Here is a 70,405-nt window from a genome sequence, read left to right as displayed (position 1 = left end):
AAGTGATTTTAGAAGTAAACAGCAGCTTTGAGAATGATGACACAAAAAATAACTAGGTATCCCCCCCTTACCCCGTCACTGTCCAGTTCTTGTTTTTAAAGGATGATAGAAGTGCTACACCGGGTGGAGAGAGATTGTAAGACAGAACTAGTTGCTTTATGCGTGCTGTATGTTACGACATGACACGTCAAGATGTAACGGACGGTCAGTTTTTAAAAAACTTTTCTCCAATACTATAGAGTACTATGTCGATCAACGCTTGAAATGAAACGTAGTTCACACCCCCGATTTTGAAGTCAACACAGTCGCTACAGTCCCATTAGTTTTCTTTGTAGCCTCGTTTGAATGTTGCGGTTGCGCACATTTGTACGGACTGGGGTGAGTTTACATTAGCTGGATAGCCAATGTTACCTAACTGACTAACTTTCTAGCCAACTATCTGTCAAACTAGAATTAGCTAGTTTAACTGAAAGTAAAATGCATTATTCTTGATAACTAAATAGTCTGGGGATTTGAAATGTTTTCAATAACCTCAACCACATATTGTTAATTATCCTCTTGCTCTTTTGCACCCCAGTATCCCTACTTGCACATCATCATCTGTTATCACTCCAGTGTTAATGCTAAATTGTAATTATTTTGCCTCTATTGGCCTATTTATTGCCTTACCCCCCCCCCCTCCCCCTACTCTTCTACATTTGCACACACTGTACATATATTTTTCTATTGTGTTACTGACTGTACGTTTGTTTATATGTAACTCTGTGTTGTTTTTGTCGCACTGCTTTGCTTTATCTTGGCCAGGTCACTGTTGTAAATGAGAACTTGTTCTCAACTGGCCTACCTGGTTAAATAAAGGTGAAATATATATATATGTATAGCTAGGCAACTTATTAGTGACTCTAGCTAATGTTGTGCTAACGTTACATTTAGAAACTAAGTTAACTACAGTTAGCTAGCCACACTACCAAATCATTTTTGTCTGAAAATAGTTGTTGCTCTACTCCAGTAGTGATATGTAACCTTTTACAGCAGTTAGCTAACATCTTGGACAAGAAACCAAGAAATCTAACCAGCATAGCTAGCTAAGTGGCTAACCACCTGTCGTCACACTTTATTATAGCTAGCTAGCTAATGTAAGTGTAGATTTTGTGCAGAAAGCCAGGTTAAGTTGTTGGGAACATGAAAATGTATCCAAACAACAGTCAACCTTCGCTAGTGCTCATAAACATATGTATCTTGGGAATTTAATTCAATTGACCCCAAACTTGCCTATTTGATGACACTGAAATTGTCCCACAGGAACTGAATGAAGCCTTGGAAGGACACTCTGACAATGCAGAATGGTTCTGCCAACGAGCCTATGCCCACCTTCAACTGAAAAACATTTACATTTAAGTCATTTAGCAGACGCTCTTATCCAGAGCGACTTACAAATTGGTGCATTCACCTTATGACATCCAGTGGAACAGTAGTGCATCTAAATCTTTTAAGGGGGGGGGGGGGTGAGAGGGATTACTTTATCCTATTCCTTAAAGAGGTGGGGTTTCAGGTGTCTCCGGAAGGTGTCTCCGGAAGGTGGTGATTGACTCCGCTGTCCTGGCGTCGTGAGGGAGTTTGTTCCACCATTGGGGGGCCAGAGCAGCGAACAGTTTTGACTGGGCTGAGCGGGAACTGTACTTCCTCAGTGGTAGGGAGGCGAGCAGGCCAGAGGTGGATGAACGCAGTGCCCTTGTTTGGGTGTAGGGCCTGATCAGAGCCTGGAGGTACTGAGGTGCCGTTCCCCTCACAGCTCCGTAGGCAAGCACCATGGTCTTGTAGCGGATGCGAGCTTCAACTGGAAGCCAGTGGAGAGAGCGGAGGAGCGGGGTGACGTGAGAGAACTTGGGAAGGTTGAACACCAGACGGGCTGCGGCGTTCTGGATGAGTTGTAGGGGTTTAATGGCACAGGCAGGGAGCCCAGCCAACAGCGAGTTGCAGTAATCCAGACGGGAGATGACGAGTGCCTGGATTAGGACCTGCGCCGCTTCCTGTGTGAGGCAGGGTCGTACTCTGCGGATGTTGTAGAGCATGAACCTACAGGAACGGGCCACCTGTAAGTCTCTTATCCTAACCCCCAACATCTTACCCAAACTTAACCCTAAAGTACTGCTATCAGTCAGACCCTAACCCCAATCCTCATTGCATCTTCTTAAAGTATTGTTGATTACGGGCTTGTATATAAGCATTTCACTGTTGTATTCGGCGCATGTGACAAATAAAATTTGATTTGGTCGACAAACTACTGCTCTAGCTTTTGATAGAATCCAACCTTTCTTTACTGATTTTCTGAAATTTGAATAATTTAATTAAAGTGATTGTCTTATGTTAGTTCTATATTTTTGTCCTGTCTTCAGAAACTTAAGATATGTTTCTCGTGTGTGTGTGTCTGTCTGTCTCTACAGGAGCTGTCAACAATGCCAAGAAATCCCAGCAGCTCAACCCCAGCCTTCTTCTTGCCTTCATGAGAATGGGGTAAGACTTGCCTAGTGTGTATGTGATGATGAAGGCATTCCATTGCCTTCATGAGAATAGGGTATGTGTGCAATTTGGCCCTAGCCCATGATAGCTGAGTTAAGTGCCTTGTACAACATCAGGAGATGGTACATGGGATCAGAGAGTAACCTCCCAGTGTCAATGCCATGTTCTGCTTACTTTCTTTATACGTACATAGAGACGCCACCAATTGTTGGTCATGGACATTTGTCATGGAGTAGGCATGATATTCCATCTGTTAAAATGTGCATGAACCCTGCCACTCCACATCCCCCTTAAATCATTATATATGTCAAACTTAAATTGGTGTCAGTTTTTCCCTGAGTTTCTATCTGTTACTGATAACAAGCCTGCCCCTGTCTCCCTCCCTTCAGAATGGCAGAGTACCACCTGAACCACTTTGAGGTGTCACATGCTGCCTTCACGAAGGGACACAGCCTGGATGGTGAGGCCTGCTGAGGGGACAAGTGGAGGGCACAGGGGCCTGGTTCCATTTCAGCACCTACACCCTTCCCCTAATCCCTAAATCTCAAATCGCCCCTTACCCCTATCCTTAGACACGTCATGTACAGTACCAGTCAAACATTTGGACACACCTATTCATTCAAGGGTTTTTATTTATTTTTACTATTTTCTATATTGTATAATAATAATAGTGAATACATCAAAACTATGAAATAACACACATGGAATTTTGTAGTAACCAAAAAAGTGTTCAACAAATCAACATTTATTTTATATTTGAGATTCTTCAATGTAGCCACCCTTTGTCTTGATGACAGCTTTTCACACTCTTGGCATTCTCTCAACCAGCTTCATGAGGTGGTCACATGGAATGCATTCCAATTAACAAGTGTGCCTTGTTAAAAGTTAATTTGTGGAATTCCAGAGGTAACTCTGGAAGACCCAGAGTTACCTCTGCTGCAGATGATAAGTTCATTAGAGTTACCAGTTTTTGCAGCCCAAATAAATGCTTCACAGAGTTCAAGTAACAGACACATCTCAACATCAAATGTTCAGAGGAGACTGTGCGAATCAGGTCTTTTTGGTCCAATTGCTGCAAAGTAACGACTACTAAAGGACACCAGTAAGAAGAGACTTGCTTGGTCCAAGAAACACTAGCAATGGACATTAGACCGGTGGAAATCTGTCTAATGAAATTAGTCCAAATTTGACATTTCTGGTCCCAACCGCCGTGTCTTCGTGAGACGCAGAGTAGGTGAACAGATGATCTCTGCATGTGTGGTTCCCACTGTGAAGCATGGAGGAGGAGGTGTGGGGGTGCTTTGCTGGTGACTGTGATTTATTTAGAATTCAAGCCATACTTAACCAGCAATTTTAACCCCGAATTCTGCAGTGATATGCCATCCCATCTGTTTTGCGATTAGTGGGAGTATTATTTTGTTTTTTAACAGGACAATGAACCATAACACACCTCCAAGCTGTGTAAGGGTTATTTGACCAAGAAGGAGAGTGATGGAGTGCTGCATCAGATGACCTGGCCTCTGCAATCACCCGACCTCAACCCAATTGAGATGGTTTGGGATGAGTTGGACTGCAGAGTGAAGGAAAAGCAGCCAACAAGTGCTCAACATATGTGGGAACTTCTTCAAGACTGTTGCAAAAGCATTCCTAATGAAGCTGGTTGAGAGAATGCCAAGAGTGCAAAGATGTCAAGACAAAGGGTGGCTACTTTGAAGAACCTCAAATATATAAAATATATTTTGTTTTGTTTAACACTTTTTTTGCTTACTACATGATTCCATATGTGTTATTTCATAGTTTTTTTTGTCTTCACTATTATTCTACAATGTAGAAAATAGTTTTGAAAAATCTAACTCTTGAATGAGTGGCTAATGAGTGTCCAAACTTTTGACTGGTACTGTAGATCTAAAACTGTAAGATATTGTTGGTGTTAGAAATGTATAGTAACTCGGTATGTAACGATTCACCGATACGCATCGGCCCCCGGTTCTAATGTTTAAGATTTAAGTGCATTGGTTTGAACCAATCCAAATTAAGTATGCATCGCTCAGAAAACCCATTCAAATATTACACTGTTTCTTTTATTCGGAAAATACCTTTTAACTGTTGTGACTGAACGGATGCGTCCTCCTTTAGTAGCCTATCCAACTTTTATACATGTAACTGCGTATGACTGTCAGATAACAACTGTGTGAAAAGTGTGGGAAAAGAGCTGCTCAATGGGAGGTAGGCCTATCCCTGTTTTAATAGGATATTCATACATCTGGCACCTTCAGCATTCAGATGCTTGTGAAATGACTTTTGACAATGTCAAGTCATAGGTTGTCACTCAGCTAATGAAGCCTATGTATTTTGCTGGGTCCTTGTTAACAAATGTAGACAATTGTTTTTTACTGGAGTTGTATAGCCTACCAGAGAGGAAAGCAACTCTCATCCAGTTGCTGATTGGGGTTTTCAATCATTCAGATTGTATTTAGAGTCACCATAAGAAATAGTTTTGCTACTTTTGCTTTTAACAGTCAGTGTAATTGGTCATTTTTACATGAACAGGGTAATTTTATAAAAGTCCAATCATTTCTCGTTAGGGAGAGCTCCTGTAAAATTACGAACAGTCTAAACCATTCACTTTCAAGACAGGTCAAATCCATAGCTGCTTTATGTTAATTGGCTAAATGCCAAGCTATTGACGTAGTACTAGTTTTTTCAGTCTGCAAAAATGACAAGTTAATCAGTGGGTGATGGTGGTTTCAGATTTTAAAAAGTTGGGGGACAAAAAGCATACATTTCCCCATCCCTAATCTGATAGTTGGGTGGTAGATGCTCAGTCTGCCCAATTGCTCAGCTCTGGTGGCTACACACACCATTGACACACAAACTAAAAAGTGTTGTTCCTGTATTGTATCGGAGACCATTCATTTAGATGCATATCGAATCACTCAAGAAAGGAGAGCTGCACATCCCTAATAGTAACAGCTCTTGGCCTCTGATAGGAATATTAACTATCGGATGCGCCTTCCATTCTGGTCAAATGTACAGAAGTGTAAGTGGCTGTGTGTAGATTCTGCCTGCAGTAGTTGTGTTCCAACTGGGTGAGATAGTCTGAACACTGTGTTCTCCTTTCTGCTCCACAGGTTCAGATGACACTTTCCGAACGTGGCTCAAACGCTGTGAGGAGATGATGGTGAGTAAGTAGGATCTGTTCTCTTAGCTCAACCACCATCTAAAGCCTAGCCACAGGCCCATCTCCCACCTCTATCTGAATTATATCACTGTACTAACTCAACTCATCATTAGAGAAGCTGTGTGTGTCTGTGGTTGTCGTCTCAAAGGGTTTAAACAGCCTGTTTGGATCACACATTTTTTTTTTCACCTTTTATTTAACCAGGTAGGCTAGTTGAGAACAAGTTCTCATTTACAATTGCGACCTGGCCAAGATAAAGCAAAGCAGTTCGACACATACAACAACACAGAGTTACACATGGAGTAAAACAAACATACAGTCAATAATACAGTAGAAAAATAAGTCTATATACAATGTGAGCAAATGAGGTGAGATAAGGGAGGTAAATGCAAAAAAAGGCCATGGTGGCAAAGGAAATACAATATAGCAAGTAAAACACTGGAATGGTAGATTTGCAGTGGAAGAATGTGCAAAGTAGAGATAGAAATAATGGGGTGCAAAGGAGAAAAATAAATAAATACAGTAGGGAAAGAGGTAGTTGTTTGGGCTAAATTATAGATGGGCAATGTACAGGTGCAGTAATCTGTGAGCTGCTCTGACAGCTGGTGCTTAAAGCTAGTGAGGGAAGTAAGTGTTTCCAGTTTCAGAGATTTTTGTAGTTCATTCCAGTCATTGGCAGCAGAGAACTGGAAGGAGAGACGGCCAATGGAAGAATTGGTTTTGGGGGTGACCAGAGAGATATACCTGCTGGAGCGCGTGCTACAGGTGGGTGCTGCTATGGTGACCAGCGAGCTGAGATAAGGGGGGACTTTACCTAGTAGGGTCTTGTAGATGACCTGGAGCCAGTGGGTTTGGCGACGAGTATGAAGCGAGGGCCAGCCAAGGAGAGCGTACAGGTCGCAGTGGTGGTTAGTATATGGGGCTTTGGTGACAAAACGGATGGCACTGTGATAGACTGCATCCAATTTATTGAGTAGGGTATTGGAGGCTATTTTGTAAATGACATCGCCGAAGTCGAGGATTGGTAGGATGGTCAGTTTTACGGGGGTATGTTTGGCAGCATGAGTGAAGGATGCTTTGTTGCCAAATAGGAAGCCAATTCTAGATTTAACTTTGAATTGGAGATGTTTGATGTGAGTCTGGAAGGAGAGTTTACAGTCTAGCCAGACACCTAGGTATTTGTAGTTGTCCACATATTCTAAGTCAGAGCCGTCCAGAGTAGTGATGTTGGACAGGCGGGCAGTACAGTGCATTTGTCTGGGGTGGTGGGTGGGGGAGAGGTGCCTTGCCTCAGATCAACCCCAGTAAACATCCACACAGTTACACACACACACACATCCATGGGGTGTTGGGCTCGCGTTCAAAACAGCCATGTGACCCCCTCCCATCATAACAAAATATACATACACACACACACACACACGGATAATAGGTCTTCAAATAGATTAAAAACGACACATATTCAATGCACACACACACCTCAGTCGTCTGTTGCCATGAGCTGGCCTTACCCTGTGAGTTACCTCCCGTCTCTTTCATGTGTATAGTGACAGTGCTTACCGCCAGTCCGCTTCTGTTTGCCTCCCCCACTCACATCAAAACGTGGTGTTGCACATGGCGATATCACTCACACACGCCTCCCTCTGCCTCCTCTCTCTCTAATGAAAGCAGTGAATATTATAACAGACATAACTGGTAAATACATTGAGGTTTGAATAGGTGTAGATGGACTGGCAAACAAACTGCCTCTGCGATGTCAGGGAGGTGTGTGTCTGGCGCTTTCTTGCGTGTGTTTGTGTGTTTCTCTGTTCGGTTAATGTATGGGTAATTTAAAACTGTTTGACTGTAACATTCTGTTTCCTGTCCCTTGCAGCGGCGAATCAGAACGGAAATGAGAATAAGGTCTTCCTACAATTATTCTATCTATCTCTGTACCATGCCTGTATCTATGTAAGTATTGCACCATACACTTTTAAAGGGCCACAATGGAAATAAGTAATTTACTTTATTGTGCTATCCCTGGAAATGTTGCAATTTTTATTTATGTTATATTGTGTGTATTTTCAAACTGAAATAAATCAACCAACGCAAACCTTATGACTGTATACAGTTTTTTCTGACATTCAGTTCCACTCTCCGCCTCATGGGGGCACTGTTGTTCCCAGCTTTCCAAACCTTACTTATTCTGTTCTAATTGCTAGAGCGAGCACATCCAGTAAGCCCGGTCTCTTTCTCCCCTTTTTTGTTTGTTTAAACTTTCTCTCTTTTCCTGGGATGCCTGGATGCCACAGCAGACACACATCAAGTAAGTATACTTCATGGTTGTATTCCAAATAGTGCACTAATTTTCTAATACAATTGTATTTGTCACATGCGCCGAATACAACAGGTGTAGACCTTAGTGAAATGCTTACTTAGAAGCCCTTAACCAACAATACAGTTTTAAGAAAAATACCCCCCAAAAAATATATAACAAATAATTAAAGAGCAGCAGTAAAATGACAATAGCGAGGCTATATATAGGGTAGTGATGCACCGATATGACATTTTTGGCCGATATGCGATATTTTCCTTGCCAGAAAAACCCAATACTGATATTTTATATTTTAGGGGCCTTTTAAGCATTCTAGTACAGTTAAATAGTTAACATACAGGCACATGGATGCTGCGGTTGAAGGCACTGCATCTCGGTGTAAGAGGCGTCCCTACAGTCCCTGGTTCGAATCCAGGCTGTATCACACCCGGCCGTGATTGGGAGTCCCATAGGGCGGGTTATAATTGGCCCAGCATCGTCTGGGGTAGGCCGTTATTGTAAATAAGAATTTGTTCGTAACTGACTTAGTTAAATAAAGGTTGCACACACACACACTCACACACACCACATTGACCAAAAAGTTATTTTGTTGGCATTTATGCATGTCCCCATTTACCAGTAAAACATAATAATAACCTATTTCTTTCACTTACATGCTGTGCTGTTTTGTTGTTCAGTCGTTTCATTCTCATCCAGGATTTCTATGGATCAACGTTTGGGTCTTTGCATGTTAAAAAAGATATGCGTCAAATAACACGTTGATGTGTCAAATGAGCTTGTTGACCAATCAGGACCTGACTACGACTGCACGTCTCATAATAATTTAACACATTCATACATGTTTTACGTAGTTATAACACATTGATTACACTACCACTAGAATTTCATACGTCACCACGATTCATCGATATGTATGCTATGTTGCTGGTAAAGTTGTCTCGCACCTACAGTGCTGGTCATAAAAAAGCTGGATGGATGTAAACAATGTTCGTCCCCAAAAATATAGCAACACGACAATCTGCTAGGTGACATTTTAGATGTTGTCATCTAAAATAACCCTAATTTAGAAGACCGTTCTTATTTGATTAATGGTGGTCGGAGCCATCTATGTGAAGCTAGCCACAATAAGGATTAGCCACAATAGCGGTTAGCCTTCAAAATAAAAGTATGGCATAATTCTTTTGACAGTGCTGCTGTATCTTTTTTGACACGCAAAGACCCAAACGGCGTTCCATTGTATGTATGTTGTGAAGCTAACAGCAGTGACGCTATTACTGTGTAACTCTGGTAGGGAAACATCTGGAAAAATAGCGGACTTGGTAGTGTGTACCAGTGCTTGACGAGTCTGCAAAAGCCAACATCACCCATGACAGAGAACGGTTGATTGTCAAGGACAATGAATTCCATTATCTTGGCTTTAATGTCTCACTGATGTTTTCTTACTCCTTCAACTGACTGCTCGACTTGTTGACTGCTCGATCCACACAGCAGACATTGTGGGCTAGGTTAGGAATGCTGTGTAGCGCAACATTTTACATGGCGTCATTACGTCATGTACCTACGTTATAGGTATGCACGTCATGTACCTACGTTATAGGTATGCACGTCATGTACCTACGTTATAGGTATGCACGTCATGTACCTACGTTATAGGTATGCACGTCATGTACCTACGTTATAGGTATGCACGTCATGTACCTACGTTATAGGTATGCACGTCATGTACCTACGTTATAGGTATGCACGTCATGTACCTACGTTATAGGTATGCACGTCAGCTTTGACATCGGTTTTGCACATCGGCGTTAAACTAGACATCGATACCGATGTTTGCATTTTAAGCTAATATTGTCCGATTCCGATATCTTCCCTGATATATCGTGCATCTCTAATACAGGGGGTACCGGTTAGTTGAGGTAATATGTACATGTAGGTAGAGTTATTAAAGTGACTTTGCATAGATAATAACAGAGTAGCAGCAGCGTAAGGGGGGGGGGCAGGCAGGCAGGCAATGCAAATAGTCTGGGTATCCATTTGATTACATGTTCAGGAGCCTTATGGCTTGGGGGTAGAAGCTGTTTAGAAGCCTCTTCGACCTAGATTTGTCACTCCGGTACAGCTTTCCGTGCGGTAGCAGAGGGAACAGTCTATGGTGGCTGGGGGCTTTGACAATTTTTAGGGCCTTCCTCTGACACTGCCTGCTATAGAGGTCCTGGATGGCAGGAAGCTTGGCCCCGGTGATGTACTGGGCCGTACGCACTGCCCTCTGTAGTGCCTTGTGATCAGATGCTGAGCAGTTGCCATACCAGGCAGGGATGCAGCCCACCAGGATGCTCTCAATGGTGCAGCTGTAGAACTGGGACCCATGCCAAATCTCTTCAGTCTCCTGAGGGGGAATAGGTTTTGTTGTGCTCTCTTCATGACTGTCTTGGTGTGCTTGGGCCATGTTAGTTTGTTTGTGATATGGACATCAAGGAACTTGAAGCTCTCAACCTGCTCCACTACAGCCCTGTCGATGGAATGGGGGAGTGCTCGGCCCTCCTTTTCCTGTAGTCCACAATAATCTCCTTTTGTCTTGATCGTGTTGAGGGAGAGGTTGTTGTCCTGGCACCACACAGTCAGGTCTCCTCCCTATAGGCCAGGGGTGGGAAATTGGTGTCACAGTTTTGCCCCAGCCCCGGCTAACATGCCTGACTCCAATAATCACCTAATCATGATCTTCAATTTAGAATGCAATTTGATTAATCAACTGTGTTTTCTAGGGATGGAGAAAGTGTGACACCAATCAGGCCCTCGAGGACTGGAGTTGCCCACCTCCGCTATAGGCTGTCTCATTGTTGGGGCGGCAGGGTAGACTAGTGGTTAGAGCGTTGGACTAGTAACCGGAAGGTTGCAAGTTCAAATCCCCGAGCTGACAAGGTACAAATCTGTCGTTCTGCCCCTGAACAGGCAGTTAACCCACTGTTCCTAGGCCGTCATTGAAAGTAAGAATTTGTTCTTAACTGACTTGCCTAGTTAAATAAAGGTAAAATAAATTGTCGTGATCAGGCTGTTGTCATCAGCAAACTTAATGATGGTGTTGGGGACGTGCCTGGCCGTACATTCATGAGTACAGGAGGGAGTACAGGAGGGGGGACTAAGCACGCACCCCTGAAGGGCCCCCGTGTTGAGGTGAGTGTGACGGATGTGTTGTTACCTACTCTCACCACCTGGGGGCGGCCTGTCAGGAAGTCATGGATCCAGTTGCAGAGAGAGGTGTTTGTTCCCAGGGTCCTTGGCTTAGTGATGAGCTTTGAGAGAGATTGCATCATCTGTGGATCTGTTGGGTCAGTATGCAAATTGAAGTGGGTCTAGGGTTTCTGGGATTATGGTGTTGATGTGAGATATGACCAGCCATTCAAAGCACTTCATGGCTACAGACGTGAGTGCTACTGGTCGGTAGTCATTTAGGCAGGTGTTCTTGGAAACAGGAACTATGGTGGTCTTCTTAAAACATGTTGGGCGCTTTGCCTGTTTGATTGTTCGTCGGAGGGCATAGCGGGATTTCTTATAAGCTTCCGGGTTAAAGTCCCGCTCCTTGAAAGCGGCAGCTCTACCCTTTAGCTCAAATCAAATGTATTTATAAAGCCCTTCTTACATTGGCATATATCTCAAAGTGCTGTACAGAAACCCAGCATAAAACTCCAAACAGCAAGCAATGCAGATGTAGAAGCACGGTGGCTAGGAAAAACTCCTTATAAAGACCAGGACCTAGGAAGAAACCTAGAGGAACCAAGCTATGAGGGGTGGCCAGTCCTCTTCTGGCTGTGCCGGGTGGAGATTATAACAGAACATGGCCAAGATGTTCATAGATGACCAGCAGGGTCAAATAATAATAATCACAGTGGTTGTCGAGGCTGCAACTGGTCAGCACCTCAGGAGTAAATGTCAGTTGGCTTTTTATAGCCGATCATTCAGAGTATCTCTACCGCTCCTGCTGTCTCTATAGAGAGTTGAAAACAGCAGGTCTGGGACAGGTAGCACGTCCAGTGAACAGGTAAGGGTTCCATAGCCGCAGGCAGAACAGTTGAAACTGGAGCAGCAGCACGGCCAGGTGGACTGGGGACAGCAAGGAGTCATCAGGCCAGGTAGTCCTGAGGCATGGTCCTTGGGCTCAGGTCCTCCTCCGAGAGAGGGAGAAAGAAAGGAAGAGAGAGTGAATTAGAGAGAGCATACTTAAATTCACACAGGACACCGGATAAGACAGGAGAAATACTCCAGATATAACAGGCTGACCCTAGCCCTCCGACACATAAACTAGCTCAGTGTGGATGTTGCCTGTAATCCATGGCTTCTGGTTGGGGTCTGTACGCGCAGTCACTGTGGGGATGACTTCATCGATGCATTTATTGAGGAAGCCAGTAACTGATGTGGTGTATTCCTCAATGCCATCGGAAGAATCCCAGAACATATTCCAGTCTGTGCTAACAAAACAGTCCTGTAGTTTAGCATCTGCTTCATCTGATCACTTTTTTTTATTGACTGAGGCACTGGTGTTTCCTGCTTTAATTTTTGCTTGTAAGCAGGAGTCAGGAGGATATAATTATGGTCAGATTTGCAAAATGGAGGGCGAGGGAGAGCTTTGTACACGTCTGTGTGTGTGGAGTAAAGGTGGGGGGACATTCAACATGCTGGTAGAAATGAGGTAAAACTGATTTAAGTTTGCCTGCAATAAAGTCCCGGCCACTAGGAGCGCCACCTCTGGATAAGTGTTTTCCTGTTTGCTTATGGCCAACTCCAGCTCATTGAGTGCGGTCTTAGTGCCAGCAACGGTTTATGGTGGCACACCACATCGGTTTGTGGTGGAAAACTCTCTAGGTAGATAGTGTATTCTACAGCTTATCATGAGATACTTTACCTCAGGTGAGCAAAACCTCGAGACTTCCTTAGATATCGTGGACCAGCTGTTGTTTACAAATATACATAGCTCGTCACCCCTTGTCTTACCAGAGGCTGCTGTTCTATCCTGCCGATACAGTGTATAACCCGCTATCTGTATGTTATTCATGTCGTCGTTCAGCCACGACTCAGTGAAACATAAGATATTACAGTTTTTAATGTCCCGTTGGTAGGATATACGTGATTGTAGTTTTGGCCAGAGCCCTATGGTGCCTGGTCAAAAGTAGTGCACTACATAGGGAATAGGGGCCATTTGGGACTCATTATATATGCAGGAAGGTAGGATAACTTGATCTTACACTTCAGGGCCAACCTGTACTAAGTGTGTGTGTGTACTTCCTCAGACACGACTGGTACCAGACATGGCAGACCACGTGTATCAACACCTGCACAGGATTGGTACATCCGAACATCACACCTGCGGGTCAGGTACAGGATGGCAACAACTGCCCGAGTTACACCAGGAACGCACAATCCCTCCATCAGTGCTCAGACTGTCCACAATAGGCTGAGAGAGGCTGGACTGAGGGCTTGTAGGCCTGTTGTCTGGTGAGGTCCTGCCTTACATCACCAGCAACAACGTCACCTATGGGCACAAACCCACCGTCGCTGAACCAGACAGGACTGGTAAAAAGTTATCTTTACTGACGAGTCGCGGTTTTGTCTCACCGGGGGTGATGGTCGGAGTTGCGTTTATCGTCGAAGGAAGGAGCGTTACACCAAGGCCTGTACTCTGGAGCGGGATGGAGGTGGAGGGTCCGTCATGGTCTGGGGCGGTGTGTCACAGCATCATCAGACTGAGCTTGTTGTCATTGCAGGCAATCTCAACGCTGTGCGTTACAGGGAAGACATCCTCCTCCCTCGTGTGGTACCCATCCTGCCGGCTCATCCTGACATGACCCTCCAGCATGACAATGCCTCCCCTCCCAAGAAATGTCTGGGAACTTGCAGGTGCCTTGGTGGAAGAGTGGTGTAACATACAGCAGGATCTTGCATACCATGAGGAGGAGATGCACTGCAGTACTTAATGCAGCTGGTGGCCACACCAGATACTGACTGTTACTTTTGATTTTGACCCCCCTTTGTTCAGGGACACATTATTCTATTCCTGGTAGTCACATGTCTGTGGAACTTGGTCAGTTTATGTCTCAGTTGTTGAATCTGGTTATGTTCATACAAATATTTACACATGTTAAGTTTGCTGAAAATAAACGCAGTTGACAGTGGGAGGACGTTTCTTTTTTTGAGTTAATATACACGCACACACACATCAGTGTAAGGGGCTCTTGAGGAGAGAAGTACAGTTCCAAGCTGCCAGAGTATTAGCAGCCCTGTATAGTTGCTGAGGAGGAATCTGTCCCTAGCATGTCTTTATTTCTCATCTTATTGACGTTAAAATTAGTCTGTTTGCGGCGGTGGTGTAGATAACATTGAATCAATTCGAAGTATGGGCATAGTGTTGTATCTGTGCTGTAAATGAATGATTTGGGTTTAAATGAGATGGAGATGAGGAGTAATGGATGTTCTGGATCTGAAATTAGAGATTTCAGGGGAGTCATTCGGAGGGGAGTCATTCGCCCAGAGGCTGAGTAGGGCTCGTGTGCGTACACAGCTGTACAGCAGTAAAATAGGGGGTTGTTGTGTCCCCTGAGGTCCCGTTACAGTAGAGCAGCGCTCCCTCTGAAACACACAGAGAGGGGCCTGATTCCAATTCCACATCTCGCACCCCTCCCTTCTCTCTGTCCCTGCCCTCTTTCTGTGGTTGTGAGAACAGTAGGGGAGGTGTTATTATGGGTAATAAGATGGCTAGGGGCTTTTCCTCCAGAGGCACTGCTATGGGCACATGTGCCTTCATACATACACACTCACTCACTCCCACAGCTAGGCCCTCAGGGGTGCCTGTAAACTCAGGGAGGGTGAACTGTTCCTAGATCTAAATCCTAAGTCTAAATCCCCAATCCAAGAAAGAAAGCCCAACTGATTTCAGACCAGCACTAAACCCCTCAGGGTGAATTTGACGAAACGGTCCTCGACCCCCACCCCACTATAAAAAGAGGTGTGTGTTTTATAATTGTGTGTATCTCTCTCTTTAGTGCTCGGCTGTGGTGAAGCTTCCTTCAGGGGAGGACTTCAGCTTGAACATGAGGCTGCTGTATTCCATTGTCCCCCAACACAGCACCTTCAAGGTCCTCTCCACAAAGGTAACACACACGTCAAACCACTCAGCCTATCAGAACTACCATTTGCCTCAAAAAGGGCATAACATTGCAGCGCTCAGTCTTTATAAGGGACCCATAGCGATGTGATTTAACACACAGCAGGTTACCAGAGAATAACCACACTGAAATGTGGTAATTAACCATTAGTAGAACAGAGAGTCCTCTTTAATACAGACCTGACTGTGTCAACACACACCAGAGAGCTTCCCTGTGAGGATTAACAAGCTCTGAAGTGGTTGGTAATTATGGACATTAATGACTGGGAAGGACACTTGTTAGTGTACACTAATATGTGTGTGAATATAGTGTAGACCAGGGGATCTCACATTTTTACGTTTGAGTAATTTGGCAGAAACTCTTATCCACAGCAATTTACAGGAGCAATTAGTGTTAAGTGCTTTTGCTCAGGGGCACATTGACAGATATTCACTTAGTCAGCTTTTAATGCTAGACTACCTGCTGCAAACCCTGTTCCTAGTACCGCCCTGGAGGTTTTTCTCCAACCATAATCTAGCGCACCCAATTCTAATAATTAGCTGGTTGATAAGCTGAACCAGGTTAGTTAGAACTGGGGTTGGAGAGAGAACCTACAGGAGGGAAGCTCTCCAGCAACAGGGTTGGAGAGCCCTGGTGTAGGCTAATGAGGGTGTAGGCATCTCTCCACGGGGGTCTCTCTCACTCGTGAGTCAAACGCCACATGGTTCTTGTATCCGCTTCAGCATTTAAAAAAGGCCATTTTGTTGGGTTGGCTCTCTGGTGTTTCTGCTGTATTCTGTTGAACTGTCCTTCTGAATGTCAAAATGGAATATAGATATATTGTATCGGCGACAAATGGCACGCTTGAAAATGTTTCAATGAGTGTATGACTAGCTTGAAACGGATCCAATGAGTTTGTGAGAATTTCATCCTGTGTTTGTGCGTGTACATGTCTAAAAGGGTTTGGGTGAGAGGGGGGGAGAGAGCCAACCCATCGAGTGTGTTTTGGGAATCTGTGGATAGGTGTAGGCTGTCGGGGCTCGCTCAGGGCATGAGATGGTGCTCAGTCTGCTAACGAGATAGTGGGACATGCCACACACACACAGCACAATGGGGGGGAGGATGACAGAGCGTGAAGGGGGAGATGATTTGGAGGACAGATAGACATGCAGCTTCATAGCTCAGCAGAGAGGGGAAAAGATGGAGGGACAGAAAGAAGAAATGGATTAGAAAGTGGGGTAGAGAAGTGTCAAGTTATTCCTGAGTTCCTGCCAGCCAATGCCAAAACTAGTTTCCCCCCTAGAGAGAGGATGTAGCACCTCTTTCCTCCCCACAAACACTCACTCACAGTTCACCATGGCGACAGCAGACACAGAGGTGCACAGGTAGACGGAGACACACACACACACACACACACACACACACACACACCCACACACACAGGGAGACACGCACACACAGGGACACACACACACACACACACACACACACACACACAGGGAGACGGAGACACACAGGGACACACACACACAGGAACACACACACACAGGGACACACACACAGGAACACACACACACAAACACACACACACAGGAACACACACACACACAGGAACACACACACACCCACAGGGAGACTGAGACACACACGGACACACACACAGGTAGACGGAGGCACACACACAGGGAGAGACACACACACAGGGAGAGACACACACACACAGGGAGAGACACACACCCACACACACAGGGAGACACGCATACACAGGAGACGGAGACACACACAGGGACACACACACAGGGAGACACACACATGGACACACACACACGGAGACACACACACAGACACACACACAGGTAGATGGAGACACACACACACGGACACACACACACACACGGGGACACACACACACAGGGACGCAGGGAGAGACATGGAGAGAGGATGTAGCGCCTCTTTCCTCCCCACAAACACTCACTCACAGTTCACCATGGCGACAGCAGACACAGATGGAGACACACACACCCACACACACAGGGAGACACGCACACACTGGGACACACACACACACAGGGAGATGGAGACACACAGGGAGACACGCGCGCACACAGGGACACACACATACAGGGACACACACAAACACACACACACACACACAGAGACACACACACACACACACAGGAACACACACACACACAGGGAGAGACGCATACACAGGGAGACGGAGACACACACATGGACACACAGACACAGGTAGATGGAGACACACACACGGACACACACACACACACACACGGACACACACACACACACGGGGACACACGCACACACACGGGGACACACACACACACGGGGACACGCACACAGGGGGAGACACGCACACAGGGGGACACACACACAGGGGGAGACACACACACAGGGGGAGACACACACACACACGGGGACACACACACACACGGGGACACACACACAGGGGGAGACACACACACACACGGGGACACACACACAGGGGGATACACGCACACAGGGACACACACAGGGGGACACACACACACACACACACAGGGAGACACGCATACACAGGGAGAGACACACACAGGGACACGCACACAGGGACACACACACACAGGGAGACACACACACACAGGGAGACACGCGCACACAGGGAGACACGCGCACACAGGGAGACACGCGCGCACACAGGGAGACACACACACAGGGAGACACACACACAGGGAGACACACACAGGGAGACACACACACAGGGAGACACACACACACACAGGGAGACACAGGGAGACACACACACAGGGGGACACACACAGGGACACAGGGACACACACACAGGGACACACGCGCACACAGGGGGACACACACAGGGACACACGCACACAGGGAGACACACGCACACAGGGACACAGGGAGAGACACACACAGGGACACACACACACACACAACACAAGGAGACACACACACAACACAGGGACACAGGGAGAGAAACACACACACACGCAACACAGGGAGACACACAGGGAAACACACACAACACAGGGAGACACACACACACACACACACAACACCGGGTGACACACACATAACACAGGGAGACACACACAACACAGGGAGAGACACACAACACAGGGAAACACACAGGGAGACACACACACACACACACAACACAGGCAGACACATACAACACAGGGAGACACACAGGGAGACACACACACACAGGAACACATACACACACACAGGAACACACACACACACACACAGGGGGACACACACAGGTAGACGGAGACACACTCACATACAGGTAGACGGAGACACACACACAGGGAGAGACACACACCCACACACAGAGGGAGAAACTCACACAGGGAGACGGAGACACACACAGGGACACACACATACAGGGACACACACAAACACACACACACAGGGACACACATACAGGCACACATACACAGGTACACACAGGGACACACACACAGGGACACACACATACACACACACAGGAACACACACACACACACAGGGAGACACACACAGGGACACACACATACAGGTAGACGGAGACACACACCCACACACACAGGGAGACACGCATACACAGGGAGACACACACACACACACACACAGGGAGAAGGAGATACACACAGACACACACACACAGGGAGACACACACACAGACACACACACACAGGTAGACGGAGACACACACACACACACACACACAGGTAGACGGAGACACACACACACACAGGTAGACGGAGACACACACACACACAAGGAGAGACACACACACACACACAGGGAGACACACACACACAGGGAGACGGAGACACACACACAGGGACACAGGGAGAGACTCGCACACAGGGACACACACAGACACACACGCACACAGGGACACACACGCACACAGGGACACGGGGAGAGACACACACAGGGACACACACACACACAACACAGGGAGACACACACACACAACACAGGGAGACACACACAACACAGAGACACACACACACACAACACAGGGTGACACACACACAACACAGGGAGACACACAGGGAGACACACAACACAGGGAGACACACACACAACACAGGGAGACACACATCAGTTGATGGGTGCATTCCTTTCCGCTAGGCACACTTAGAGACTGGCTGATTTCTGAACAGGTGAATTGTGTGCGTTGTGTGAAAAAGAGAGCGAGAAAGTGTGTGCTGAGATTATTTGATGCTTGTCTGACTTAATTTTAGTAGATCAGTATTACCAGTATTCTGGTATGAGAAGGAAGAAGTACAGAAAAACAGACCTCCCTTTTATCCCTAACCTGTCTCCAACTAACTTCTCTTCAGTCCCATGGCTGTGCAGAAGTCCGACTAGCTGCAGGGCTCACTGTTTATCAGGGTGCATTGGGTTCCTTTCATTCCAAATGTTTGTTTACTTTCCCTGACGCACAGTTCAGACACTGAATTAATAACGAGTCGAACTGAATAGAAATTAAGAACGGGCTGGCATGATTGATGTACCAATTGGTTTCATACAGTCGCTCTCAACACTGCAGCAGACCTCCTTGGTTGGTTTTGGGTCGAATTCGGGCGTAACAGCGACCTCTCAGAGATGTCCTCCACCTGCGATCTGGAGCCATGATTGTACTTCCGTTGTGGTTGTGGTCGAGAGGCAACCTTTTTTTGCATGAAATTAACATGCATTACCATTTCTTCCGACAGTGGAAGAACTGCTATGGATCGCTGCATGAAAGAAGGCAAGGGGCACAGTGGTCTAGGGCACTGCATCGCAGTCCTAGCTGTTCCACTAGAGATTCTGGGTCCGAGTCCAGGCTCTGTCTCAGCTGGCCCCGACTGGGAGACCCATGGGGCAGTGCGCAATTGGCCCAGCGTCGTCCGGGTTAGGGGAGGGTTTGGTCGGTAGGGATGTCCTTGTCCCATCACACACTAGCGACTCCTGTGGCTGGCCGGGCGCAGTGCACACTGACACGGTCACCAGGTGTACGGTGTTTCCTCCGACACATTGGTGCAGCTGGCTTCCGGGTTAAGTGGGCATTGTGTCAAGAAGCTGTGCAGCTTGGTTGGATTGTGTTTCGGAGGACGCACGGCTCTCAACCTTCGCCTCTCCAGAGTCCATACGGGAGTTGCAGTGATGAGACAAGACTGTCTACCAATTGGATACCACGAAAAGGGGTAAAAAAAAGTCAAATAAAATGAAGGCATGTTTCAACAGCACCACTCCGAAAGAGCATCAGAGGCTGCCGACTATCGTCAAATGACAGGCGAAGGGTAATATATTGTTTCAGACGGCAATCTATCCAAATCAAATTTATTCATATAGCCCTTCGTACATCAGCTGATATCTCAAAGTGCTGTACAGAAACTCAGCCTAAAACCCCAAACAGCAAGCAATGCAGGTGTAGAAGCACGGTGGCTAGGAAAAACTCCCTAGAAAGGCCAAAACCTAGGAAGTCAGAGGTCGGGGCCCGAGACACACTCTGTGCACTCTAACCACTCTTTGAAAAAGAACGCGACGTAGTTCTGTACTGTGATAGGGCACTGTTTGAACTAGGGCTTAGAAGGGAAGATAGACACACACATGCTCAGAAATTACACTTAACACTATTGAGCTGTCTTCACAGAATCTTCCCGAGGTTGTCCTGTAAATGTGTGCGTTATGAGTGTCTCACATCTCAGTTCTCCCTCATCGGCTATGACAGACATTCTAACGCGCGGGGTTGTCACGACAGCACAGCCAGTTACACACCAGAGTGTTTGATCAGAATGGAAGGGTAAACACACGCACACTCCAAACTCATCTCGTCTTTGTGAATAGATAACATACAACCTCCCTCCCTGTAATTTCCATGCCTGTCAGCCTCCCTAACCAGACTGTGTTTTTATTTGATAAGTTGCTTTTTAAATTCTTCTCTGCTGTAATCTAAAGTAGGGGCTGAATGCAGGTAACAAACCCTAAAGGAAAGCCCCTACAGTATAGCCAATGGTTACCAACCTTTTTTGGTTACTGTTCCACCAACTGAATTTTGCTCTGCCTGCATACCCCAGAAGTACCCCCCTCGTGCATTTTACCTATAGGTATATGGTCTCATGAATCTTCTCAAGAACCCCTGTGGATAGGCCAAGTAGTAGCCCTGGTTGGGAATCACTGGTATAGCTTATAAAATAACGTGTGCCTTTTTGAGCTGTTATTGTGACTCTTCAGACAGTCACAAATTTCATAGGCCTATGCACAATTCAATACATGGGCATCTCTGTCAGACATGAATGCTGTTAACAATTCAGATAGGCATGAGGGAAATGTTCCCTATCTTCACATGTCCTAGACCCTAGGCTATTTTCATTTCCAGTCCAAATCCCACTGAAACGCCAAATTCTGACTCGCATCTCACCTAAAAATTCCTAACTTTATTCTGTAATCTATAGGTTGTGTAATCAAAGCACGTTGCTCGCTTATGTAAGAGGGAAAGAGGGATACTTAGTCCGTTGTACAACTGAATACTTTCAACTGAAATGTCTTCCGCATTTAACCCAACCCCTAAATTACCGCTCTTACGTTTCCCCCTTCTCTGTGCTGTCTCGTACTTGTTGCCCATATGAGAGCTTCAGTAGGTGTGAGGAACAAACGGTACGAGAGTAGGTATGGCTATTTTTAAAACACTTGGTCCCCGTTAAGATACCTTGAACTATTTCCACTCGTCATCTCCCCGGTGTTCATGAGCTGATCTGATATCTGTATAAATATAGGAGATATTCTGTCATTCATTTGAAGGTTATCAAGCAAGCTTAGCAACTTTGGTCAGTTGACGTTTGTTTGACTGCCATTACAAAGTTTCTATGATTCGACAATGTCATTGTCAATCAACGAGAGTAACTTTATCTAAATATCTGTTTAATGTGCCCTGAAATCTTTAAATGGTGTTGCAGCCCAAGTCGACAAGGTGGCGGTGCGCCCCTCTTATTTAGCGAGAACCAAATAATGACCATACCTTGGTTCCATACATATCTGGCCATGGAAGAAGTGGTCAGAAAGGGACTTTTTGAACCTGAATGCTAAAACCTTTTTGCTGGCTACCGAAACTCTTTGCTCCGGCCAAACACTATAACACGGATGTTACTTTATTCTCTGCAATGAGTCTGGATCTGAACACCTCCCCGACTATTTCTAGAACGCAAACACATTCTAACCATTGTGATTGGTCCCAGAAACCAATGGGTTGGGCCAGAGCCCGAACAAACACATGTGGGTAAAGTGCCATTTTGACAATGTGTCATTGCCTTTGATACTTTGATTGGTTAGAAATGATCCAATCACTGAATACTTTGTTTTGTACAACACCCCTCATTTTGATGTCACCCAGGAGCCCTGGTGCATCCTGTTTGCATTGATCATCCTTGATGTTTCTACAACTTGATTGGAGTCCACCTGTGGTAAATTCAATTGATTAGACATGATTTGGAAAGGTACACATCTGTTTTTTTAAGGTCCCACAGTATATGGTGCATGTCAGCAAAAACAGCATTGAAGGTCCCCAAGAACACAGTGGCCTCCATCATTCTTAAATGGGAGAAGTTTGGATTTTTCCTAGAGCTGGCCGCCTGGGGAGAAGGGACTCGGTCAGGGAGGTGACCAAGAACCCGATGGTCAGTCTGATAGAGCTCCAGAGTTCCTCTGTGGAGATGGGAGAACCTTCCAGGAGGACAACCAACTCTGCAGCACTCCACCAATCAGGCCTTTATGGTAGAGTGGCCAGATGGAAGCCACTCTTCAGTCAAAGGCACATGACAGCCTGCTTGGAGTTTGCCAAAAGGCACGTAAAGACTCTCAGACCATGAAAAACAGGATTTTCTGGTCTGATGAAACTAAGCTTGAACTCTTTGGCCTGAATGCCAAGCGTCACATCTAGAGGAAACCTGGCACCATACCTACGGTGAAGCATGGTGGTAGCAGCATGCTGTGTGGATGTTTTGCAGCAGGAAGGACTGGGAGACTAGTCAGGATTGAGGGAAAGATAACCAGAGCAAAGTACAGAGAGATCCTTGATGAAAACCTGCTTCAGAGCTCTCAGGACCTCAGACTGGGGCAAAGGTTCACCTTCCAACAGGACAACAACCCTAAGCACACAGCCAAGACGATGCAGGAGTCGCTTTGGGACAATTCTCTGATTGTCCTTGAGTGGCCCAGCCAGAACCAAATCAAACATCTCTGGAGAGACCTGAAAATAGCTGTGCAGCAATGCTCACAATCCAACCTGACAGAGCTTGCAAGGATCTGCAGAGCTGAATGGGAGAGCCTCCCCAAATACAGGTGTGCCAAACTTGTAGAGTCATACCAAAGAAGAATCCAGGCTGTAATTGCTGCCAAAGGTTCTTCAAGAAAGTACTGAATAAAGGGTCTGAGTACTTATGTAAATGTCATATTTCAGGTTTAGATTTTTTTTGCAAAAAAATATCTGGTTTTTGCTTTGTTATTATGGGGTATTGTGTGTAGATTGAGAAAAGCAAAAACTATTTAATACATTTTAGAATAAGGCCCATAACGTAACAATGTGGAAAAGTCAAGGGATCTGAATAATTTTCAAATGTACTGTACTATAAAGAACATTGAAAGTCAAAGTGGAGGGTTCCATGAATCAATCAATTAATCAATATATTTCATATAGCCCTTTCTCACAAAGTTGTCTCAACGTGCTTAAGAGAGACCCAGCCTAAAACCCCAAAGAGCCAGCAATGCAGAAGCACAGTGGCCAGGAAAAACTCCCCATTAAGGCAGGAACCTAGGAAGAAACTTGGAGAGGAACTAGGTTCCTAGGGGTGGCCAGTCCTCTTCTGGCTGTACCAGGGTGGACATTTTTAGAGTACATGTGTGGCCATAAAGACAGATCGTTTTTCAAGATGTTTTCAAATGTTCATAGATGACCAGCAGGGTCAAATAATATCCATGGTGGCCATGGAGGTTGCAAATTTTTTTTTTTTTTTAAATTTCACCTTTATTTAACCAGGTAGGCAAGTTGAGAACAAGTTCTCATTTACAATTGCGACCTGGCCAAGATAAAGCAAGAAGTTCGACACATACAACGACACAGAGTTACACATGGAGTAAAACAAACATACAGTCAATAATACAGTATAAACAAGTCTATATACGATGTGAGCAAATGAGGTGAGATAAGGGAGGTAAAGGCAAAAAAAGGCCATGGTGGCAAAGTAAATACAATATAGCAAGTAAAACACTGGAATGGTAGATTTGCAATGGAAGAAATGTGCAAAGTAGAAATAAAAATAATGGGGTGCAAAGGAGCAAAATAAATAAATAAATTAAATACAGTAGGGAAAGAGGTAGTTGTTTGGGCTAAATTATAGGTGGGCTATGTACAGGTGCAGTAATCTGTGAGCTGCTCTGACAGTTGGTGCTTAAAGCTAGTGAGGGAGATAAATGTTTCCAGTTTCAGAGATTTTTGTAGTTCGTTCCAGTCATTGGCAGCAGAGAACTGGAAGGAGAGGCGGCCAAAGAAAGAATTGGTTTTGGGGGTGACTAGAGAGATATACCTGCTGGAGCGTGTGCTACAGGTGGGAGATGCTATGGTGACCAGCGAGCTGAGATAAGGGGGGACTTTACCTAGCAGGGTCTTGTAGATGACATGGAGCCAGTGGGTTTGGCGACGAGTATGAAGCGAGGGCCAGCCAACGAGAGCGTACAGGTCGCAATGGTGGTTAGTATATGGGGCTTTGGTGACAAAACGGATTGCACTGTGATAGACTGCATCCAATTTGTTGAGTAGGGTATTGGAGGCTATTTTGTAAATGACATCGCCAAAGTCGGGGATTGGTAGGATGGTCAGTTTTACAAGGGTATGTTTGGCAGCATGAGTGAAGGATGCTTTGTTGCGAAATAGGAAGCCAATTCTAGATTTAACTTTGGATTGGAGATGTTTGATATGGGTCTGGAAGGAGAGTTTACAGTCTAACCAGACACCTAAGTATTTGTAGTTGTCCACGTATTCTAAGTCAGAGCCGTCCAGAGTAGTGATGTTGGACAGGCGGGTAGGTGCAGGTAGTGATCGGTTGAAGAGCATGCATTTAAGAGCAATTGGAGGCCACGGAAGGAGAGTTGTATGGCATTGAAGCTTGCCTGGAGGGTTGTTAACAGTGTCCAAAGAAGGGCCAGAAGTATACAGAATGGTGTCGTCTGCGTAGAGGTGGATCAGAGACTCACCAGCAGCAAGAGCGACCTCATTGATGTGTACAGAGAAGAGAGTCGGTCCAAGAATTGAACCCTGTGGCACCCCCATAGAGACTGCCTAAGGTCCGGACAGCAGACCCTCCGATTTGACACACTGAACTCTATCAGAGAAGTAGTTGGTGAACCAGGCGAGGTAATCATTTGAGAAACCAAGGCTGTCGAGTCTACCGACGAGGATGTGGTGATTGACAGAGTCGAAAGCCTTGGCCAGACCAATGAATACGGCTGCACAGTAATGTTTTTTATCGATGGCGGTTAAGATATTGTTTAGGACCTTGAGCGTGGCTGAGGTGCACCCATGACCAGCTCTGAAACCAGATTGCATAGCAGAGAAGGTATGGTGAGATTCGAAATGGTCGGTAATCTGTTTGTTGACTTGGCTTTCGAAGACCTTAGAAAGGCATGGTAGGATAGATATAGGTCTGTAGCAGTTTGGATCAAGAGTGTCCCCCCTTTGCTTTCCAATCTTTGGGAATCTCAGACGACACGAAAGAGAGGTTGAACAGGCGAGTAATAGGGGTGGCAACAATTTCGGCAGATAATTTTAGAAAGAAAGGGTCCAGATTGTCTAGCCCGGCTGATTTGTAGGGATCCAGATTTTGCAGCTCTTTCAGAACATCAGCTGAACGGATTTGGGAGAAGGAGAAATGGGGAAGGCTTGCGCGAGTTGCTGTGGGGGGTGCAGTGCTGTTGACCGGGGTAGGAGTAGCCAGGTGGAAAGCATGGCCAGCCGTAGAAAAATTGACTGACCCATGTTCAACTGCTGTCCACAGTCTCCCAATATTTGAGATACTTTTGGTCATGTGGTGTATGTGGACATTCCAAATCATGGGCATTAATATAGAGTGCCCCCCCCCCCCCCCTTTTGCTGCTTTAACAGCCTCCACTCTTCTGGGAAGGCATTCCACTAGATGTTGGAACATTACTGCGAGGACTTGCTTCCATTCAGCCACGAGCATTAGTGAGTTCGGGCACTGATGTTGTGCGATTAGGCCTGGCTCGCATTCAGCGTTCCAATTCATCCAAAGGGTTTTTGATGGGGTTATGGTCAGGGCTCTGTGCAGCTTCCACACCGATCTCGAAAAACCATTTCTGTATGGACCTTTCTTTATGGACCTCGCTTTGTGCACAGTGGCATTGTAATGCTGGAACAGGAAAGGGCCTTCCCAAACTGTTGCCACAAATTTGGAAGAACAGAATTGTCTATAATGTCGTATGCTGTAGCTTTTAAGATTTCCCTTCACTAGCCCGAATCATGAAAAAACATTATTCTTCCCCCCACCAAACTTTACAGTTGGCACTATGCATTGAGACTGGTAGCGTTCTCCAAACCCAGATTGGTTCGTCGTATTGGGTTGAGTGTTGAGCTCCTCTGTTAACTCTGTAATCAGTGCTCTTGTCTGAATGTGTGTCCTCTGATGCTCTGGCATCTACTCCTGACACCTTCATGGATGAACAATCTCATCTCCCTGCCGAGCAGAAATGTTCTTTAATTGCGTCGACATGCCAGCGCATCCCCTACTCTATCAGACCGTCTCTGAACACACACACAGTTACTTACACACAAACAAACCTAAGATGACGGGGGTACTGGAGAACTCAGCAGATTGCATGTCCCACTGGTATGGGGCCTGTCGTTGCAGCTCAGTGGGTGTGGATTGTGGCGGCTCTCCTCTCATCTTCTTGTCTCCTTTCTTCTCCGATGTAATGATCTGTCCCAAAATATGTGCTCCTGCCGCTGTGATCCACAGAATGATAGCTCTCACCCACACACACCAGTATATTGAGCTGTGTTGATCACACACTCCGGCCCCTCAATCTGACAGACGTCTCGTTAGCGCTCTGTCTGGATGATCTGGGTGTGGGTCTATCCCTGTGTGTCTGTGGTGAGCTGATCACACCACTAAGAGACTGGTGGGCTCTGTCTGAGCTACCATCTTCTGAACTTCTGTGTTGAGCCCTATTTAGACTACCAACTACTCTTCTCTCCCTCCGCTCCCCGCTCTTTTACTGGCGTTCTTTCTCTTTGTTCTTTCTCTCTCTTTCTCTCCTCGCTTGCGCTCTTATTTCTCTCCTCGCTTGCGCTATCTTTCTCTCCTCGCTTGCGCTCTTATTTCTCTCCTCGCTTGCGCTATCTTTCTCTCCTCGCGTGCCCTCTTTCTGTCCTCACGCTCTCTTTCTCTCCTCGCTCGCGCTCTCTTTCTGTCCTCGCTCGTGCTCTCTTTCTCTCCTCGCGCGCTCTCTTTCTGTCCTCAAGCTCTCTTTCTGTCCTCGCTCGTGCTCTCTTTCTGTCCTCGCTCGTGCTCTCTTTCTGTCCTCGCTCGTGCTCTCTTTCTCTCCTCGCTCGTACTCTCTTTCTGTCCTCGTGCTCTCTTTCTCTCCTCGCTCGCTCTTTCTCTCCTCGCGTGCTCTCTTTCTCTCCTCGCGTGCTCTCTTTCTGTCCTCGTGCTCTCTTTCTGTCCTCGTGCTCTCTTTCTGTCCTCACGCTCTCTTTCTCTCCTCGCTCGTGCTCTTTCTCTCCTCGCTCGTGCTCTCTTTCTCTCCTCGCTCGTGCTCTCTTTCTCTCCTCGCTCGTGCTCTCTTTCTCTCCTCGCTCGTGCTCTCTTTCCTCGCTCGTGCTCCCTTTCTCTCCTCGCTCGTGCTCCCTTTCTCTCCTCACGCTCTCTTTCTCTCCTCGCTCGTGCTCTCTTTCTCTCCTCGCTCGTGCTCTCTTTCTGTCCTCGCTCGTGCTCTCTTTCTGTCCTCGCTCGTGCTCTCTTTCTGTCCTCGCTCGTGCTCTCTTTCTGTCCTCCCCGCTCTCTTAGGTAGAGGTCAAGATGCAGAAGACTGAGTGGATCTGGAGGGAGAGGGACAGGAGCCCAACGTCAAACACTTCATCCCCAGTCAGTACCTCTCCGTCACACACGCGTGCTCTCTCCACCTTTTGCGCTCTCTGTCGTACACTAACATATAACAAATTCAGAACTGGTTTCTGGTACTGAAACCTTTTTAATGCGTGTGTGTTCCTGTGTAGACCAGTACCCGTCATCGTCTGCCTCCAGCCGTAACTGGGACAAGGTGGTGGGGGACATCAGTGAGGAGGAGAAGCTGGAGGGACACGCAGCGCTCAACAAACTCTTTCAACAAATCTACTGTGACGGCACTGACGAGGTCAAACGGGCCATGAACAAATCCTTTGTGGGTATACACACACCACGAGAGGAACACACACCACGAGAGGAACACGCACCACGAGAGGAACACACACCACGAGAGGAACACACACCACGAGAGGAACACACACCACGAGAGGAACACACCACGAGAGGAACACACACCACGAGAGGAACACACACCACGAGATAAACGAAGAAAGGTGTTTTTGTTTTAGCAGTACACAGTATCACTGACTCTCTTCTCCTCCCCCTGTAGGTAGAGTCGGGTGTTACAGTCCTGAGCACCAACTGGACAGACGTCGGGAAGAGAACGATAGAGATGAGCCCTCCTGATGACATGGAGTTTAAGAAGTACTGAAGAACACTCTCGCTCTCTGTCTCAAATGGATCGCCCATATCTCCTCTCCCCCTACCCCCCCGCCTCCTCCCAGGCCATGTCTGTTAATATATTATTTTTTAATTTCACCTTTATTTAACCAGGTAGGCTAGTTGAGAACAAGTTCTCATTTACAACTGTGACCTGGCCAAGATAAAGCAAAGCAGTGTGACACAAACAACACAGTTACACATGGAATAAACAAACATACAGTCAATAATACAATGGAGAAACGGTCTATATACAGTGTGTGCAAATGAGGTAAGACAATAAATAAGTCATAGTGGTGAAATAATTACAATATAGCAATTGAACACTGGAATGATAGGTGTGCAAGTAGAGATACTGGGGTACAAAGGCACAAAATAAATCAAATAAAAAACAGTATGGGGGATGAGGTAGTAGGATGGGCTATGTACAGGTGCAGTGATCAGTGAGCTGCTCTGACAGCTGGTGCTTAAAGTTAGTGAGGGAGATCAGTGTCTCCAGTTTCAGAGATGTTGCTTTCTCCTCCTTGCCTCCAATGGACATGTCCACTTTATTCCCCCAAACCCACCCTTCCTTCCAGTCCATCTGTCAATATTGGTTTTAGAGCTTTGGTGCTTTTCGCCACAGTCCAGGAACCACTAGTAACTCTAGCGTTTAACCATTCTCACAAACACTATAAAGAGGTTAATCGATACATCTGTCTATCCTATATATAATATAAAAACTGGGAATCATCTGAATGGCCAATTTGGTTAAAGGTAGTGAGTGTAGGGTTGGACCTGATTCCTGGACTGAAAGGTTAGGAAACCCTTTTCACCACTTGTGGCTGTTCTTGTGTTTAGAGCCTTTCTTTACCCGGGGTCGGTGGGAGGTGAGGGACGTTTATGTTGTCCCATTCACCTCTTGTGGCTGTTCTTGTGTTTAGAGCCTTTCTTTACCCGGGGTCGGTGGGAGGTGAGGGACGTTTATGTTGTCCCATTCACCTCTTGTGGCTGTTCTTGTGTTTAGAGCCTTTCTTTACCCGGGGTGGGTGGGAGGTGAGGGACGTTTATGTTGTCCCATTCACCACTTGTGGCTGTTCTTGTGTTTAGAGCCTTTCTTTACCCGGGGTCGGTGGGAGGTGAGGGACGTTTATGTTGTCCCATTCACCACTTGTGGCTGTTCTTGTGTTTAGAGCCTTTCTTTACCCGGGGTGGGTGGGTGGTGAGGGACGTTTATGTTGTCCCATTCACCTCTTGTGGCTGTTCTTGTGTTTAGAGCCTTTCTTTACCCGGGGTCGGTGGGAGGTGAGGGACGTTTATGTTGTCCCATTCACCACTTGTGGCTGTTCTTGTGTTTAGAGCCTTTCTATACCCGGGGTCGGTGGGAGGTGAGGGACGTTTATGTTGTCCCATTCACCTCTTGTGGCTGTTCTTGTGTTTAGAGCCTTTCTTTACCCGGGGTGGGTGGGTGGTGAGGGACGTTTATGTTGTCCCATTCACCACTTGTGGCTGTTCTTGTGTTTAGAGCCTTTCTTTACCCGGGGTGGGTGGGTGGGTGGTGAGGGACGTTTATGTTGTCCCATTCACCTCTTGTGGCTGTTCTTGTGTTTAGAGCCTTTCTTTACCCGGGGTCGGTGGGAGGTGAGGGACGTTTATGTTGTCCCATTCACCTCTTGTGGCTGTTCTTGTGTTTAGAGCCTTTCTTTACCCGGGGTCGGTGGGTGGTGAGGGACGTTTATGTTGTCCCATTCACCACTTGGAAAGAATACAAAATATGTGAAATTTTTTTTTTTTTTTTTTTAAACTTTTTTTTGTAGAATCTTTTTCCACATCAGCAGCAATACAGTCATGCAATGGAAGTCAAATTTTAATTTCCTTTTCCTCAATGTGATTCAAACTTAAATGTAAGTCAATTATTTTGTTTATGGATCACAATTGTTTGTTTCACTGTGTGTAATGTTGTCTAAGTGACCTCATGGCGTGTTCAGAAGGACAACCATTTTTAAACGTTCTGATAAACATATGTTATGTACATCAAAGGAATCAAACCTGTTCTATTCGTGGCATTTTATCTGCAACATTTGGCTACTGAAGGTGGCCCAAAAGGAAGCTAGCATTGTCAATTACCAATACCAAACACACCCAATCCTGTACTAAATTACAGGGAGTAGACCTCATCCTCACACACCACGCTCTGCTGCTCTCTGCTTTGAGTGGGTGTTGCGTTAAGTGCAGGAGCATTAATATGGATCTAACTGCATCATCAGCCCTCACTGAGTTAAGTGAAAAATACACACACCCCTTCCCTTCCTCACTGAGTTAAGTGTTAAATTCATTGCACGTTGTTTCAGGTGCCGTGGCGATCAAATGGCTTCGGTTAAAACTCTTAACTGCATCTCACGCACCCACACAGCCCCCTCCTGAAGCTGCTCTACTAACATCAAAAGGAGTTAAGCACTTTGCATCGTGGGTAAGATCTCAGCATGACGGCTGCAGTCTTTAGTCTCATTTAACACTTCTAGAACTGCAACTCTGACATTAAAGCTTTCGAGATCTCTGAAACTCACTGCTGCTCTCAAAGTGTTTCACCTTCTGGATCAACTAGTATATTTTCCATATTAACTCCAGTGTGTTTGGCTGCATGCATGCTGTGTGTACGGTAGCATTCATCTCTGCTCTTGACACATACAGTACAGACTCATTTGCAACATACAGTTTGAAGGGCCGCTTATGTATTGAGGACAGTACATTACTGAAGTAATGAGTTGCTATGCAATAAGAATGGCAAAAATGAATTCTATATGTTTGCACTTTGAAATAGTTATTTCATGCTGATGGGAAATATAGTTACTTTTGAGGAGAACTACAAAGCAAACATCACATGTTAGTAGGCCCTACTTCTGGAGAAATGGTTAGGAAATAGTTAGGACAGAAACATTTCTTACTAGCATGATGAATACCTAAAGGCATGCACAGCTGACATACAGTCTAGTCCTCCAACTCATATTTCAGCCTACAGAATACTTCTTACATTTATTTACATCAGCTAAAGCTAAAAGGAAAGGTGTTAGCTCTTTACATACAAGTTTCCAAAATCATAACTATCACAGATCATATTATATATAATTGATATAAAAGCTGTGCTGATGTTACTTTGTTATGTTTGGTTTAAGGTGACGAGATCAGACAGGATGATTTTGTTATCACGGGTATGTGGTATGAAAGAGTACTCTTTTCTAAAGTATGTCATATGGTATTGTAGTCTGTGTTATAGCATATCTTATGATGAAAAACTGAATATCCTTGAAAGATTAGTTTTTTCCCTCTCCCTTCCCCAAATCCACCTACCCTCTTCTCTCTCTACCCGCCTCTCCTTCTCTCTGGACTCTACCAGTCCAGGGCTGGTTGAGGGGTGTTTAGAGGATGCCCAGGATGCGTCCCACCCACCAACAGCAGGGCATGATGACTCTGCAGGCTACCCTACACCCGCGGTAGTGGTAGGGCCAGGGTTGGAACCCGTCCAGGGGCTCACAGATCCTCTGGCACTGGGTGTGGCTCCTCCGGCACTCCGTACAGCATGGGGTCAAAGGTCATTGTGCCCTCATCGCCATCCAGGCCACGCTTTATGTTGAGGGATAGAAGGGGAGGAAAGGCAGATAGAGGGAGACAGAAAGGGAGTGAGAGAGAGAGTGAAATACTGATAATAGCCACATTTTTCAACTCCTCTCTAAACCCATTTATGTCTGTATTAATGTATCATGTGTTTCTGTGTAGAATTATAATTCTCATTCAATGATTTATCTCAAATGCAAACAGAGTCTGTGTCTATGTCTGTGGGAGTCTGGGGATGTCTGTTTCTCTCAGGGGAAGGAGAAGAAGGAGGAGCGGTGAGGATTAGGGGAAGTCTGGGGGTCTACACATGGACAGAGTGGCAGGAGGGGAGCAATTTACACTCCTGAAAGGCTCAATGGGACTTTAGTTTGGTATTTTAAAGGGGTTCATGAGGCGCAGACAAGACTCGGCGTGACAGGCAAACACACACACACGCTCTGAGTGACAGGCAAACACACACACACGCTCTGAGTGACAGGCAAACACACACACACGCTCTGAGTGACAGGCAAACACACACGCTCTGAGTGACAGGCAAACACACACACACGCTCTGAGTGACAGGCAAACACACACACACGCTCTGAGTGACAGGCAAACACACACACACGCTCTGAGTGACAGGCAAACACACACACGCTCTGAGTGACAGGCAAACACACACACGCTCTGAGTGACAGGCAAACACACACACACGCTCTGAGTGACAGGCAAACACACACACACGCTCTGAGTGACAGGCAAACACACACACGCTCTGAGTGACAGGCAAACACACACACACGCTCTGAGTGACAGGCAAACACACACACGCTCTGAGTGACAGGCAAACACACACACACGCTCTGAGTGACAGGCAAACACACACACGCTCTGAGTGACAGACGCACTCACATAATCACACACTGACATTGTGACCCCAACATCTGCTCCTGCTCACACAGCTGTGCATGCTGGGAGAGAGACGGGACCAGGACAGAAACCATTTGTCAGACACTCAACTGTGAACATAACATTATATATCTGAGAGAGGATGTGGTCTGGCTGTTCGAATAGGCCAGTGGTGACACAGCAAACACTCAATGAAGGCCAAATATTAGTGCTCTGCTGTGGGAATCTTGAGTAACACAGCATACTGACTGATTGGTCGGGGGGACTCGTGATAGGGGTTCTCGGGGTTAAATTCTGCTTCCGGGTCCACTTCCTCCTCTGCCCCGGGTGCCTGGCGACGCTGATGAGGGGCCGCCCTCTTCCTCTGCCCACCTGGGGAGAGCACAGAGACAGTCAATACACTATGGAAGCCAACACAACATAATTTGACATCTGGTCATTATTGAAGCCACTTTTGAAGACAGCACACCTACATTGCTAATACTAATTGCAAAAAAACTACTAATTGTACTGTTTTGCATATCTCCAGTGCATCATGTTACTATGTGCATTGCTTGGAGTCACTTTCATAACTTATTGTTGTTCTGTGATCATTTTAAAGGGGCTGATTGGGTACTGTTGGTGTAGGTGTGACGGAGCCAGAAGATTTGCAGGTCTCCACACAAATCACGGATCTTGGTGCTGAGGAAGGCAGGGTCAGAGAGGGGCACGTCAGCTGCCACCCAGATCCATGACTGTTCCTCAAATTTAGCAGGGGTCACCTCATCCTGGAGAGAGAAATATATTATTCTTAATATATTATTATTATATATATATTCACTTTGTATGTTGTCTACCTCACTTGCTTTGGCAATGTTAACACATGTTTCCCATGCCAATAAAGCCCTTGAATTGAATTGAATTGAAAGACATGGGGGGGGGATATAAATACACAATAAACATTGAAATGTAAATCATATACAGTGGTTCAAAAAAGTATTTAGTCAGCCACCAATTGTGCAAGTTCCCCCACTTAAAAAGATGAGAGAGGACTGTAATTTTCATCATAGGTACACTTCAACTATGACAGACAAAATGAGAAAAAAAATCCAGAAAATCACATTGTAGGATTTTTTATGAATTTATTTGCAAATGTTGGTGGAAAATAAGTATTTGGTCACCTACAAACAAGCAAGATTTCTGGCACTCACAGACCTGTAACTTCTTCTTTAAGAGGCTCCTCTGTCCTCCACTCGTTACCTGTATTAATGGCACCTGTTTGAACTTGTTATCAGTATAAAAGACACCTGTCCACAACCTCAAACAGTCACACTCCAAACTCCACTATGGCCAAGACTAAAGTGCTGTCAAAGGACACAAGAAACCAAATTGTAGACCTGCACCAGGCTGGGAAGACTGAATCTGCAATAGGCAAGCAGCTTAGTTTGAAGAAATCAACTGTGGGAGCAATTATTAGGAAATGGAAGACATACAAGACCACTGATAATCTCCCTCGATCTGGGGCTCTACGCAAGATCTCACACCGTGGGGTCAAAATGATCACAAAAACGGTGAGCAAAAATCCAAGAACCACACGGGGGGGCCTAGTGAATGACCTGCAGAGAGCTGGGACCAAAGTAACAAAGCCTACCATCAGTAACACACTACGCCGCCAGGGACTCAAATCCTGCAGTGCCAGACGTGTCCCCCTGCTTAAGCCAGTACATGTCCAGGCCCGTCTGAAGTTTGCTAGAGGGCATTTGGATGATCCAGAAGAAGATTTGGAGAATGTCATATGGTCAGATGAAACCAAAATATAACTTTTTGGTATAAACTCAACTCGTCGTGTTTGGAGGACAAAGAATGCTGAGTTGCATCCAAAGAACACCATACCTACTGTGAAGCATGGGGGTGTAAACATCATGCTTTGGGGCTGTTTTTCTGCAAAGGGACCAGGACGGCAGATCTGTGTAAAGGAAAGAATGAATGTGGCCATGTATCGTGAGATTTTGAGTGAAAACCTCCTTCCATCAGCAAGGGCATTGAAGATGAAACGTGGCTGGGTCTTTCAGCATGACAATGATCCCAAACACACCACCCGGGCAACGAAGGAGTGGCTTCGTAAGAAGCATTTCAAGGTCCTGGAGTGGCCTAGCCAGTCTCCAGATCTCAACCCCATAGAAAATCTTTGGAGGGAGTTGAAAGTCCGTGTTGCCCAGCAACAGCCCCAAAACATCACTGCTCTAGAGGAGATCTGCATGGAGGAATGGGCCAAAATACCAGCAACGGTGTGTGAAAACCTTGTAAAGACTTAGAGAAAATGTTTGACCTCTGTCATTGCTGTCATTGCCAACAAAGGGTATATAACAAAGTATTGAGATAAACTTTTGTTATTGACCAAATACTTATTTTCCACCATAATTTGCAAATAAATTCATTAAAAATCCTACAATGTGATTTTCTGGATTTTTTTAACTCATTTTGTGTGTCATAGTTGAAGTGTACCTATGATGAAAATTACAGGCCTCTCTCATCTTTTTAAGTGGGAGAACTTGCACAATTGGTGGCTGACTAAATACTTTTTTGCCCCACTGTAAGTAGCTCTCGACTATACAAAGTTGACAGACAGACACGGGCTCTTAAGGAAAGCCCCTGGGCTTACACTATGTTTGACGGACAGGAATTATTTTCCTGTTTAATGGCAATTTTCTGACTCATTCCCCCTTTTCTGTTTAAATCTTTTGTATGTTTTCTAAATGAAACCAATAACAAAGTCCATATTAAAACAGGGAAATCCCTCATGCTTTTTGTAAATATATAGTTTCTGACCTAGTGTTCGTTAGATGTTAGATTTATTGGATGGTCTGCGTTAGGTACTTTATGAAGCCCTGAGGTAGAACTGAGTAGAAAACAGAGTTGTTCCACCAATTCGGTGCCTTTTGACCCCTCCTGTCTCAGCCTCCAGTATTTATGCAGCAGTAGTTTATGTGTCGGGGGGCTAGGGTCAGTTTGTTATATCTGGAGTACTTCTCCTGTCCTATTCGGTGTCCTGTGTGAATCTGAGTGTGCGTTCTCTAATTCTCTCCTTCTCTCTTTCTTTCTCTCTCTCGGAGGACCTGAGCCCTAGGACCATGCCCCAGGACTACCTGATATGATGACTCCTTGCTGTCCCCAGTCCACCTGGCCATGCTGCTGCTCCAGTTTCAACTGGCCTGGGCCCTAGGACCATGTCCCAGGACTACCTGACATGATGACTCCTTGCTGTCCCCAGTCCACCTGGCCATGCTGCTGCTCCAGTTTCAACTGTTCTGCCTTACTATTATTCAACCATGCTGGTCATTTATGAACATTTGAACATCTTGGCCACGTTCTGTTATAATCTCCACCCGGCACAGCCAGAAGAGGACTGGCCACCCCACATATGCTCTCTCTAATTCTCTCTTTCTTTCTCTCTCTCGGAGGACCTGAGCCCTAGGACCGTGCCCCAGGACTACCTGACATGATGACTCCTTGCTGTCCCCAGTCCACCTGACTGTGCTGCTGCTCCAGTTTCAACTGTTCTGCCTTATTATTATTCGACCATGCTGGTCATTTATGAACACAGGAACATCTTGGTCATGTTCTGTTATAATCTCTACCCGGCACAGCCAGAAGAGGACTGGCCACCCCACATAGCCTGGTTCCTCTCTAGGTTTCTTCCTAGGTTTTGGCCTTTCTAGGGAGTTTTTCCTAGCCACCGTGCTTTTACACCTGCATTGTTTGCTGTTTGGGGTTTTAGGCTGGGTTTCTGTACAGCACTTTGAGATATCAGCTGATGTACGAAGGGCTATATAAATTTGATTTGATTTGATTTTGAGAAAGGTCAATTTATTGGTCAATTTATTTTTGATTTCACCTCATTTTAACATTCTGTCATAAAGGGCACATCTTCAACTTAATAAACAGCACATTTTCCAATTTCATGACGTAAAAAATATAAGTGGCAAATAAAGTAACAGGGTTGACCATAACAGGATGAATGATTTCTTCTTAAATCAGTCATAAATCCCTTTGTGACAGGGAATGGAAGCTTGTTGTCTGCAACAGGGAGTGGCAAAAAAGTAACAGGGTTGACATGTTATGCTCGACCTGCTTAGTTTTCCACCACAAAACACCAGAAAATGGCCAAAAAGAGTAGAACCATCTCACCTTCTTTAACTCTAGGATTTGACTATTAGATGGTCAATGTTTTGTTTTTTAGGAATAGTTTAACCATATTAAAATAAGAGTTCAGTTCACATAACAGGGTTGACCTTAAAATGAGGGACAGATGTAAATGAATCATTAATCACATGAAATAAATAATACTCTTCAGAAGTAACTTTGTCAGAGCAACACAATAACTAGGGCTTTACAATTTAAACTTGGATAAAATGTGGGACTAAGTGATGGAGCAAGCCTTTAGTCATAACTGTGTGTGGTGAGCTTTCTGGCACCCAGAGCTGCTGAGGCATCAGCCAAGTGGGTGCCATGCATTGCGAAGGAGAAGACCAGTAGCTACATGACTCAGGCTGGTTCCCAGAGCAGCCCTCTACATACCCTTCATCAACCATCTCCCTGACCACCTTCCTCTGATCAAGCCATGAACTGTCCCTCTCCATCTTTGGAGGATGCACACAGACTTGTCCTCTACTGGTTGACCTAACTATAGCTAGTGAACTCATCATGTATTGCTTGTTTGTTTTTTGCTTTTGAAGAGCTTTCAAATTGTTATCAAAAGTGATTTAGACATTTAATAAATTATTATTATATTAAAATTCAGATTTATTGAATTCTCCAAAGGCAACTTCATTTAATATTGCAGGCTTTTGATATTCAATGTTGGTGCACAGTTTCTACTTAAAATATCAAAGGAACGCAAAGGCACTCATCTCGTGTAATGACTGGTTCTCTCCAGTATTTAGGTGCTCAAACAAAGTCAGGAGACATTCACATTAAGTCTACAAGCTGACAGAAAAACATGACCTACATATTAAAAAGTATATCATCTGATTTTTAGATCGAAAACACACACACAGACAGACACAGACACACAGCTAACACTAATAACATGGTAATAACATTGTATTATTAGAGTAATAAACATGTGTTGCTAGTTACTAAACAGGTAATAGATAGTCAGGGGAATGTTATCATCTAACCCAACAGATTACTTTTTCATTTTAAATTATTAGCTTGGGGGACAAACAACAGCAAGGGTCCTCCACTGCAGGACCGATAAGAGTTTATCTGACCCAGTGTGTGTGTGTGTGTGTGTGTCACCCCTGCGAGACTGATAAGAGTTTATCTGACCCATATTTCCCCATCACTCTAAATTACAGCAGATGACCAGCCTGCAGCTACTATTATAACCACATCTCCCTATCTGAGCCGAACACACACACACACAGTTTGGCACACAGCAGAATAAATAAATGGCTGTTTACAAGGCAGAGAGTAAGGTACTGTGTGTATGTGGGGCGGCAGGGTAGCCTAGTGGTTAGAGCGTTGGACTAGTAACCAAAAGGTTGCAAGTTCGAATCCCCGAGCTGACAAGGTACAAATCTGTCATTCTGCCCCTGAACAGGCAGTTAACCCACTGTTCCTAGGCAGTCATTGAAAATAAGAATTTGTTCTTAACTGACTTGCCTAGTTAAATAAAGGTAATGTGTTTGTGAGAGAAAATGTGTGTGTTTGTGAGAGAACAGCCCTGCATGATGTTTAATGATGTGTACGGTGCATATGCAGCGCTAACTGATTTAAATAATCAGACGGCCTCATTTCGGCACAGGGACAGCTTACACACACAAACACAACTTCCAGCACTGACAGCTTGACAGGCTTGTTCAGATGTTGATCCAACCCACCTCGTCCCAGTTTGGCCAGAGAGCGAGAGTGTGAAAACATGTCAAAGCAATCCTTCTCTCTGAGAGGCATGTGCTAGTGTGTGTGTGTATAGTGCTGAGTGATTCACCAAAATGTATATTTTCCACTTTTTAAGAATGATTTGAATTGAGTTTTTTTCCATGAGCTCATTGCAGCCGTTTCTCTAGAGAAGTTCAAGCCCGAACTGTGGGAAGTAGTTGTAGTTTCCAACAGGACAATATTCTACATATTTTAGTGCAGAAAACATGGTAATTAACTACAATGACCATAATCCACTGCACTCCTACTTGTCCGGTCTGTGTTTCTTTTACACTGCTATGTAAAAGAGACTGTGGGATCGGAGAGGGATTTGCTTTGCGAGGTATTTCTACCTGAAAATACATGATCTAAGTGATCGATAGTTATATTCAGCAGTCATAAATGTATGCCTTATTTACTTTGAAGATCTACCTAAAGAGTGATTTTGTCAGACAGAGAGATGAGAAGATGACGTGGAATTAAATAATAAAGTAATCAAATAAAACAAAAGTAAAATACACAACAACTGAACTATTGTATTAAAGTAATGTGAATAAATGATGGCTAATAAGAGATAAGCAGTAATGGGCAGTCACTACCATCATGGTGTCACGCCCTGGCCATAGAGAGGCTTTTTATTCTCTATTTTGGTTGGGCCAGGGTGTGACTAGGGTGGGCATTCTATGTCCTTTTTTCTATGTTTTGTATTTCTATGTCTTGGCCTGGTATGGTTCTCAGTCAGGGACAGCTGTCTATCGTTGTCTCTGATTGAGAACCATACTTAGGTACCCTTTTCCCCCACCTGTTTTGTGGGAGGTTAACTTTGTAGTTGTTCAGGGCACATAGACCAAAGCGTCACGGTTTGGTTTTGTTCTTTGTTTTGTCGGCGTCATTTTTAATAAAAAGAAAATGTACGCTTACCATGCTGCACCTTGGTCCTCACCTTCTTCCCACGACAGCTGTGACACATAGGACATTCACTAATGGTTTTATTCTGTGTTGTTACAGCATTCAACCCAAATAAATAACTAGTACATTAAGTGGTTTTAAAAAATGATCGAAACCAAAATTGAAAACTGATTATTTTTAAAAGAATCAAACCAAAACCAAACAGACCTCAAAAAGCACCAATCATTCAGCACTAGTGTGCGTGTGTGAGGCTCCACAGCTCACAGTCCACCTCCCCATTCTGCCACTAGCTCTCTGATAATCTGACAGCTGCTAACAGGACTTTAAAGCCTCCTTGTATGTGAGCTGGAACTTTATGTGCTTCTCCTGACTGCAGGGTTACTGGCTCATGACCTTCTCTGGCTGTTCATTAAGTTGCTACATTAAGGGAAAAAACAACACCAGTATACAGTAGAGGAACATGAATAGATATATGTTCACCATCAAATACTCCTAAACTGGCTTCACTCTGAGAGAAATGGACAACATGACAGTCGGGGCTATAACACATGACTTGGGGCATAGGGGGTGGGGAGTCCCTTGTGTCAGGTGAGGCCAGATCACAGGTCTGGTTTGGGTATAGTTTGTGGCAGAGGAGCCCCCCCAGGCCAGAGAGAGAGCTCATGTTTGGGTCTGGATGCCAATCTACTACAATCTCTTCCTTTCCCTTTACAAGCCCTCAGGCTAAACACATCCAGGCCAACTAACCACACACACACACACTGCCACGGCAGACACATCCACACACAGCTAACCCAGCCAGAGTCAACCACTCAGTTCATCTTAGATCTGTCCTGTAATCGCTTAAATTACCTCAGTCCCTATACCTACCCCACCCCCCAACCCTCAGCCAATGTTAACCGTGTCTGACAGTTGATAGGTGTGTGTCGTGGTCAGATAGGTAGAACTTCTCTGACCTGATACCTTCACCTTTAGACAGACAGAGACACACAGAGGAAGGTGATGAGTGAAGTAGCACGCAAGTGTTAGAGTGAGAGAAAGAGAGGGATGAAGAGAGAGACGGAAAGAGAGATATAGAGAGACAGAGGCACTGGTGTACAGGACACACCCACAGCCCCAACAAGGCTGAGGGGCCCTTGAGATCTGCGGGCCCATGTGCCTGTCATCAATGTCTATTTTTTTTTTCATGTAATAAATCATTTTGACAGTAACCTTCTAAAAATACATTTATTCATATACCTTTTTTGATTTCCATTTGTACCAGGAAGATACGTGTTTGTTTCTTGGGCTTCAGGAATGTGACTGAAAAAGTTCCTCAGGCCTTGAAAAAGAAACATTTAAACTGATTGAAAGTATAAGGGGGATATCCATGAACAAATGTTGTGGTCAAGGCTACGATGGTGACAGTGCAATGAGTGGAGCTTAATCAGGTGTTCTAAAGTTCATATCAGACGGAGAGCCTAATGCTTCTTATGTAGTTCTTTATGAGTTTTAGTTTAGAGAACGAGCTCTTTACAGAAACGACAGTAACAGGGATGGTAAAAATAGCTTGATTGCCGTAGCAACCTCAGGGAAACTGGGTAGAAGGGAAGAGTGCTAATATTAAAGCAGTTTTGCAATATCTTTAATTGCGTTTCTCATTCTCCTTAATTGCCAGCCTCAACACGTCACGGAACAAGATTAAGTGAATAGGAAGCTCTGGGGACAGGTCGTCTGGATATTGGACAGACAATAAATCAGCAGATACAAACAAGTTGTCATATTTTGCAGACAACAGTTCTTGAGGGCTTGAACAAAAAACGTGGTTTGATTTTCGTTCTTACTGGTGAATTGACGATTGAGATTGAGGAATATCAACAGTCCCTTATCTCTGGTATATCTTGGCATGCATCATTCAAAAATAAATGTCAATTGTGTGCAGCGCAATGGACATATAATTCACAATGTCTCAGGACTGTCTGGGTTGGCAATACCCAGTATAGAAAACAGTCGGGCCTGCAACCTGGACCTACAGGCCGTGGGGAAAACAGTACTTCAGAAGACCAAGGGAGTCTCAAGTTGGATTTCATTTGTTTTAGGCCTCATTTAATTTTCCTTAAATATTGCAGTCCTATTAGCGTGTAGGCTATTAGCGAGACAATAAATAGTAGCTGAATTTATCCTCAAGGCAACTACTTTTTTCCTCATTGTTAGGCTATTTGATGTGTCATTTTTATAAAAAGATTATAAATAGCACCTAAATCACAGCTAAAGACACTATAGATGGTATTATACAGTACAAGTCAACAGTTTGGACACACCTACTCATTTCAGGGTTTTTCTTTATTTTTTACTATTTTCTACATTGTAGAATAATAGTGAAGACATCAAAACTTTGAAATAACATATGGAACACATATGGACAAATCAAATATATTTTATATTTGAGATTCTTCAAAGTAGCCAACATTTGCCTTGATGACAACTTTGTACACTCTTGGCATTCTCTCAACCAGCTTCATGAGGTAGCCATCTGGAATGCATTTGCATTAACAGGTGTGCCTTGTTAAAAGTTAATTTGTTGAATGTCTTTCCTTCTTAATGTGTTTGAGCCAATCAGTTGTGATGTGACAAGGTAGGGGTGGATACAGAAGATAGCCCTATTTGGTAAAAGACCAAGGCCATATTATGGCAAGAACAGCTCAAATAAGCAAAGAGAAATGACAGCCAATCATTACTTTAAGACATGAAGGTCAGTCAATCAGGAACATTTCAAGAGCTTTTAAAGTGTCTTCAAGTGTAGTTGCAAAAAACATAAAGTGCTATAATGATATTGGCTCTCATGAGGACCGCCACAGGAGAGGAAGACCCAGAGTTACCTCTGCTGCATAGGATAAGTTCATTAGAGTTACCAGCCTCAGAAATTGCAGCCCAAATAAATGCTTCACAAAGTTCAAGTAAAAGACACATCTCAACATTAACTGTTCAGAGGAGACAGCGTGAATCAGGCCTTCGTGGTCGAATTGCTGCAAAGAAACCACTACTAAAGGACACCAGTAAGAAGAAGAGACATGATTGGGCCAAGAAACATGAGCAATGGACATTAGACCAGTGGAAATCTGTCCTTTGGTCTGATGAGTCCAGAAAATAGTTTAAAATTGTCACCGAGTGTTCGAGTGCCTTCACGTTATCTACTAGCTGCCACCGATCCCTTTTTCCCTTTTCGTTTGGTTTTGTCTAATTGTTTTCACCTGTTCCTTGTTGGGATTTTTGGGTTGGGGTTATTTAAGTTCGATTAGCCCGCTTGTGTTTGTGCGGGCTTGTTGCTGTATATGTAAGAGGTGTATTGATTGTTGTTGGGTTTTCGCTGTCCGGGTTATACCAGTGATACTTGGGTTGTGTTTTACGCCTGTGTTCGGCGTCACCCATTGTACGCGTTCCTGTTTTTGGACATTAAAGCGTTTTCCCCTTGAATCTTCTGCTCTCTGCGCCTGACACCACACCCATCACTCTTCGGGCGTTACAAAAATAAAGAAAAACTTTTGAATGAGAAGGTGTGTCCGGACTTTGGACTGGTAGATAAAGATAAAGATAGTACACTTCATAATGAAACAATCCCTACTAAGCTAGTGTTTTGAGGGTAGACTCACAGTATTCTTTTGACATTAATAGACTGGTTTTACTTTCTATCCAAGCTGTGAGAAGGCGAGGACAGCTCATGTCATGCAGGTTCAGGTAGCCTATATATTCAGCTGTATATTTAAAAAAATCAATTGGTAGCTGATTAGTATTCTGTTGTATCGGAAATTAATTTGACAATCTGCATTGTTTGAATTTTGAACTTTAATTAGTGAATTATATTATTGCCACAAGCCAGAAGTAAAAGAATGTCAGCATTGTGATACCGTGTATAGCTTCGTAAAGTGTCAGCATTGTGGTACCGTGTATAGTTTCGTGAAATGTCAGCATTGTGATACCGTGTATAGCTTCGTGAAATGTCAGCATTGTGATACCGTGTATAGCTTCGTGAAATGTCAGCATTGTGATACCGTGTATAGCTTCGTAAAGTGTCAGCATTGTGGTACCGTGTATAGTTTCGTGAAATGTCAGCATTGTGATACCGTGTATAGCTTCGTGAAATGTCAGCATTGTGATACCGTGTATAGCTTCGTGAAATGTCAGCATTGTGATACCGTGTATAGCTTCGTGAAATGTCAGCATTGTGATACCGTGTATAGCTTCGTGAAATGTCAGCATTGTGATACCGTGTATAGCTTCGTGAAGTGTCAGCATTGTGATACCGTGTATAGCTTCGTGAAATGTCAGCATTGTGATACCGTGTATAGCTTCGTGAAGTGTCAGCATTGTGATACCGTGTATAGCTTCGTGAAATGTCAGCATTGTGATACCGTGTATAGCTTCGTGAAATGTCAGCAATGTGATACCTTGTATAGCTTTGTGAAGTGTCAGCATTGTGATACCGTGTATAGCTTTGTGAAGTGTCAGCATTGTGATACCGTGTATAGCAGCATTGTGGTACCGTGTATAGCGTGAAATGTCAGCATTGTGGTACCGTGTATAGCTTTGTGAAATGTCAGCATTGTGATACTGTGTATAGCTTCGAAATGTCAGCATTGTGATACTGCATTGTGATACTGTGTATAGCTTCGTAAAATGTCAGCATTGTGATACCGTGTATAGCTTCGTGAAGTGTCAGCATTGTGATACCGTGTATAGCTTCGTGAAATGTCAGCATTGTGATACCGATACCGTGTCAGCATTGTGATACCGTGTATAGCTTCGTGAAATGTCAGCATTGTGATACCGTGTATAGCTTTGTGAAGTGTCAGCATTGTGATACCGTGTATAGCTTCGTGAAATGTCAGCATTGTGATACCGTGTATAGCTTCGTGAAATGTCAGCATTGTGATACCGTGTATAGCTTCGTGAAGTGTCAGCATTGTGATACCGTGTATAGCTTCGTGAAATGTCAGCATTGTGATACCGTGTATAGCTTCGTGAAATGTCAGCATTGTGATACCGTGTATAGCTTCGTGAAATGTCAGCATTGTGATACCGTGTATAGCTTCGTGAAGTGTCAGCATTGTGATACCGTGTATAGCTTCGTGAAATGTCAGCATTGTGATACCGTGTATAGCTTCGTGAAATGTCAGCAATGTGATACCTTGTATAGCTTTGTGAAGTGTCAGCATTGTGATACCGTGTATAGCTTTGTGAAGTGTCAGCATTGTGATACCGTGTATAGCTTCGTGAAATGTCAGCATTGTGGTACCGTGTATAGCTTCGTGAAATGTCAGCATTGTGATACCGTGTATAGCTTTGTGAAGTGTCAGCATTGTGATACTGTGTATAGCTTCGTAAAATGTCAGCATTGTGATACCGTGTATAGCTTCGTGAAGTGTCAGCATTGTGATACCGTGTATAGCTTCGTGAAATGTCAGCATTGTGATACCGTGTATAGCTTCGTGAAATGTCAGCATTGTGATACCGTGTATAGCTTCGTGAAGTGTCAGCATTGTGATACCGTGTATAGCTTCGTAAAATGTCAGCATTGTGATACCGTGTATAGCTTCGTGAAGTGTCAGCATTGTGATACCGTGTATAGCTTCGTAAAATGTCAGCATTGTGATACCGTGTATAGTTTCGTGAAGTGTCAGCATTGTGATACCGTGTATAGCTTCGTGAAATGTCAGCATTGTGATACCGTGTATAGCTTCGTGAAGTGTCAGCATTGTGGTACCGTGTATAGCTTCGTGAAATGTCAGCATTGTGATACCGTGTATAGCTTCGTGAAGTATCAGCATTGGGGATCCGTGTATAGCTTCGTGAAATGTCAGCAATGTGATACCGTGTATAGCTTCGTGAAGTGTCAGCATTGTGGTACCGTGTATAGCTTCGTGAAATGTCAGCATTGTGATACCGTGTATAGCTTCGTGAAATGTCAGCATTGTGATACCGTGTATAGCTTCGTGAAATGTCAGCATTGTGATACCGTGTATAGCTTCGTGAAGTGTCAGCATTGTGATACCGTGTATAGCTTCGTAAAATGTCAGCATTGTGATACCGTGTATAGCTTCGTGAAGTGTCAGCATTGTGATACCGTGTATAGCTTCGTAAAATGTCAGCATTGTGATACCGTGTATAGTTTCGTGAAGTGTCAGCATTGTGATACCGTGTATAGCTTCGTGAAATGTCAGCATTGTGATACCGTGTATAGCTTCGTGAAGTGTCAGCATTTTGGTGCCGTGTATAGCTTCGTGAAATGTCAGCATTGTGATACCGTGTATAGCTTCGTGAAATGTCAGAAATGTGATACCGTGTATAGCTTCGTGAAGTGTCAGCATTGTGGTACCGTGTATAGCTTCGTGAAATGTCAGCATTGTGATACCGTGTATAGCTTCTTGAAATGTCAGCATTGTGATACCGTGTATAGCTTCGTGAAATGTCAGCATTGTGATACCGTGTATAGCTTCGTGAAGTGTCAGCTTTGTGATACCGTGTATAGCTTCGTGAAGTGTCAGCATTGTGATACCGTGTATAGCTTCGTGAAGTGTCAGCATTGTGATACCGTGTATAGCTTCGTGAAGTGTCAGCATTGTGATACCGTGTATAGCTTCGTGAAATGTCAGCATTGTGATACCGTGTATAGCTTCGTGAAATGTCAGCATTGTGATACCGTGTATAGCTTCGTGAAGTGTCAGCATTGTGATACCGTGTATAGCTTATAGCTTCGTGAAATGTCAGCATTGTGATACCGTGTATAGCTTCGTGAAATGTCAGCATTGTGATACCGTGTATAGCTTCGTGAAATGTCTGCATTGTGATACCGTGTATAGCTTCGTGAAGTGTCAGCATTGTGATACCGTGTATAGCTTCGTGAAATGTCAGCATTGTGATACCGTGTATAGCTTCGTGAAATGTCAGCAATGTGATACCTTGTATAGCTTTGTGAAGTGTCAGCATTGTGATACCGTGTATAGCTTCGTGAAGTGTCAGCATTGTGATACCGTGTATAGCTTCGTGAAATGTCAGCATTGTGGTACCGTGTATAGCTTTGTGAAATGTCAGCATTGTGATACCGTGTATAGCTTTGTGAAGTGTCAGCATTGTGATACCGTGTATAGCTTCGTAAAATGTCAGCATTGTGATACCGTGTATAGCTTCGTGAAGTGTCAGCATTGTGATACCGTGTATAGCTTCGTGAAATGTCAGCATTGTGATACCGTGTATAGCTTCGTGAAATGTCAGCATTGTGATACCGTGTATAGCTTCGTGAAGTGTCAGCATTGTGATACCGTGTATAGCTTCGTAAAATGTCAGCATTGTGATACCGTGTATAGCTTCGTGAAGTGTCAGCATTGTGATACCGTGTATAGCTTCGTAAAATGTCAGCATTGTGATACCGTGTATAGTTTCGTGAAGTGTCAGCATTGTGATACCGTGTATAGCTTCGTGAAATGTCAGCATTGTGATACCGTGTATAGCTTCGTGAAGTGTCAGCATTGTGGTACCGTGTATAGCTTCGTGAAATGTCAGCATTGTGATACCGTGTATAGCTTCGTGAAGTCTCAGCATTGTGATACCGTGTATAGCTTCTTGAAATGTCAGCAATGTGATACCGTGTATAGCTTCGTGAAGTGTCAGCATTGTGGTACCGTGTATAGCTTCGTGAAATGTCAGCATTGTTATACCGTGTATAGCTTCGTGAAGTGTCAGCATTGTGGTACCGTGTATAGCTTCGTGAAGTCTCAGCATTGTGATACCGTGTATAGCTTCGTGAAATGTCAGCAATGTGATACCGTGTATAGCTTCGTGAAGTGTCAGCATTGTGGTACCGTGTATAGCTTCGTGAAATGTCAGCATTGTGATACCGTGTATAGCTTCGTGAAGTGTCAGCATTGTGGTACCGTGTATAGCTTCGTGAAGTGTCAGCATTGTGATACCGTGTATAGCTTCGTGAAATGTCAGCATTGTGATACCGTGTATAGCTTTGTGAAGTGTCAGCATTGTGATACCGTGTATAGCTTCGTGAAATGTCAGCATTGTGATACCGTGTATAGCTTCGTGAAATGTCAGCATTGTGATACCGTGTATAGCTTCGTGAAGTGTCAGCATTGTGATACCGTGTATAGCTTCGTAAAATGTCAGCATTGTGATACCGTGTATAGTTTCGTGAAGTGTCAGCATTGTGGTACCGTGTATAGTTTCGTGAAGTGTCAGCATTGTGATACCGTGTATAGCTTCGTGAAATGTCAGCATTGTGATACCGTGTATAGCTTCGTGAAGTGTCAGCATTGTGATACCGTGTATAGCTTCGTAAAATGTCAGCATTGTGATACCGTGTATAGTTTCGTGAAGTGTCAGCATTGTGGTACCGTGTATAGCTTCGTGAAGTGTCAGCATTGTGGTACCGTGTATAGCTTCGTGAAATGTCAGCATTGTGATACCGTGTATAGCTTCGTGAAGTCTCAGCATTGTGATACCGTGTATAGCTTCGTGAAATGTCATCAATGTGATACCGTGTATAGCTTCGTGAAGTGTCAGCATTGTGGTACCGTGTATAGCTTCGTGAAATGTCAGCATTGTGATACCGTGTATAGCTTCGTGAAGTGTCAGCATTGTGGTACCGTGTATAGCTTCGTGAAGTGTCAGCATTGTGATACCGTGTATAGCTTCGTGAAATGTCAGCATTGTGATACCGTGTATAGCTTCGTGAAATGTCAGCATTGTGATACCGTGTATAGCTTTGTGAAGTGTCAGCGGTGTGATACCGTGTATAGCTTCGTAAAATGTCAGCATTGTGATACCGTGTATAGCTTTGTGAAGTGTCAGCATTGTGATACCGTGTATAGCTTCGTAAAATGTCAGCATTGTGATACCGTGTATAGTTTTGTGAAGTGTCAGCATTGTGGTACCGTGTATAGTTTCGTGAAGTGTCAGCATTGTGATACCGTGTATAGCTTCGTGAAATGTCAGCATTGTGATACCGTGTATAGCTTCGTGAAGTGTCAGCATTGTGGTACCGTGTATAGCTTCTTGAAATGTCAGCATTGTGATACCGTGTATAGCTTCGTGAAGTGTCAGCATTGTGGTACCGTGTATAGCTTCGTGAAGTCTCAGCATTGTGATACCGTGTATAGCTTCGTGAAGTGTCAACATTGTGGTACCGTGTATAGCTTCGTGAAATGTCAGCATTGTGATACCTTGTATAGCTTCGTGAAGTGTCAGCATTGTGATACCGTGTATAGCTTTGTGAAGTGTCAGCATTGTGATACCGTGTATAGCTTCGTGAAGTGTCAGCATTGTGATACCTTGTATAGCTTCGTGAAGTGTCAGCATTGTGATACCGTGTATAGCTTTGTAAAATGTCAGCATTGTGATACCGTGTATAGCTTCGTAAAATGTTAGGCTTAACCTGAGAAAATTACGACCAAATAGTTCTACCAATAAACAATAGCTAAAACAAACGGCGACCTTGCCAGGGGCCCCAGAGAAACTGTGTTACGCCTGTGGACAGAGGGAGAGGGAGACTGGATAGGGAGAGGCCGTAGGAGAGCTGAGGTCATTCCTACCAGGTCGAACAGAAGTGAGTCTTTGTTGAGAGTTTTCACATCAGACAGGTGAGCTTTGACCTGGGTCTTAATGTAACACTTCTCTCCTCCAGCTAAACGGACACCAGTTATACCCTGGAGAAAGAGAGATTGAAGAGAGCAAATGGATTATAACAAAAGCATTTAAAATTGAATGAGAAATGTGCATCCAACATGTTACATAATTACTTCAATGTACCATTGGAATTAGAATGGTTTGTTGTCGTTGTCATTGCTGTTGTTCTTTCAAACTTACAACCTGGAAGTCGTGGACCTCCACTGCCTCACCATTTCCGCTGCCGGGGGGAATCTCTCTATGTTGTTGGTACCATCAATCCTCCACCTTACCGTTAATACTCATGCTGTAGTGGATGTTGTAGAACTGCCACACACACACACACACACACACACGCACACACACACACGCACACACACACACACAGCGATGGAGAAGGAATCATAGTTTTGTGCGAGGTTGTATGAGGTGACAATTGTTTTGAGATTTAATTGGGGGGGTTTCTATCTGTTTTTAGCATCTAGTTTAGTTGAAGTTAGTTTTTAGACTTGATTTATAATTTTTTATTTAGTTTCAGTTTGATAAAAATCTTTCTATTTCATTTTTATATTATTTACTGTTAGGGATAGAATGTAGCCTAGGCGTGGGAGACTAGGAGAGTGAAGGAAAAGCAGCCAACAAGTTCTCAGCATATGTGGGAACTCCTTCAAGACTGCTGGAAAAGCATTCCAGGTGAAGCTGGTTAAGAGAATGCCAAGAGTGTGCAAAGCTGTCATGAAGGCAAAGGGTGGCTACTTTGAAGAATTTCAAATAAAAAATATATTATGATTTGTTTAACACTTTTTTGGTTACTACATGATTCCATATGTGTTATTTCATAGTTTTTATGTCTCCACAATAAAACAAAAGGTTTTATAGTTATTATGACACCTGCAATGTGGGACTCTATTTCCTACCGCCATCGCATGCTCGCTCTTCTTTCAAACTACCCGTGAGTTCTATTGGCTGCTGTATTTAACTTTCAGCTAACAAGAGCTTGCATCCCTCTTCAAATAGTCTATTGGTATAAGAAATGCTGAAAAAAATGATGTCCGACAAGCTATTCTAGTCTAGCTTTTCCTGCCTGGGACTCCAAGAGCTACAGAGCATTTTTTTTAAGGAGAGAGGTCAGCGGAGGTGCGTATTCCCAAGAGACAGAGGTTATAAGTTAGAAGCTTATTATGCATCACCCATCATTAATTAGCTAAACATAAGGCTAATACTGCATTGAATATATTTCTTGAAAGACGTAGGCTATGACATGTATATATCAATCTAGAACAGGATGATCTATTTTGGAATCAATTTGAATGTAGTTGATGGAGAGAGAGAGAATGCTCGCGTGTTCACTGATTTAAAACAAGCATATTTGATTGTAAAACTCTGACTCTGAAATAAATTTAAAAATCTTTACAATAAAAAAAAACAAGGTGAGCCCTGAAAGCCAGATGGAGATGGGTAAATTCGGTCTTTATATTACTGTAGCATAGACAATGCTTCAGCAAATGCAAGCCTACCTGTCACAAGAAAAAAAGTTACCATGATGAAATGATAGGTTTACAATACATTGTGAACTGCGCTCCATACTGAGATGGGCTGTCTGTCCCCATCCTGAGCGTTGATTCAACATGCAGAGGCCTTAGAGAAACCAGATTTAGACATCACATATCATTTACCAGTTCCATTTCACTCCATGCTGTTCAAAAAATCATTTATTGTAATTTACCGGTTTCTCGCAGTTACTTAATTAAGGGGGAGGTTTTGGGTGGTAAATCCCTGTAAATCTCGATAACCGGGTTCCCGCCATTCAACCCTAATCGGGATATGTAATAGAATAGCAGCAGCGTAAGTGAAGCGTGAAATTGTGTCTGTGTGAGTGTGCGTGTGGCGTCAAAATGCATGTGTGTGTGTATTTTGTGCGTGTGAGTGTATGTAGTGTGTGTGCTTGGGTGTAGAAGCTGTTCAGGTGCCTTTTGGTCCCAGACTTGGCGCTCTGGTACCGCCAGTGATGATATGGGCCATACCAAGCAGTGATGCAGCCAGTCAAGATTCTCTAAATGGATCAGCTATATATCGTTTTGAGGATCTGAGGGCCAATGCCAAATATTTTCCGCCTACTGAGGGTGAGAGGGGTTGTAATGACCTCTTCCCGATTGTGTTGGTGTGTTCGGACCATGATAGGTCTTTAGTGATGTGGACACTGAGGAACTTTCGACCCGATCCACTACAGCCCCGTCAAAATGAAAGGGGCATGTTCGACCCTCCATTTCCTGTAGTCCACAATAAGCTCTTTCGTTTTGCACACGTTGAGGCAGAGGTTGTTGTCCTGGCACTACAATGCCAGGACTCTGATCTCCTCCCTATAGGCTGTCTCATCATTGTCAGTGATCAGGCCTACCACCGTTGTGTCATCGGCACACTTATGGATGGTGTTGGAGTCATGCGCGGCAAACCCCCGTGTTCAGCGTGGCGGATGTGTTGCAGCCTACCCTCACCACCTGGGGGTGGCCCGTCAGGAAGTCCAGGGAGGTGTTCAGTCCCAGGGTCCTTAGCTTAGTGATGAGCTTGGAGAGCACTATGGTGTTGAACGCTGAGCTGTAGTCAATGAACAGCATTCTCATAAACAGTAGCTGTTCCTTTTGTCCAGGTGGGAAAGGACAGTGTAGAGTGCAATAGAGATTGCATCATCTGTGGATCTGTTGGGGTGGTATGCAAATTGGAGTCGGTCCAGGATTTTTGGGATGATGGTGTTGATGTGAGCCATGACCAGCCTTTCAAAGCATTTCATGGCTACAGATGTGAGTTCTACGGGTCGGTAGTCATTTAGACAGGTTACCTTGGTGTTCTTAGGCACAGGAACTATGGTGGTTTGCTTTAAACATGTAGGTGTTACAGACTGGGTCAGAAAGAGGTTGAAAATGTCAGTGAAGACACTTGCCAGCTGGTCAGCGCATGCTCTGAGTACGTGTCCTGGTAATTGTGCATCTGTAAAGATTTGTGAGAGTTTTAGGTGACAAGCCACATTTCTTCAGTCTCCTGAGGTTGAAGAAGCACTGTTGCACCTTCTCCACCACACTGTCTGTGTGAGTGAACCATTTCAGTCTGTCAGTGATGTGTACGCTGAGGAACTTGTAGCTTTCCACCTTCTCCACTGCGGTCCCGTCGATGTGGATAGGGGGGTGCTGTTTCCTGAAGTCCACGATCATCTCCTTTGTTTTATTGATGTTGGGTGAGAGGTTATTTTCCTGGCACCACACTCCCAGAGCCCTCATCTCCTCCCTATAAGCTGTCTCGTCATTGTTGGTAATCAAGCCTGCTACTATTGTGTCGTCTACAAACTTGATGATTGAGTGGGAGGTGTGCTTGGCCATGCAGTCATGGCTGAACAGGGAGTACAGGAGGGGACTGAGCACACACCCTTGTGAGGCTCCAGTGGTTGAGGATGATCAAAGGTGTTGTTTCCTACCTTCACCACCTGGGGGCGGCCTGTCAGGAAGTCCAAGACCCAGTTGCACAGGGAGGGGTTCAGTCCCAGGGCCTCGAGCTTAATGATAGGCTTGGAGGGTACTATGGTGTTGAATGCTGAGACATAGTCAATGAACAGCATTATTACTCTTATTCCTCCTCTTGTCTAGATGGGATAGGACAGTGTGCAGGGTGATGGGATTGCATTATCTGTGGATCTATTGGGGCGTTAAGAAAATTGAAGTGGGTCTAGGGCGACAGGTAAGCTGGAGGTGATATGATCCTTCACTAGTCTCTCAAAGCACTTGATGATGACAGAAGTGATTCTGAAGTGCTACGGGGCTATAGTCATTTAGTTCAGTTACCTTTGTTTTCTTGGGTACAGGAAAAATGGTGGCCATCTTGAAGCATGTGGGGACAGCAGACTGGGACAGGGAGAGATTGAATGTGTCTGTAAACACACAGTGGTCTGCGCATCCTCTGAGGACGCGGCTAGGGATGCCGTCTGGGCCGGCAGCCTGGCGAGGGTTAACACGCTTAAACGTCTTACTCACATTGGCCATGGAGAAGGAGAGCCCACAGTCCTTGGTAACGGGTCGCGTCGGTGGCACTGTGTTATCCTCAAAGCGGGCAAAGATTAGTGTCCAGATTAGTGTCCTGCTCATGAAAGCGGCAGCTCTAGCCTTTAGCCCAGTGCGGATGTTGCCTTTAATCCATGGATTCTGGTTGGGATAGGTACATATGGTCACTGTGGGGACAATGTCGTTGATGCACTTATTAATGAAGCCAGTAACTGATGTGCCATTGGATGAATCCCAGAACATATTCAAGTCTGTGCTAGCAAAATAGTCCTGTAGCGTAGTATCCGCTTCATCGGACCACTTCTGAGCATGTCACTGGTACTTCCTGTTTGAGTTTTTGCTTGTTAGAAGGAATCAGGAGGATATAGTTATGGTCCGATTTGCCAAATTGAGGGTGGGGGAGAGCTTTGTATGCCTCTCTGTGTGTGGAATAAGGTGATCTAGATGTTTTTATCTCTCTAGTTGCACAGGTAACATACTGGTAGAAATTAGGTAAAACAGATTTCAGTTTTCCCGCAATAAAATCACCGGCCGCTAGGAGCGCCGCCTCCGAATGAGCATTTTCTTGTTTGCTTATGGCTCTATACAGCTCATTTAGTGCGGTCTTACCGCCAGCAGCGGTTTGTGGTGGTAAATAGACAGCTGCGAAAAATACAGATGAAAACTCTCTTGGTAAATAATATGGTCTACAGCTTATCACTTAGGTGAGCAGAACCTTGAGACCCCCTTAATATTAGAGATAGTGCACCAGCTGACACACACCACCCCCCTGATCTTACCAGACTCTGCCGTTCTGTCCTGCCGATGAATAGAAAAACCAGCTAGATGTATATTATCCATGTCCTTTTTCAGCCATGTCTCTGAGAAGCGTAGTGAATTATAGTTTTTAATGTCTCATTGATGGGATAGTCTCGAATGGAGCTCATCCAGTTTATTCTCCAGCGATTGTGCACGTCAATAGAACAGAGGGTAGAGGTGATTTAGTAATTCTCCAACTGTAGGCTCATCACTGTGCCCTCGCGCCGACCTCTATAGCACCGTCTTTGCCTTCTTTGAGTGTCGGAGAGTAGGGATTCTTTCACTTCCGAATCATTGAAGTAGAAGTCCTCGTCCAAATTGAGGTTAGTGATAGCTGTTCTGATGTCCAGAAGCTGTTTTCGGTCATAGGAAACGATAGCGGAAACATTATGTTAAAAAAAAAGTTAAGAGCAGTGCAAAAGAAATACACAAAATAGGACAATTGGTCAAGAGCCTGTAAAACGGCTGCCATTCCTCTGTGAGAGCATGCACAGTGCCAGTGAGGCCCTCTCCATCTTGAAATAGTCCATTTTCTTCTTTTGAAGTCAAATGAATTGGCTGATCCATCCTGATGTCACGACTCCAACCGGGTCATCAGGTCATGCCAACAGGGTCATCTGGAGGGATCAGTCAATGAAGTTGGAAGTCCCGCCCAGTTGTCTAAATCAAAACGGTAAAAATCCTCAATGGCGCTGCCCATGCTAACAGGCTTTTGGCCAGTAGAGGACTCCGTACAACTTCATGGCCAGGAAATTGATTTATTTGGTTAGGTTTAAATTCTAAATCAATCTTATGTGAATTGGATTTAAGGGATAAGCACCTAGTCTGGTGCAATAATTATGATGGAAGGAAACTGTCTTGCCCATGTTTACACAAATCTAATGCTTTTTTGAAACTTGAATAGTAGATATAAGAATAATCAAGTACCTTGACCTTTATCTCAGTGAAAGAGAGGGGGAATAAACAAATGAAGTCATGGCACATGGCACATTTGACATGTTATGTTTTGTAATATTAAACATGGCACACCTGTAACCCCTTCCAATAGGGTTAATAAAAACAGCTACAACAACAGCAAAAACATAAGCAATACAACAAGTCATCACAACTCTATCAGTTCACAGCCATGCAGCTTGTGTGTTTCTGTTCAACCAAACAAGATGTTCTGTTTTGCAACAGTCGTTGACCGAAACTGGGTGCCCCAAGGTTTAGAAGGCACCACATCAGACAGTAACGAGCTGTCAGTCTGAAGTTGATCAGTGTGGCATGCAAACGTCTCCTGCAACTTCAGATGTTGTTTTAGCTTGGCCCAGTCACACTCCGTGCTCGCCCTCTGATTTCTTCCCTGTTAGGTAGTGATAGCTAGGGATAGCGATGCACAAGCTAAGCCTATGTGAAACATTGGCATCTACTGGCAGCATTTAGCCGCCAGATTCAGAAGCTCGAAAACCCCATTCAAAAACCAGCTTGAAAACCCCATTTGATTTTGGAAGTTTAGAAGAACAAAACTCAAACTAAACATAATTGATCATTTATTTTATTTTACACTGAACAAAAAATATAGAAACTCAACATGTGAGTTGTTGGTCCCATATTCCATGAGCTGAAATAAATTTAAAAAACGGAAATGTTCCATATGCACAAAAAGCTTATTTCTCTCAAATTTTGTGCACAAATCTGTTTACAACCCTGTTAGTGAGCATTTCTCCTTTGCTAATAAATCCACACACCTGACAGCTGTGACATATCAAGGAACTGATTAAACAACATGATCATTACAAAGTTGCACCTTGTGCTGGGGACAATAAAAGGCCACTTTAAAACGTGTAGTTTTGTAACACAACACAATGCCACAAATGTCTTGAGGGAACGTGCAGTTGGCATGCTGACTGCAGGAATGTCCACCAGAGCTGTTGCCAGAGAATTTAATGTTAATTGCTCTACCATAAGCTGCCTCCAACGTCATTTTAGAGAATTTGGCATTAAGTGATCTCCACATCCGACTTCTTCACCTGCGTGATCGTCTGAGGGGGGTTGGGGCGGCGTGGGTATTTCTGTCTGTAATAAAGCCCTTTTGTGTGGAAGAATCTGTCTGATTGGCTGGGCCTGGCTCCCATGTGGGCCCACCCATGACTGCACCCCTGCCCAGTCATGTGAAATCCATAGAAATTGACTGATTTCTTTATGCGAACTGTAACTCAGTAAAATCTTTAAAATTGTTTCATGCTGCATTTAAATTTTTGTTGAGTTTATTTTAGTTCATTTTGCAGTCAAAGAAAGTAATTTCAGTATAGTTTTAGTTTTTGTAATATTTTCATTTTTATTTTAGTTTCAGTTTTAAAAGTGGGTTTCCAATTTTAGTTTTTATTTTAGTTTCAGTTTTCGTTTACTGTGTGTGAGAGAGAAGGGGGGTGTAGATTCTATATATGGCTAGTGGGGAGGTTCATAATGGGTGTTTTGTTTACATTCCCCCATCCACATCCTAGAAACAGCAAGACAAACAGGCACAGACAGACACTACCCTGCACCCAAAGCCTACACAATTAAACGCATTGAAAAATTCCTAACAAAGTATTTTTAAAGTAGCAAGGTCCTACTGTGCTCACACCTCTCGACCCCGGTACATCAGCAGGACCCTCAGTCTCAGAAACATACACGGCTTCTATTCAGCTACCCTCTTGGTCGCTGGCTGGTTCAAGGCCCAATGTTTCTTGAACTCGCTATCGTCAGAGGGACTAATGTTTAAATGCTTACATGGTTGTCGTTGTTGTTCCAGAAGTAAAACGCTCCGATAGCCCCGAACAGCAGCAGAATTGCCCTGGCGATAAGGACCACAATCCCGGGTCGTCAGCAGGCGGCTGGTGGCAGCCGGTTTAACGGCCACAGCAGTGTATGCCTGCGGTGAACACATGAACCATTTACACATGAATGCCACCTACACAAAGTTCATAAAGTGTTTATAATGAGTTGCGCTAATAAAAGTTCAGTTCAACCACAACACCTCCCTCAGCATGAGCAGGTGTCTTCGTGGAATGTCCAAACAAAGTTTTCTGAGAGTAGTCTATCTGGCACACTTTACAAGCAAAGATATATGATATAGGCTGCTTACTGGTGGCATAAACTGTTGCAGGTCATCGCTAAGGCGATGGGCTCTTTCTCTGAACACCCGGCCATGGCTGCGAATGGGTCCGAGAGCCTGAGCAAAGGTCTCTCTCTCTCCTCTCTCTTCTCTCTTGTTCTCTCTGGGACAGGGCAGGGGGAACAAAACTGCCCATTCATGCGAGAGGCGTGTTATATTACCGGCCTGGGAAACGACATGGTGGACGGTATGCGTTTTCAAATTCTGTCACTCTGTTGGCCTCACAACAGGGGTTCCATAAGGAATGCAGAGTAGGACGGTGTTAAGGCTTTGAGTAGACTGAGGAAGAACAGCCTGTTCGGGTCTTGAACCAACCACAGGGCAAGTGCATTCATTAACTTCTGTGTAAAACATGTCCAGATCTCTTGGCAGAGGCACTCACATACAGGCAGTGTAGGACTACAAAATCTTAGAAATCATTTGTCATAATGTGTGTATTTACGTTTGACAGGCACACATGATGCACTATTTCTCTAGTCCTAATCCAGACGGGAACGCGCCTTGTTCTGTAGGTGGAACACAAACATGAACGTGCACAGCGGATCTAAAGGCACCCTGGAACATACAATGTGTTCAGTCAGATGGGATACCTGAGCTGCTCTTACAGTAGTCACTCTCTCTCTCTCTCTCTCTCTCTCTCACTCTCTCTCTCTCTCTCTCTCTCTCTCTCTCTCTCACTCTCTCTCTCTCTCTCTCTCTCTCTCTCTCTCACTCAGTTCTAAAGTTGCCTAAATTCAGCGGTGGAATGTGTCATCTTGTCTCAAGCTGATGATACCATATTTCTGCCACTAAGGCAAGATCCATGGGAACAAATCCCCCCCGGAATGCTTATGTGCACTGATTGATCCATCCTTACATGTTTAATTACCTAACATATTCATTACACCATGTGGTTATAGGCGATAGTCAATCCATGCGTAAACAGTTCCCTATCCAAATGTACCAAGGGCGCTTTTACGCATCGGCGCGCATTTGGCAACGTGCATTTTGATTGAGTATGTGTGCGCAACTGATTGTGATTCTACGCCTTGATGTGGTCCACAGACTCTATGTGACTCTTTAGACAGAGAAAGTAACTCCTGGAGACTATAATATGTGCAGAGGATTCCGTTAAATTGAATCTGATTGATTAGCTTGTTTGGTTACAACTTTTTGCCTCTAGCGAGCACTTTGGCTAGCCGGCCATATCGTTTTGTTGTCAGTAGTCAAAGTCAATCTTCAATCAAATGTGGATGAGACGAGTAGGCGGGGTTCGTATTTTGTATTCACTTTTAGGTGTTATTTCATCCCTCACTCCTAAACTGTCCTGTCACTGAATGACAACTACTGAGCGCACAGCTTTTACAATAGCGACACCTCTCGTCTGCAAATTGCAGAATAGATGAGGGCAATGAATTTCATTGTCAGAAGGGGCATAATGCCTTGACGAAGGATTATGCCTCTATTTAATAATATAGAAGCCCTTTTTATTTAGCTCCCTTATTCCTCTAAAACCAAGAGCAGCATGACTTGCACAAATAGGTGAATGCAGGAGTGAACAGAAGTAATGTAGAAAAAGATTACTAAGGTTGCAAAACAGTATTTCAATGTTTATTTTCTTTCGAATATCGTGATACAAAATCTAAACAATTATTACATTATTGCATTCAAATGAATTCATACATAATTATCAACTTGTACGTTGGGTCTCCAGCCTAAAACCGTGGTTTCTGGGCCATTTAAATAGAAGTCATGCCTTAGAATCGAGTATAATTACAATTAATATGTACACATCTTCGATTTAGAATTATGATTTTTATAAAAAATAAACTCTTTATATACAAATCCTTGCATAAATTACACAGTATGTCCAACAAAGTCTTTAAAGTGATTGGATATAAACTCCAAATGTGACTTTTACAATGAAACACTTAAAAATGCAAAATACACAAATATTATTTTGGATATATAAACTAATTTACATATTCTTCCCACAATAATCTCATACATTTGTAAGCAACATGTGATTCTCATTGACGTGGTTTTATCAATTAAACCCTTTTTTGGAATGCTGTGAACTAAGTTCTTTTTTAGACTTCATTGCTGGGACACCGTGTCGTGGTGGGACTATAGACTGGGATAGTGATGTCACTAATCTCCTGAACTCTCAAGGGTCTGGGAGGAGTGACCAGGACATAGTCATATTCCTTATGTAGTACCTTCTCATACACGCTCTGCAGGCCCGTTGTTTTGGGGATGTGCGCCTGGTAATAGTTATCCCTCCGGAGCGAGTCCCGGGGCAGCGAGGCAGTCTTGGAAAAGCTGTTGAAGGAGGAGACAGTCTGGCTGGTGGGGGTGGGAACGAGTGAGGGACCAATGTGAGCACGGACAGCCGAGGGGCTCCAGCAGCGGTCAGAGTGGCCCAGAACCTTACACTCACTGGTACATGCCCATAGACCTGAGAAAGAGAGAGAGGAGGGAAGGGAAGAGGTTAGGCTACTTGTGCGACCAACCACAAAAGCAAAATTCCATACACACCGATTTCATTCAAATTACTATAATGGTTATGATGATAAAGAAATATAAGTGTCTCTTACCACTGTGACAGCCCATGGGGTGTACCAGTACCCCCTCCTTCTTCGGGTCGGTGCCACTGATGTCACTGTCACTGTCGTTAAAGTCACTGTCGCCTTTCCCGCTGTCCTTCCCGCTGAACGCGGGGTCTCTCGCGGAGATGGTGGTGTAGGAGTTGCCCTTCCAGATTGTGATTGGTCTGACTGCCTCTTTACCATTATTGTAGCTGTTACCGTAGCCGGGCAGAGTGGAGTAGCCCTGTGGAGCAGAGAGAGAAACACACACATAGTTCAGCACCATGGACAGCAACACAATACAATAGCACTGTATGTGGCTGAGAGCACAGAGAGAGAGAGAGAGAGAGAGAGAGAGAGAGAGAGAGAGAGAGAGAGAGAGAGACAAAGAGAGAGAGAGAGACAAAGAGAGAGAGAGAGAGAGACAAAGAGAGAGAGAGAGACAAAGAGAGAGAGACAAAGAGAGAGAGAGAGACAAAGAGAGAGAGAGATAGACAAAGGGTGGTAGTAGGCCTAGATTAAAAACAGCATCTCACCTTGGGTTTGCTGTCCGGTTCGTAGACGCATGGTGCCTCTCTCCCATCCTCAGAGGTGGAGCACAGGTCGCTGCTGCCAGTGTGTCCCCCAGTAAACCCGGGCTGGCTAGAGAAGGTGTGAGCTTCAAACCCTCCCATGGTTCCATGGAGAGGCAGCAGTGGATTGTCGCTGATGTTCTTGCCCCTTTCCAGAGTCTCCTTCTCCCCGTACGAGTCGGTGTCATCTCCAGTCTTGTCCCGTTTCCGCCGGCTGCAGGTGGTGGCGATGAGGATGATGGCTAACAGCAGGAGCGTGCAGCTCCCCGCGAGGACGATGATAATCACCACTGACAGGTCCCACTGTGCGCGCTCCCCGCTGCCTGCCCAGTACACCGTCCTGTCATTCGTCGGGGCGCCCACAATGATGAGGAAATGAAGCGTGGCGGTGGCGGTGAGCGCAGGTCTCCCATTGTCACTAACAGTGACGGTCATGCGCAGGGTCTCGTCCACGTCGTGGCTGAGCTCGCGGTTGAGGTAGACCTCTCCGGTGGCCTTGTTAACGGAGAACAGGGAACCCTCTCCAGATGCCAGTCTATAGGACAGCTCTGCGTTCACGCCCTCATCAGCATCTCGCGCCTCCACCCGGGTGATGACGTAGCCTGAGGGTGCGTCCCGGGGCAGCAGAATCTCAGAGGACCCATTATTTAGTGCTGGCTGGTTGATGACAGGTGCGTTGTCATTCTGGTCCACTATCCTGACATGAATGCTTGCGGTTCCGGTGAGGGGCGGGGACCCACCATCGCTGGCTGTGATGCAGAGTTCGAGCTGTTTCATGACTTCATAGTTGAAGCTCCTGAGTGCGTAAATGGAGCCGCTCGCGGGGTCCAGTGAGACAAACGTAGACACCGGGGAGCCCATGATGTAGGTGTCAGCGAGCTTGTAGATCACCTTCCCGTTGTGTCCCAAGTCCATGTCCCTGGCGACCACCGTGGTGATGTAGGCCCCCGGGGTGTTATTCTCCACCACAGCCACTTCATACGCCGATTTACTGAACACAGGGGCATTGTCATTCTCGTCCATCAACCGGATGGTGTACTGGGTGATGGTTCTGAACGGTGGGGAGCCCAAGTCCTCTGCCACCACTGTTAGATTATACTCAGGGATCTTCTCCCGGTCCAACGGGCTCGTACTCACTATCATGAAGCTGTCCTCGTACGCCTGCTGCAGCCTGAAGTGGTCGTGGCCATAGAGTGTACAGTGCACCTGTCCGTTAGCTCCAGAGTCCATGTCAGAGGTGCTGACCAGCGCTACAAAACTCTCGCGCGATGCAGCCTCCGTGATATAGGCGATTCCCGCCGCGATGGACGTCATAGGAGTGATGGAGATCTCTGGCGCGTTGTCGTTAACGTCCTGGACCCGCACCACTATCTTACAGATGGCCGGGCTTGGGTTCAGACCCAGGTCAGCCGCCTGGACATTGAATTCGTACGTTTTCTTGCTCTCAAAGTCAATGGGGCTCTCGAGGGTGATCCTTCCCGTTTTGCGGTCTACTCTGAAAAGTTGTCTTATCTCGGATGGCACCTGGTGACCAAAACCATACACCACCTCCCCATTCAGCCCCTCATCCGGGTCTTCTGCGTTCAGGTCCAGTAAGAGAAACCCTACTGGTGCATCCTCAGGGAGGTCCACTGTAAAACTGCTCCTGTCGAACAAGGGGCTGTTGTCATTGTAGTCTTTCACCTTGATGTTGATGCGCGTGGATCCCGTGCGGGACGGGTTGCCGCCGTCCATAGCAACCAGCTGGAGCGCATAGGAAGCCTGTGTCTCACGGTCCAGCTCTTTCATGAGCACGAGCTCCGCATATTTAACCCCGTCGGCTCTGCTGAGCACGTCTATGGTGAAGTGACTGTTAACGGAGATCTGGTAGCTCTGGATGTAATTCACCCCCACATCTTCATCCACAGCGAAGTCTAACGGGATCCGCGTGCCCACCGCTGTGTTTTCAGAGATCTCCAGACTCGACTCTTTCCGTGGAAACTCGGGGGAATTGTCGTTGATGTCCTTGACCTCTACCTCGACGTGGATGAGTTTGAACTGCTCTTTGGAAAAGCTTACCACATCAAAGGCGACGAGGCAGTGAAGGGTGTGTTTACAGATTCTCTCTCTGTCAATTCTCTCTCCGATAGTCAGCTGTCCGTCGCTCTCCCTCAAACGGATAAAAGACGAGTTGAACTGTTTCATCATCCTGAAATTTGTCTTGGAGCCGGAAGAGGGGCTGGATGAAATGTCCTTGGCCAAGTTTCCAATGACAGTTGCCGGGGCGTCTTCCTCAAATGTCTCGTACTTCACTGTCTTTCCCTGCGTGAGAGTGGGCAGGACAGCCAGTGGGATGCCCACCAGCACCCACCAGTTCCACCCTCTCATACCCATTCTGCCGATTTAACACAACTAAAACCCACTGAACTGGCTGCACTTAACTCAACTATTTATTAAAACAAAATCACTTTTCAAGTTGAATTTCGCCCTCTCTCGTTGGGCACGTCAGTTTTCTTATTAGGATGCTGCGATAATAATCCCTTAGTTTTAGTACGCGCTCACTCTCTTTCTCTCGCGCTCTCTGCTTTGCACTCTCGGAGGTTTGCTCTCCCAGCGCGAGAGGGCTGCAGTGGGATGATTTATATGGGCGGCGCATGCAAATGAGCTTCACTGTGACCAATCCACGCATTGAAAACGGAAAGGGCACTTCTAAAAGACCCCTAAACCTGCTAAGAGATTCCTGGACTGTGTGGAGAAACTTGGCACAGATAGGTGGGCTAAACGTTCGGCTTGATTTAAAATGTTTAGTTTCCGTTGCTTGTTTATGTTGGTTGGTCTGTTAAATGAGTCTGCGCACAAATACACGTGGAGAAAAGACAAGATGCGCAGTGCCCCTGAGCTAGAGAACAAAGCACCCGGGTAACAGACAGTAGCTAGCCTACAGTAGCCTAAAAAGAAAAACCTTCGTCATTATGGACATATGCTATAGAACCTCTTCTATTGCTCTCTCCTCTATGACAGCTGAAAACGTATTGGATCATTGGGCTATAGATGCATCATCAGAATATTGATAGGTTTGGTTGGGAAGCTCTGAACAGAAACCTATCCATCCCTTCTCCGAAAGGAAATGGTGTTACATAGGCCTGTCCAAACAACCCAAATAGCCCCTAAAGCCTTTTAGAGGACACATTCGTGTGTCAGCAGCACCTCTCACCCAATAATCCTGAAGAAAGGGTAGGCTACCACAGTGTGGACCTGTAAATCAAAACGTGCAATATACTATACTATATTACACGAACAAATTGCACCAAATAAGGTTTCATAAATGTATGAGATATAGGAATATGAACCCAACAAGTGCACCAGTGTTCTGTGATGGTTGTCCAATGTGCATGGCTATGTTATTGTCATTCATAATTCTTTAACTCTATTCACCAAGAGCTGTGTAAATATTTTGATGATTTTCCCCATGTGTAATCCAATAACTGTTATCAGATCAGATTTGACTCAATAGTAACGGCTATATCCACTATCTACTTAAACATTGATTTTATTCTAATTGTGCCTCAGCTCAGATCCGCCCACGAGATGTGGTATGAGCGGGAGTGGGGATTTGTTCATGAAAGCCGGTGTACCAGGGCCTATTTGACATGCGTGTCAGCGCCTTGCGCGCCCCTCTTACACAGCCTCGTCTGCCAGAACAGAGCTGCGCAGGTGAAGAGACAAAACTCACTCACCCCCACAGTCACATACACACACACCCGTAACAAATAGGATTTGGCTGTAAACGCGAGGAGATTTATACAGATTTCAATAGTGAGATTATATCAAAGGCATATGAAGCGCTCGTTAGCAGTGAGAATATAATGGCATAGTTGGGCTTCCCTTTATGCAGAGCCCGTGAGCCAGCCTGTACTGAACCAAACCCCCGCTGCTCTCACATAGCCCCCTAACTGCAGCATAATGTGCCAGAGCCACATGCAGCCTTTGTCCCCCCCACCTCGTCCTGCCCCAGACCGGCCACAACTCCTTTCATTAAACAGGAGCTGGGGGATGAATCGGACTGGACATGGGGGCACCTCCTATTCAAATAGGCCTGCATTTAGAAAACGGCCTGGGACCCTTGACGGGTCTTTAAGAGATTTTGTCTTTCTTTCCATAAGAAACAGAAACACACACACACACTCTCTAAGGCAACACTTTCCAGAGGGAACTAATATCAGTTGGCATCTTCTAAAGGCCCAGCTGCCGCAGAATGTCAAATATTCTGATACCTGTGAACTACTAGGTTACACCTGTGAGTGCTATCTGTTGGCTATATGGGCCCGCCAGGCGTACCAGAGAACAGCCTGTGAGTGCTATCTGTTGGCTATATGGGCCCGCCAGGCGTACCAGAGAACAGCCTGTGAGTGCTATCTGTTGGCTATATGGGCCCGCCAGGCGTACCAGAGAACAGCCTGTGAGTGCTATCTGTTGGCTATATGGGCCCGCCAGGCGTACCAGAGAACAGCCTGTGAGTGCTATCTGTTGGCTATATGGGCCCGCCAGGCGTACCAGAGAACAGCCTGTGAGTGCTATCTGTTGGCTATATGGGCCCGCCAGGCGTACCAGAGAACAGCCTGTGAGTGCTATCTGTTGGCTATATGGGCCCGCCAGGCGTACCAGAGAACAGCCTGTGAGTGCTATCTGTTGGCTATATGGGCCCGCCAGGCATACCAGAGAACAGCCTGTGAGTGCTATCTGTTGGCTATATGGGCCCGCCAGGCGTACCAGAGAACAGCCTGTGAGAAAATACATTTGAGCAAAGTGTTTGCAACAGTCAACAATAGCCTGCTATTGTGGAAACAAAAGCCTTAATCCAAACATTCTTTAATAAAAAGGTTTAACAGGCCTACCTCTTTAAAACCTGTCTAATGTAACTCAATACATTCTGTAGACTGATTCTAGCTGTAGGCCTATCGACTTTTCACTGAATGCTATTCTATATGGTGAGAATTGCTCTGTTTATTTTGTATTAGGCTGTCCTGGCCTGCATGTTGTAATACACAGCTCATTGTTCTCACAGGGAGAGAGCAATCAAAGGCAAATTACACTGTGTAGAGTCTCACTTTGCCGATTATGTGTGAGAGAGATCTCTCTCTCTCTCTCTGTGTGTGTGTGTGTGTGTGTGTGTGTGTGTGTGTGTGTGTGTGTGTAAGAGAAAGAGACAAAGGGAGATGTTTATTCTTAAAACCTCTTTAGATTCTCTTTAAAATACTGGACAGGCTTTCGGCAAACCCAAAACTGCCTTTTGTGTGAGCGTGCTTTCACTACTCCAGCTCTGACACTCGCACATACACTTCATTCTCTCACGTGATTGGTGTGTCACTCTCACCCGTCTGCACGCGAGTTCAACAATAGCAGAATTAGTGCGAGCCTCGCAAATCCCTTCTATTGTTCACGAGACATATTAGCATTTTCTTAACAAATATTTTTTGCAGACCCGCACTCTCCCTTTCCGTCCTACCTCCTCCCTCTCTCTCTCTTTCTCATTATCCGATTTGCTCTGGTGATTGCCCGGCATTTGTGGCGAGGAGTTCGTCGCCTGATCCTCGTCTCCTGATCCTCGTCTCTTTTTGGGTTTAACTCATTGAGATGGAAATTAGGTGATTTAGGCTTCATTATCCGTCTGATGGGAAAGTAGGCAGAAGAGGAGAGGGGGGTTAGGGATTGAGGGGTACATAGGGATGTCCAAGATAATCGACCCTCGAGCTGTTGAGGCAGGCAGGCGGTCGCCCCTCTCGCGCCCCTTCAACCTCCCGCTAACCTTTGCTTAACTCGCGTGCCATCACACGCACACATCCTAATTAGTTCCTAACGTGATTCACAACTAATGATCTAATTATCGCCTCTAACGGAGAGAGGAGACTCAAAGGGGATAATACCTACCGACCATTGCTAAATAAAGACAGTATAAAGGTGTGAATGCCCCATCAGGCTCAACAGTTAGCCCTCGACATAACCACGTTAAAGAGAGGAGCACTTGAAAGAGTATTGAGTCGGGTCCTCTAATTGACAGTATTTAGGCTCCAGATGTCGTGTGAATAGAAAAATCAGGACACAGAATGAGAATAAAGAAATATAAATTAGACTGTTTCAGGCACCTCCTTGAAGGCTTTTAAACCGTTGGCTCATAAAATATTAATTATCCTCAATGCGTGGTTGGCTGAATAGTTTTACGTAGCGTATCACATCACATTTTACAGATATAGGCTATACCAAGCTATCCTTTAAGTAGGAAATGTTTATTTTTAAACGAATAATAGCATCACATTATGTAGACTATTCGAATGAAACATTCATTATCAATGTTAACCACATCTATTTTTCCCATCATATGCCCCTCTCACCTCTCTCCTGCTCTCTCCCAGTAGCCAGCCGAGAAGAGAGCTCAGATACTCGAATTACCACCAGATTGGTAACATGGAAATAGCATGGGCAACACATGATCATTCTTTCTCTTTTCGGGGTTCTATTTTCTCTCTCCAATGTGTTAGTTAACTTCTGCTCAGATCCGTCACATCTCAGCCATCTGTTGCAGATAGCTGCAACACTTTGAATACATTCCACCATCAGACAAACAAAACGGTTAACACCTCATGAATACATCTTTTTTTACACCCACACAGACTGAGGGGAACTTTAGGGCCAGTATAGCTAACCCAAAGAAATCTGTCTCCTGCCACTCCCTCCTAGCTTCCACTTCATTACCGGTTTTGTGTTCTGGAGCAGGCAATCTGTGCAGCCGGCCCGGCCATCCCGGCCCGGCCCGGCCAGGTTTCTAATGACTTTCCAATGGTGATTTAAAGGGTTCCTCCGTCTCCTCCCTCCTCCTCTGTCCCTTGTTTCTTTCGATCCTTTTGAATCTCTTCAGCTTTTGTCTCGCTGTGTCTCGCCTCGCTGCCCTTGTCCGCCATCCCAGTGAAAGAGAAGCAGGAGGTCAAAGGAACACTCACATAAAGATTCTCACATTAGTTGAATAAAAGGAATGGCAGAAAGTTATTGTCTGAGGACCTTGGTCCATACATTACTGAGGGAGGGAGCGTTTCAGTTGGAGGCTGTAGCTAAAGAATTTAGGGGGATTGTGGAAGGACGAATATGGGAGTTTTTTCAAATTTCTGTAAAATAAAAATAAATGAGTTCAGGAGTTTAACTAATCAAAGGGAAAGCTGTCAGAACAGGTTTGTGGGGGACCTGCAAAACGCAAGTGCACACACACACACACACACACACGCGCGCGCGCACGCACGCGCACACACACGCACGCACGCACGCACACACGCGCACACACTTGCCAGACTGGGTGGAGGGGTGGGTTGCAGATGGACAGATGGGGAGGATGAGTTAAGAAAGCTGTTAAAGGGGGATATCACTCCTGTGAAGTTATGTCTGTTGTTGTCCTCATGAACACTATGCAGTTGCCACACTGGCCATAAGTCAGAATTGCATTTCACCCCATAAAGATTAAGGGAAGGTTAGACCTAAGCTGATCCCGACTAGTGCTAACGGCCAGGGCCAATGCCCTGAGTCACACTGATCATCTTAGGTCTATATAACATGTAGGACTACTCCAATAAAACAACATGTATAACTACTGGCATTTCATGAGACATGTTCTGGGTAGAATGATCTATTACACCATTTTTGGCTCTGTAGAGGTGAGCGTGGGCGTGATTCTACCCAGAACTTCAGAACTTGGGGGCTTTAGAACTCTCTAAGTCTTATTAGAACTTATTAGCAAAAAACCTACTGACCTACTTTATAAAGAGCAGATGAGACACAAGCGAGAGCTACTCACTGCATTAACCGCTGAGGTGGAACGGGTCTTTAAAGTAAATAACGATATAGACATTTTCTCTTTTCCTCCCACCACTCACTTTACAATTCCTATCTCTCATCTTTCTCTCGCTCTCACATCTCACCCCCACCCATCTTCTCTCTCACTCCCAACTCCCCCTTTCTCTGTCGCATCGCTAACCCCCACCCATCCCTCTCCCCCTCTTTCTCTCTCCCTCTCTCTCCCTCTCTCTCTCTCCCTCTCCCCCTCTCTTTCTCTCTCCCTCTCCCCCTCTCTTTCTCTCTCCCTCTCCCCTCTCTTCCTCTAGCCCTCTCTCTCTCTCCCTCTCCCTCTCCCCCTCTCTTTCTCTCTCCCTCTCCCCCTCTCTTTCTCTCTCCCTCTCTTCCTCTCGCCCTCTCTCTCTCTCCCTCTCCCCCTCTCTTTCTCTCTCCATCTCCCCCTCTTTCTCTCTCCCTCTCCCCCTCTCTTTCTCTCTCCCTCTCCCCCTCTCTTCCTCTCGCCCTCTCTCCCTCTCCCCCTCTCTTTCTCTCCCCCTCTCTTTCTCTCTCCCTCTCCCCTCTCTTTCTCTCTCCCTCTCCCCCTCTCTTCCTCTCGCTCTCTCTCCCTCTCCCCCTCTCTCTCCCTCTCCCCCTCTCTTTCTCTCTCCCTCTCCCCCTCTCTTTCTCTCTCCCTCTCCCCCTCTCTTCCTCTCGCCCTCTCCCCCTCTCTTTCTCTCTCCCTCTCCCCCTCTCTTCCTCTCGCTCTCTCTCCCTCTCCCCCTCTCTCTCCCTCTCCCCCTCTCTTTCTCTCTCCCTCTCCCCCTCTCTTTCTCTCTCCCTCTCCCCCTCTCTTCCTCTCGCTCTCTCTCCCTCTCCCCCTCTCTCTCCCTCTCCCCCTCTATTTCTCTCTCCCTCTCCCCCTCTCTTTCTCTCTCCCTCTCCACCTCTCTTTCTCTCACCCTCTCTCTCCCTCTCTCTCTGCATGTATTTGTAATTAATCAGCCAATAGCTGTTCTATGGTGGTCTCATCAGCCCACAGTAGGATCAGTATGTAAAACTGATACCTGCCCACATTTACACCGAGATGGGAGAGAGGGAGAATGGAGAGAGAGTAGAGGGAGAGAGAGGACCAAAATAATGGAGAGAGAAAAGAGAGAGGGGAGGGAGGGAGGGAGGGAGGGAGGGAAAGACATTTGAGTTCAAGAATGGCCTACTAACGAACAAAGGAGAATTTGTGCCAAATCCCAATGTTCTATCTGTTGATAACGTGATCTCATGTTTTTTGGTCACATATTTACATTTAGGTTGTGTTAGGATATTATAGCTTGGAAAACGGCAACCTTCCCTGTTCAGTGGCGCAGCAGTCTAAGGCACTGCATCTCAGTGCTAGAGGCATCACTACAGACTGCTAGTTTTCAGGTCCACTGCAAATCTACCATTCCAGTGTTTATTTTTAATTTATTTTTTACTTGCTATATTGTATTTACTTTGCCACCATGGCCTTTGTTGCCTTTACCTCCCTTATCTCACCTCATTTGCTCACATTGTATATATACTTATTTTTCTACTGTATTATTGACTGTATGTTTGTTTTTCTTAATAAATTGAATT

At 45.2% G+C, this 70,405-nt stretch overlaps 2 protein-coding genes, 1 long non-coding RNA gene and 2 pseudogenes across 3 annotated transcripts; 2 read left to right on the top strand and 3 right to left on the bottom strand.

The window, feature by feature from the left end:
* The first annotated feature begins 2,908 nt into the window (after positions 1–2,908).
* Positions 2,909–8,000, top strand: LOC135559556 (uncharacterized). The gene is made up of 3 exons (XR_010461808.1): positions 2,909–2,980; positions 5,652–5,701; positions 7,575–8,000. It is a non-coding gene; the product is annotated as an uncharacterized LOC135559556 (long non-coding RNA).
* A 7,042-nt stretch (positions 8,001–15,042) lies between these two features.
* On the bottom strand, positions 15,043–19,000 carry LOC135565716 (keratin-associated protein 4-3-like; the record flags this gene model as incomplete). The annotated part of the gene is made up of 3 exons (XM_065013617.1): positions 15,043–15,144; positions 18,367–18,679; positions 18,738–19,000. Coding segments are annotated over 3 exons (678 nt in total), but the record flags the coding sequence as incomplete, so codon positions are not given.
* Positions 19,001–26,998: 7,998 nt separating this feature from the next.
* Positions 26,999–28,988, top strand: LOC115114021 (protein SGT1 homolog; annotated as a pseudogene).
* A 3,298-nt stretch (positions 28,989–32,286) lies between these two features.
* Positions 32,287–57,896, bottom strand: LOC115114700 (leukocyte cell-derived chemotaxin 1-like; annotated as a pseudogene).
* A 1,568-nt stretch (positions 57,897–59,464) lies between these two features.
* LOC115113997 (protocadherin-8-like) lies at positions 59,465–63,570 on the bottom strand. Its single transcript, XM_029641930.2, has 3 exons — positions 60,965–63,570; positions 60,438–60,672; positions 59,465–60,298 (listed from the first exon to the last, which is right to left on the bottom strand). Exons 1-3 carry the CDS (start codon positions 63,371–63,373, stop codon positions 59,931–59,933), a joined length of 3,012 nt encoding a protein of 1,003 aa, XP_029497790.1. The 5' UTR covers positions 63,374–63,570; the 3' UTR covers positions 59,465–59,930.
* Positions 63,571–70,405: the final 6,835 nt, after the last annotated feature.

Source organism: Oncorhynchus nerka, linkage group LG9b (assembly GCF_034236695.1).
Source record: "Oncorhynchus nerka isolate Pitt River linkage group LG9b, Oner_Uvic_2.0, whole genome shotgun sequence".
Taxonomy (NCBI): Eukaryota; Metazoa; Chordata; class Actinopteri; order Salmoniformes; family Salmonidae; genus Oncorhynchus; species Oncorhynchus nerka.
This window is presented reverse-complemented; position numbering and strand designations above follow the sequence as displayed.

Coding starts and splice junctions, on each gene's coding strand:
- LOC115113997 (XM_029641930.2), bottom strand. CDS start 63,373: ATGGGTATGAGAGGGTGGAACTGGTGGGTGCTGGTGGGCATCCCACTG. Junction 60,673..60,964: donor AACCGGACAGCAAACCCAAG/GTGAGATGCTGT, acceptor TCTGCTCCACAG/GGCTACTCCACTCTGCCCGG. Junction 60,299..60,437: donor CCCCATGGGCTGTCACAGTG/GTAAGAGACACT, acceptor TCTCTTTCTCAG/GTCTATGGGCATGTACCAGT.